The following is a 71074-nucleotide window of genomic DNA, read 5'->3' on the forward strand; positions in this document are numbered from 1 at the left end:
ATTGTGTAGATAAGGAAATTGAATCCTAGTCATGTGGAATGACTCGGGGGCTGGGGGAGCATGATGAGTCAGTAAAGCATATGAGAACTTACCTGTGATGTCATGAAGGCTCTCCTTACTTCAGCGCCATCCTGGGCCCTTGGAGCCAGGGACTTGTTTCGCTTTAGAATTTTTGGTTAAAGGGAATTTAGTGCACTTTTATGTTGGAAAAGCAGAGGGAATGGTTAGAAGCAAGAAGGGCACTTCTCTTATGCTAAATAACACCCTTGGTATCCCTTTCTCAAACCTCTCTATCACTACATTCCCAATGTTCTCTCTTTATCGACTCTCCCTCCCATGGGCCTTGTGATTAGATCTGTCTCTTTTTTTTTTTTAAAGATTTTATTTATTTATTTGACAGAGAGATAGAGAGAGAGAACAAGTACGCAGAGAGGCAGGCAGAGGGAGAGGGAGAGGCAGGCTCCCCACTGAGCAGGGAGCCTGATGCGGGGCTCGATCCCAGGACCCCGGGATCATGACCCGAGCCGAAGGCAGCCGCCTAACCGACTGAGCCACCCAGGCGCCCCTAGATCTGTCTCTTTTATCCCCTCATTTCATCCTCTTTAATGTTTCTTTGCCACTACAGGGAGATGACACATATCTACTCTCAGGTAACTTTCTAGCAAGTGCAAGAGACACTTGTTGGGCCTTTCCTAGTCAGGGGGCTTGTGTGATTGAGCAGAGTGAGGTGATAGAATGGGAAAGGGAAGACTTCCTAGTCTGTCGGGACCAGCCCACCAACAGAGTGAAGACAAGGACGCAAGTTCTGTGGGCTGTGAAGACAGCAGCCTCTAAGCAACAGAGCCTGGGCAGTGCTGGGGTCAGGCTAGGTAAGAGGAGAATGGGGCATGAACGGACTTGAAAGCCAGCCTGAGAAATTGAGGTGTAAAGTTACAAGAAAAAAAAAAAAGTCCTCTAACCCTCTATGGTTTGGGAACAGAGAAGGGACATTATGAAGACTTAATGCTTTAATATCTGAAATCCTTTGCCTATTGTCATCATGAAGGATCCTAGGATGCACATTATGTCAAAGAGGTGACAGACTTCGAGGGTGGGAAATGCTAGTACTCAGGAGCCCTGACTCTCGATGGCATCCCCATATTTGACATCTTTCAGACTTCATAGTATGATGATTCGATAGATCCTGGGAGCGCCTGATTCCTTTAGAGAAGTGGAAAGGTTTGGTCTTAATTAAGACTCTTTAGAGGATGTTCCTGGCCTAGAAAGAGGTATCTATTCTGGGTTTTTGCTCTTCTCTCCTGGTGAGGGAAGAAATCTGTACTAAATTCTGAATGAGGCTGGATTTGCTTTTTCTTACATACTACCAAAAAACTCTGCTGGAGTTTGAATAGTAATTGTCTCTGGGGCCGACATGCCCATCACCCAGAGCTGGACTCTATAGTAGGACTCTACTACTGTAGGAAAGAAGTTACTCAAATTTGAACCAAGTCTGAACCAGAGGACCCGCTGGACTGCTCTGCTAATGATAGAGCCTATTCCATGTTTGGTGAGTGGTGGTAGCACCAGTCTTACTACATAGAACTATCCCTAGAATGGAACCCAGTGACTGTATTTCCCTTCCAGGGCCCAGGTTCTCCCCTCACAGAGAAGAAAACTTTGGGCCCCAGGCAATTCCCTCTATCACCTTCTCTTCTGGCTGCCAAGAGAAAATGGAGTGCTAACTACACACCTATTTGGCCAAGCCCATAGTGACTGTTAATTTAAGCAGCCACCATACTGACAAGGAAAACCCAGCTAAAAGATACAAAAGTATCTGCCCTTAATGCCACATACTGGTTGATTGTCAGAGTTTCGAAGTTTTAATACAATGAGGATTCTGTACAAAACGTGAACAACATTAGGAAAATTGATGTCTAAAGAGCGAGGCACAGTAAGAAAAGTGTTACAGTGATGTAACATTTGTTTACACGCCTTTATTTGAAATCAGGACATTAAAAACGAGTGGTCTCAGGATGGAGGGAGGATGTAAGATGAGGGAGCAGGAAACTGTAGGCACACTTTAATGAACAAGATCATTGCCCATACTTTGTGTAGAGTGTTGAACCATAAAAACTTATAAATAAACAATTGGTAGTGAAAAAAATCCAATACAACATCATAAACAAGATTGAAGACTAAGCCTGCTCAGCACTTGGCATAGATGTCCCATTTGCCATCTTTCTACCTGCTCCATTCTTCCGTGGCTTGCCATCCCTCAGGAAATCAAGACTAGGTTGAGTAAAAATGGCAGTAAGAGCTTTATTACTCCATCTGTAGCAACCTGGCATATAGAGGGTGGAGGAATGGAGATTGCATAGGGCCGGAGCTGCTGACTGAGGGCAGCAGCTAAGCAAAAAGCATCTTTTTCCTCTGGCATCTTCTGGAGGACAGGCAGATACCTGGTTACATGGGTGGGTGCTCACATTTGTGTGCATCAATGCACACACTTAATTTGAAAAGAAACAGTGATAATAATATTCCCGATGCTCATTCACTATTTCTCTGAATAGTCTCAGTGGCAGTACAATTAACTTTCAATTATCAATATTGGTTTTGGGCCTTTCCTCCTTGATTTTGTCAATTTGGGTGGACTCTACCTCTTGGCTTTATAGCTGAGCTAGGATGGAATTCAGTTTAGTTCAGAGAAAGTGTGTGTGTGTGTGTGTATGAGAGAGAGAGAGTATCTGTACTCCAGGATTAATTATAAATCTTAATTGAATTCTCCACAATTTGGGATTTTTTTATTCCTCCAGTTAGTATAGATAATCAAGAGTTTACTATAGTGCTGAAAGTGTAGATACGGATAATAGAAGGAAATAAACAAGAATGAGAATAAGTATGTCCTTCTTTGATAGATTCTGGTCTCAAAGCCCCGTGGGATTTACAACTTAGAGCCACTAACTAACCAGCTCATCAGAGAATGACCTGTCAGCACTGCCAATATTTTCTTTAGTGAAGTATCACTATGGTATTGGCACCTGGGGAATTGTCTGCCTGTAGTGAGCTGGCACATAGCGGTGTCCAGGGCTGGGCTCCTAGAGCAGCTTATGCCAAGATTCTGTCCACACTTGCAGCTGGAGGCTTCGGGGGCACCGTGAATCACTTCCTTGGAATCATGGATGAAGTTATAGCTTAACTTGCATGACCCATTAGCTTCTGAAACTTTTCTCCAGACCACTATGTCATTGCAATACTCTTTGTCATTACCTGGTCTGTTTCCTTTGGCGAAGCTATAATGTAATCTTCTGAATGTCAGTAATGAGGAAGACAGAATATCCTTGGACAGACTGAGGCTGGTATTTTTATATAACAGAGTCAAGTTCATTAATGCCTCAGTGGTCTGTCTTTCTTGGTCACTGTTTGCCATGTCATATTCCATCTCTCCCCCTGAAAATTCTTCTTTAATTATCTCCATTATGCTTTCTGAAGCTCCTGCAAGAACCAAACCCAGGCTGAGTAGCAGCAGAGAGAAGGTCTCCATCTCAGATCTAGGGTAATCTCTTCTGCAGTAGAAATAAAAAAAAAAAAAGTAAAAGATAAAAATAAAGAGAATATTAATGAGATCATTCTCTTTTCCTTATGGCAGTTAGTCCAGGATTGACTCCGACATGTAAACTCGGGCTCCTTCAATGGAAGGATGATGGCATGAAAAGATAATCAGCTGTGGAATCTGTAGACCCAGCTTCAAATCCCTGCCTACCCTCTCATAAACAATTTACTCCTTCAACCTAGGTTTCCCCCATGTGAAAAAAGGAAAGGTGAGACTTATATAAGGGAATGGGTTTAAAGTGCCCCAAACCAAGTAGTCATCTCTCTCCCTTTTCCCCTTGTCTATAATCTCACTGGAAGGGTCTGTAATCCACATCGTGGTCATAATAATCTCACCCAACACAGTCTTTACTACTGCCGGGTCTCCTACAGCCTCACACAGTACCTGGCACATGGCAGCCATTTAAAAGCATCTCTCATTTCTTTTCCCACCCATTCTCAGTCATGGAATTTCTCTTTACCAGTTCCTTTGGCAAGTAGATCCTGCTGAGAAAGAATCCAGCTTGTTACGGGGCAAGAAATGAAACCGTATTTGTTTCCTGGAAGTTTCTGTTATTGGTCTAGCTGAGGGAAGGAGGGGCAAGAAAGGGGTAGGTAGAATTGCATTAGACAGAAGGAGGGGACAACGTGGAATCGAGGATGCTCGGAGAAGTTCATAAAGTGTGCCTTTGGCCGCCAGAATCTCTGTGACGTGGGCAGCATCGCTGTTTCTTCTTCTGTGGAGTCGTCCCTGTTTGTACTTTAACCCAGAGTGGTTTGTTTTTAGCTTTTTTGAAACCCTACAGCATAGATTACATCGCACTACATTTTATATGTTCTTTTTTTATTTTTCAAGTTGGCTAGTATATGTAATTCTTTTCTCTCTCTTTTTTAAGTATGAAAATTCCTTCAGGCTGGTCTGTACAGAATCAAACACCAAACAGCATATATGCTTGTTTCTCAACATTTGTTAACAACATAACATGGCTTGACTAGTGTAGAAAACCCTTTACTTGAGATCAATGCTGGGAAATTTGTAATGAAAATCTCAGAAAGAGCGGTTATTTAGGGTGATAATTCTTTCCCTTGCTCTCAAAAGAATTTCATTCGCTCCCACCTCTAAGAGCCTCTTTCCCTTCTATCTCCTGCATTACCACTCCTACCTCCTAACCACTGCTCCTTGGCCCTCCAATTCCTTGGATACACTACTTTTCTAAAAACAGCACTTGTAATGACACTATTTCCAAAACCTTGAAGTATCCCCACTGCCTGCTGGAGGTAATCTAATCCCCTGAGGCCACTTGGTCAAAGGCTCTTCTTGATCTAATCTCCACCTGCTTCTCAAGCCTCTCTAGCATTATTTTAGTACACAAACCTGCTCTAGTCAAATCAGCGTGACCCACCCTTCTCTGAATACACCCTGTTCTGTCTCTCCATGTTTGGTCCTTTCTTGGAAGCCTACTCTTATTTCTGCCTCTTGAAATCCTTCAAAGCCCATTTCAGATCATATTCTTTCTTTAACACATTTTTCACTACTGAAGTCTACCAAATCCATTGTTCACCTCCCTGATCTTCTTATCACTCATTTCTTTTTTTTATTATTATTTAAGTATGATTGACAGGAAATGTTATGTTAGTTTCAGATGTGTGACATATTGATTTGATAATTCTATATATTCACTTCTTATAACACTCATTTGACATGAACACACGTGGACTTGTATTTTTTATTATATTTAATTTAAAAATGTTGTGTGTGTGAAATTAGAGCAAAGACCCAGTATTAAGAATATATAAGCCTTAATAATTGGGTTGATTGATTATTGATAGATGATTAGGAATTAAGTGGATGTATTCACATGTGTGGCTTGAGCATAGACTTCCTGCAAGTTGAAGGGAGTAGGGAAGAAGGATTTAGATTTTTTCCTAAATATCCTCTACTGTCAACATCAGTAGTGAGGTGAAATAGAAAAACAGAAAGACAATGCAGAGAAGAATGAAAAGGAAGGACAGTGCAGAGATTCTGCACTGAAACTATTTTTCTGAAACATCTTTTTTCAAGTGCACAGAATTCACAACTACCTGAATTTGATTTGGACTGCTAGGTGCCCATTTAAAAAAAAATACCCTCTCGAACTACAAATGTCTAATACACCGCAATTCATTTGAATTGGATCTTGATCCCAATTGAATGAAAATATTCCCAGAATAGATTCCACTGGAGAGTCTCAGTTACTCACACCTTAGTGGGAATTTGCATTTATCTGCAAGATTTTTGTTTCTACTTAGAAAGAGGGAAGAAAAAGCAGAAGCAGTGGGAAGGAAAAAAGAGCCAGTAAAGCCTAGAGGAAAAGGAATCAGAATTCAGAACATAGAAACAGGGACCTTAAAGACACATTTCAGCTACTTTAAAATTTTGCCCAAGAAATGATGGGGCTACAGGTGATATGCTAGGGACCACTTGATCCTGCTCAGCATCTGAGGTCTCTGCTTTCTGGGTGACATCCAAATGTCCACGAAGATAACAGCGAAGTGGGACTCCCCTGGAGAAATGGGTCATGAGCAAGCCTTGCCTACTTACAAGGCTGCAAAGTGTACTTTAGTTGCAATTGTAAGTGTCCTCCCTCTGTGAATCGAATCAATCAGTTAGAATTTGATGCTTGCAAAAGACAGAGTTAACAACTAGCATAGATGTACCTCCTTTTTTTTTTATCTGACCTTGAACTAAGTCCAAATAAATAATGCAATAGTTGAAGTCTCTCAACTGAAAAGATAAGAACAGAAAGGGCCCTCTAAAGCTTGTGCATTGCCTTTCCCCGCTCTAGCTCACTGTGTTTCTGGCACTCACAGGATGGAAATGTCATAGCTCAGAATTAGTGACCCCATAATCTGGCGCTCAGCTGCCAATTACCTCTTATTTCTCAATACTCCCCTGTACTAACCCTCCCCTCCAACAAGGAGAAATGGAATTGTGGAGTAACCTCAAAGACTAGCTAGTCCAAGCCCCTCACTTCCCAGATGGGGGGACTAATGCTCAGAGAACAGACTTAATCAAATCCGCAAAATGAGGAGCCTCTCCTTCTCTTGGTTCTCTCCCCTCGCCTTCTAACTCTAAAGACATCCTGCCCACAACTGGATGTGGGAGAGCTAAACAACCAGCTCAGCTGTAAGATCTAAAAGGGGAAAGGAGTTAGGAGTCTGGATGCAAGTTCTCTGTTCCGTCCGGGGATGCAAGAGGAGGGACAATGAGCTCGGAGAGTATCAATCCCGTCCTGGAAATCCTGATTCATTTCTCTCCATGGTCTTTAAGGGACATGGTTTCTGACCAGTCAGGCAATCCTTCCGATCTCCCTTTCCCTTTCTTTCAAGGCACAGAGGCAGCTCCTGAACGGGAAAGGATGCAGTTGGAATTATATGTGCCATCTTTAGAGAAGACCCTAATCGACTACTCCAAGTGCCTCGACACCGGGATCAAGTCTGGGAGTACAGCGGGATGTACATTCCAGATACAAAACTTAAGGGGGGTGCTAAAAAGCCCAGTAATCAAGATAAATATTTTAATGCAATAGTTAAAAATCTTAGTTTAATGCAAAATAATCTCTGATCAAGAAATATCAAAATGTCATATGATAGGATCTGACCGTGTACTGGTACAATTCACCGATACCCTAAATCCAACCCTGTCAGACTGGGTTGTTCAGGTCTTGACTTAAAACTTAGATATTTTATTCATCAGAGATTTTTGCATTAATTTTGATTTTTTTTTTTAAATTTGTGTATCTAGATTACTGGGATTTTGGGTGCCCCTTAAATTTTGAACCTGAAGTTAGTGCCTTGCTCACTTTACCCTAATCCCAGTTCTGCCTCGGATTCACTTTTGGCTCTCAACAAATGACCCAAGGAAAAGGGACAAGAAATTAAAACACATGCAGAGTTTATGATTTAATTCAGTAGAGGTTTTTTTTATTATTATTATTAAAGCAGAATAAAAAGATTCCAGTTCAGCAACATTGGAAGGATAAACGAATTACTAGTGGCTACCCAGTTCGCTCAAGGCATTACCCTAGGTCCACAGTTCAGGTGTGCCTCAGGGAGAGCGAGTACCCCTGAGAGAGGAAGGAGAAGATTTCAGACACTGGTCTCAACTTATTCAACATATTTCTGGAGACTAACTGGTCCTATATCATCACAAGTGACAACAATGAACCCCTTCATGGAGGACACTCGGTACCTGCAGGCAGGATATCTGGTGCCGCCAATGAGCTGACACACTGTCATTTTGAACTTGGTCAGACTCTGGAAACATAAAATGGAAGAATGGTTCTGACAAATCCTCCTCTTGGAAGAGGTGCAGACCCTATTGATATTTCGAGGCCTCTCGTGGATGAAAACATGCTCCTTCTTGCAGGTGTTGTCAGGTCCCCTGATGACTCTTTGTAAGACCATATGGTTGCAGTACCTTACGGGAATGTCACTCTGAGGGTAGTCCACATGCAACTGCTCCATGGTTAAGACCTCTCCTTCCTCATTAAACTCGTTCTCCCAGAACAGAAGCAGCAGGAAAATGATCACCATTAGGATCATCAGGGGTAGGATTCCCTTCACATCTTCTGCTCTAACTCCTATAGAGTAAGAAGAGACGGGACCTAGCCAAAGGTATTCAGATTCCTCCAGCCCCAGCCCCTGATTTGCTCCCCCCTTGGGATATTTTACATCCTTCTTTCAGCTAATTAAAATCTCATGTGAGGGGTGCCTGGGTGGCTCAGTCAGTTAAGCATCTGCCTTCGGCTCAGGTCCTGATCCCAGGGTCCTGGGATTGAGCGCCAAATCGCATCAGGCTCCCTGCTCAGTGGAGAGCCTGCTTCTCTCTCTCCCGCTCCCCCTGCTTGTGCGCTCTCTCTGTCAGATAAATAAATAAAATCTTTAAAAAATAAATAAGTTAAATCTCATGTGACCCTGCAAGCTCCATCTAGAGGTACAGCTCCTCAAGAAAGCCCTTTCGGACCATTTCAGCTCTCCGAGTTTGGCTTTGAACTGTTCTCTGTTCATTCCATTGTGTTGTATTTGTTTTGCTTCTACAAGCTCCTTGAGAGCTCCTATTTCTCCTGAATCCATCCGAGAGTGCTTAGCACAGAGCCGAACATGTAGAAGGATGCTCAAAAGTACCCATGCCTGATTGTTTTTTTCCTATTGCCGAATGACTTCCTTTCCCATAATTGTCTCAACACTAATTCCAACCAAATCCACATGTTTTCAGCACTGTCTACTAATTTTGTTCTTCCCATTTCTTCCTGATCTCTCCTACTAGGCTAGCTCCTCTCACCTTTTGTTTTTGCTGTAGCTCTCAGAGGTAACATATCCTTGTGATCATGGATCAGAGAAAGTCCTTTGTGTCTAGCTCTTCCTTGACAATAACCGGTAGGGAGTCAGTTGAGTGTGGAGAGGGCCAAAGTATAAAGAGCAGAAAGGGAGGAGCCTGTGGGGAGTGTACTTGGGTGCCACAGGGAAGGAGGGCAAGTTACCTTCTGAGTGAGAGCTGCATAAGGCAGGTCCCGAATGTGTCCTCATTAAACAAGCGTGGACTTTCCCAAACGTTTATTAAAACCCTGATGTGTCAAACAATGAATCATGGAACACTACATCAAAAACTAATGATATAATGTATGGTGATTAACATAACAATAAAAATTATTTTTAAAAATCCTGATTGTGTCAGACACAGTATCCTGTTTTTCAGCTTTGCAGTCAGTCCTTACTACAACCCTGTGAAATAGCTATCACCCCCATTTCATTAAAGAAGAGATGAGTTGCAGAAAGCTTCAGGTGGAGAGAGGAGATGGTGAGAGTAACAAGTCTCACCCTCTCAACACTTCACACTTGAACGCCAAGTTCTAGCAAGTGTCATTCCCACAGGGTGTCCAGGACAGGACAGAAACAATTCCCTGACATTAACATTAGTCTTGATAAAGCCCTGGGCTGCTGGGGGAGTATGGCAATGGTTCCCAAACCCTGCTGAACATTGGAATCCCCTGGGCATTTCTCAGTGCCACCTTGAAACATTCTGCTTTAATTGGTGTTGGGTGTGACCTGAGTCTGAGATTAGTAAAAGCTCCTCCAGTGATTCTAAATGGAGGAAATTTTGGGAACCACGGGCCTATGATATTCTTGGGAAACTGACATGGGGAAGGAGCTGAAGAGGGTTTGGTGAAAGACAGTGGTATAAGGCATTGAGAAAAGAGAAGACTTTTTGTTGCTTTCATCTGCTGGTCATTTGATATAGAAATGGGAAAATGGACTTAATTTTACTACTTCTTGCCCTGAAATGATTTCTCTTTTGGAGAGACCAGCTACATAGTCTCCTCTATACACATCGGTGTCTTTCTAACTAATAAGAAGAAAATGATTTTGGGGTGGAAACTACTGGAAAAGGCTTCAAAGAACAGGTCTCTTTCTATATAACAACAAAAGCATAATCCCAGAGCGTGAAAATGAACAACCAGGAGGTTATTATTTACTTTCCCCAAATGTGCATAATTGGCATCCTTTCAGAATTCAAACTGTCCTGTTTGGGATACGTGTTGCCTCGTGCCACCAAGATGTAAATGCTTAATTAATTGTTCCTAGTGAACAAATTTTGATTTGCACACTATCTGCAGAAACATTTCCACTGTATAAGGAGAAATATATATACATATTGTAATATGTTCAATATATCCTGCTGAGACTTCCAAGTAGCTGAATTACAGATGGTATGTTAAATTTACAAACCTGAAGGCGATGTTTGTTATAAAAGTTATCTTCAACTGTGGCAGCTGGACCTGTCTGAACATTTCAGAGAATTACCCTGCAGAAATTGAGCTGAGACTGGGTTCAAATGTTCAATAGTGCTGGCAGCCTGGGAGAAAACACTTGTAATACCTAAAACCAATTAAGAGTTAACGTCTAGATATAAGGGACTCACTCCTGTCAGCAATAAAAAGGAAACTTCAGGGGCACATGGGTGGCTCAGTCGTTAAGTGTCTGCCTTCAGCTCAGGTCATGATCTCAGGATCCTGGGATCAAGCCCACATCAGGCTGCTTGCTCAGCAGGGGAGTCTGCTTCTCCCTCTCGCTCTGTCTCCCTCTCCCTCTGTTCCCCCTGCTTATACTCTTTTCTCTCTCTGTCAAATAAATAAATAAAATCTTAAAAAAAACCCAACAACTTCAGAAGAGAAAAAACTGTCAAAAACAATGAAAAGCCAATTTGAGAAGAGAAGCCAAAATGGGTGATGAACAATGCTCAACTTCATTAGTATTCAAATAAATGGAAATTAAGATAACCAAGAGATATCAGTTTATAACCATCAGATTATCAAAAATTAGAAAATCTTACATCAAGCACTGGCAAAAATGTTAGTGGGCATGAAAATCGGTGTGGTGATACAGGAAAATAATCTGGAAGTATTTGGTAAAATTAAGAATGGATATACCTGGGGCACCTGTGTGGCTCAGTCGTTAAGCGTCTGCCTTCGGCGCAGGTCATGATCTCAGGGTTCTGGGATCGAGCCCCGCATCGGGCTCCCTGCTTGGCGGGAAGCTGCTTCTCCCTCTCCCACTCCCCCTGCTTGTGTTCCTGCTCTCGCTGTGTCTCTCTCTCTCTGTCAATAAATAAATAAATCTTAAAAAAAAAAAAAAGGATATACCTTGAGCCCTTGTGAGTTCTTTCAGATGGAGTACATCTGTTCATCACGGCGTGACTGGTGGCAGAACAGGGCTGGAGGAAACTTAAGTGTCCCTGTTGAAGGGAATGGCTGAGTAAAGAAGCGCTGGATGCATAAAATAAAATAGTCTAAAGCAGTTTTAAATAATGCACTAGATTTACAAATTCAATTAACAACATGGCTAGAACTCGAAAACGGGGTGCTGTGTGAAAAACGGTAAGAAACAGAATGAAAAATTCTTTCCAATACATCCTCCAAGATAAAACAAAAAATTTTCCAAGGATACACAATATCTAAATAGGATGGAAGAACATGGATTAAATACTCTAGCGTAGGTGCCTAGGAGGGTGAGAGAAATAGAAGCAGGCACAAGGAATAAAAGGAGAAATAATAAAACTGAATAAAACAAAAGAGAGGCCTAGCATGGGCAGTAAAGGGATTAGGACATACTCAGTTCTGGGGGGTCTGAAAAGGGAAATGAGGGAGGAAGGAAAGTAGGAAGGATGGAGGGAAGGTGGCAGGAGGAGGAAGAAGAGGAAAGGAAGGAGTTGGGGGGGAAGGGTGGGAGTGAGATGAGGAGGGGGAGGAGGGGAGAAGGAAGAAGGCGCTGAGGGGAGGAGATAGAGGGGGAGGAAGATGGAAAAAGAGGAAGAAGGAAAGGAAGGAAAGGGAGGGAGAAACTGGGTCTGTTTTCAGACGCTTGGCTTGTCCTGAAGCTCCTCCACACACCCCGACCCCCCTTTGCTGAGCCTTAGGACAATGCACGGGGGAGCCACATAGCCGCTGGAAACTAAAATTCATGTCAGGCTGTAAACGATATTAGCAATTCCCCTAATTACTCATTTCGTCAAATGAATAAGCTGCCCTGCAGGTTGGCTACCCAGCTCCAGCACCAGGTGATAGCAGAGGAAGGGAACACTTAACTCTGGGGGCCTCCAGCCGGCACATATGGGGCTCCGCTATGTTGAGACCCCCACATGGAGAGGACGCATGGGTAGAGAGAAATGCTCCCAGAGCTCGCCGGTTTCGGCTCTCCTATAGGAAACTGCGGAGGTTGTTCATGTCCTATGGATGTGCTTGGCCACCCTTGGGAGGCTTCTGCAATTGCCCGATGCCGTGCTCAACTTAAGGCAATGTAGCAGGTGGCATTTTCCAAAAATGGCCACACAATATTTTCCATTCTACATTCTCTTCCAGAATCTTGACACTCCCCTATTAAGAGGTAGCCTCCATGTCCTTTCCTGAGAACCTGGGGGAGCCTCTGGGTCTGCTCCCACTCATGTAGTATATAGTGCAAGGGATCCTATGTGACTTCTGAGACTAGGTCACACACACAGCTTCTGCCCGGCCGGGGCTCTCTTGGGGTGTTTGCTCTGGGTGCCTTCAGCCGCCGTGTGTGAAGTCTGGCAATGTTGAGGCCACCACCTGGAGATGCCCTATGGATAGCAAGAGATGCCCAGATTGCCCCACGCGTTCCAGTTCCCTGATGCTCCAGTCTTCTTAGCCCAGGAGCCAGACTGCTGAGTGGCAAAACCTATGCAACCGACCAGCTCCAGCCACCATGTGAATAAAAACAGGCAAAAACCTCAAGAACTGCCCAGCTGAGCTCAGTCAGCCTCCAGATTAAGGATCTCCGTGATTGTTACTATTTTTGGTCACCATTTTAAGGTGATTGTAAAGCAGCAGTAGATAAGCAGAACACGGGGCTCACCACTTTGCTAAATCTCCCGAGGCAAATCCAATCCCACAAAGGTTAAGTAAGTAATAGATACCAGTGAAGTTTTCTTGGATATAGAATATAAGTTCTCACACAAACAATAATGCAAAATTAGTTTTATTTACTAATTTTTTTAAAGATTTTATTTATTGGGGCACCTGGGTGGCTCAGTCATTAAGCGTCTGCCTTCGGCTCAGGTCATGATCCCACGGGCCTGGGATTGAGCCCCACGTCGGGCTCCCTGCTCAGCGGGTGCTTCTCCCTCTCCTTCCCACCTGTGTTCTCTCTCGCTATCTCTCTCAAATAAATAAATAAAAGATTTTATTTTTTATTAAGGAGAGAGAGAGAGAGAGGGAGAGAGCAAGCGGGGGTGGGGGGAGACAGGGAGAGGGAGAAGCAGATTCTCTGCTGCTGAGCAGGGAGCCTGATGTGGGGCTCGATCCCAGGACCCGACTGAGCCACCCAGGCACCCTGCAAAGCTAGTTTTAAAATCTCCACCTGATGTAAAACTCCCAAACGTTCCTTTTTAACTCCCCAACTCTCTCCATCCCTGCCCGGAGAGCCTCCCCTGCGCTATGGGTTAGCTCACCAGGTCTCCCGGATTCCACCGGCTCTCCCCATGCCCCCTACCTTCCCATCAATCACCTTGTGACCAAATAAAGACCCTTCCTGATCATCCAGTCACTTTAAAAAAATCAGTGAAGTACTGTAAGTAAATATTTTGCTACCTAGTGGGTATGAATCTTACTCTACAAACATGGGCAAGAAATTTACATTTCTTAATTGCTTCTATGTCAAATTGAAATTAATTCTAAGTCTTCTATCATACTAAGCTGGGGAGAAATTCAACTTACGCCATTATTAAGTTTCCTTTTCCTCCCTAGCTAGGGGTCCCGAGAATCTGGAAGGCATACCGTTCTTGCTGCTTCTCACTATGGGCCCTGTAATGGCCAACAGCACCAACCAAGGGAAAAACATTTCCCTTATATAGACTCTATGTACAGAAACTTTAGAAGAATACTTTCAAATAACCTAATTTATTATAATTAGCATATTTATTGTTAGAATATATCTTTTGATCCTAAAAGCTCTTAATAGGAAGAGCCCTCACCTTACTCCAAGTATCTTTCTTAATATCCTTTATTATTTTTGTTGGCTTTTGTACAAATTCCCAGGCTATCCATATATCCTAATACACAACTGGTTTTGAAAAACGAAACGAAAAAAAAGCAAACCTAAAGAGGTTATTAGCTCCCCAATGGCAGCTAATGACAGAAAACACGAAGCGACAGTAGTCTGAACGAGAAGGAAGTTTATTTCTCATGTAAAAGAGAGCCCGGGGTAGTCAGTCCGGGATTGGCGAGGTGCTCCAGGGTGCTGGACTTCAGCCGCAGCGCCTGGCTTCTCCGTCCCGGTCAGAGGGCTGCGCAAGCTCTAGCTGTCATGTCGGCATCCCGCCACCAGGGGGAAGCAAGGCACCAAAGGGGCATGGCACTGCTTTCTAGGGACACATCCCCCAGTTTCCCACACCATCCCCCCTTACGTCTCATTGGCAATAACCTGACCACCTGGTCACATCCAACTGCAAGGGACAGTGGCAAACGATGGGTGTATTCGGGGTGAGCCTGTGCCTGGCTCAAATTCTGGTGCCCTATGACTAAGGAAGAAGGGGAGAACTAGCAGCACTTTTCCTACTTGCCTTCAGGCAAACACTGTTCTGGAAAATGTTAATGAGTGCGCTTCAAGGAAAAAAGTGTCCTGATCATAAGTTTCAGAAACATTGCTTATTAAGATTCCTTCCCTTGGAGAATCACAAGATTCACAAAGCATGAGATTCTGAGAAGCTTGACTAATTTCATTTTATTCAGAATTTTACAAACTGATTTGAGCATGGAGCTTCATTTGACTATTAACTGGTTAACACTATTAACATCCAAAGGAACAGGGTTCCATGGAACATCAGTTTGGGAAATGATGCAAGGGCTAGGAGCCACAGATGGCATCTGAGTGGGAACCCAGGAAACAATAAACAAAGGGAACCTAACTTAAATAGTTCCAATTTGTTAGATTTGGGGGATTGTCCTTCCTTTAATATTCATATAAAAATATTCCAAGGGCACCTGGGTGGCTCAGTTGGTTAAGCATCCAACTCTTGATTTCGGCTCAGGTCATGATCTCGGGGTTGTGACATTGAGTCCCGAGTTGGGCTCTGCTCTGGGTGTGGAGCCTGCTTAAGGTTCTCGCTCTCCCTCTGCCCCTCCCCCCCTCTAAAAAAAAAAAAGAAAGAAAAATCCAAACCGCATCCCTCACTGCTACTATAATTTTAGTTCCCTTCCCAAAATGTTTTAGAAGCTCTCTGAGGAGTGCTTTTAAAATTTCTTGTCCAAAACTGATTTTTCAGACTTCCTTGCTATTCATCCCTGGCTTCTCATAAGTGCTTCTCCCCGTGGGACTTCAGCATCTGGCTGCTTCACCCTCCTCCCAAAGCCTGGATACAGGCCGCCCTATGTTCTCTAACACCCGCAAAACACAAGGATATGGGGTTGAGAGAAAAATCTTAACACTACGGGCTCCCTGCTCGGCAGGGAGTCTGCTTTGCCCTCCGACCCTATCCCCTCTCATGTGCTCTCTCTCATTCTCTCTCTCTCAAATAAATAAATAAAATCTTTAAAAAAAAGGGGGGGGGGGCGCCTGGGTGGCTCAGTTGGTTAAGCGACTGCCTTCGGCTCAGGTTATGATCCTGGAGTCCCAGGATCGAGTCCCGCATCGGGCTCCCTGCTCGGCAGGGAGTCTGCTTTGCCCTCCGACCCTATCCCCTCTCATGTGTTCTCTCTCATTCTCTCTCTCTCAAATAAATAAATAAAATCTTAAAAAAAAAAAAATCTTAACACTAACTCCCATGGACTACTTCCAGCAACCATCAGCAGACCTTCACTAGAACTCCCTTTGAATGTCCCTTTCCTTTGTCATTCTTTTTTTTTTTAAGATTTTATTTATTAATTTGAGAGAGAGAGAGAGAGAGAGAGAGCGCACATGAGAGGGGGGAGCGAGAGAGGGAGAAGCAGACTCCCTGCTCAGCAGGGAGCCCGATGCAGGACTCGATCCCGGGACTCGATCCCGGGACTCGATCCCGGGACTCCAGGATCATGACCTGAACCGAAGGCAGTCGTCCAACCAACTGAGCCACCCAGGCGCCCTTCCTTGGTCATTCTGATATGGGGTTTGCTTAGTCCCATTATCCCCTGGTTTATATCTCCTTTTCTTCAAATCCTGGGGCTCCCGCCCCCTCTAGTGGTGACCACAGAATTTCCGTGGAGGAGGCAGGAGACAGTGATCGTGCCACAAGGAGGCGCTAGGGGCACTCTTCTTGAAGATGCATTTTCTGAGTGCTTCTCCAAAAGCTGAGGAAGCATGAATTGCCTCTATAATAGAATGGGAAAGGACAGTCGTTGCAGAGTGTATCGGGGGAGGGTTAATGACCTCATCACCGGCCCTTAACCGCTCCTTGGCCTACCACTGCCTGGCTCTCACAGATTAAAAAAATACATATGTATATATGTGGTGGAGGGAGGTGGCTTCTAAGTGAAATGCATCAGAGTTTCTTGGCTTCTAATTAAAAATACAGAAACCTGGGCCTTACCCCAGACCTACTGAATCAAAGTCTCTGGAGGTGAGGCCCTGGAATCTGCATTTGTAATCAGTAGGCCATCTCTGGTGATTATAACGCACGCGGATGTTTAAGGGTCACCACAATAGATGAGCTCCGAATTGGTAAACAGCATAATTTCTAAAGCGTTTCACCCATTCCACAGTAAAACTGACTTTTACATTATAATACGGAATACTCAGTACCCAGACAAAGGGTATGCACTTGCCTCATGTCACATGACTAAAGCAGCTCCCTGGAGTATCTCCCTCCCTGGACAGTGGGAGGACCTGCCCCCAAACGAACCTTGGAGGAGGGAGGATTGGTCTGTGTTCCTTAGTTGTGGTGCTCAATTACCTGTGCTCTTTCAGCAAGTCTGGAAGTCATTTCATAGGGGATCATTGAGGTGAACTGGGGTGGTGTGGGTCCACCAGGGAGGGAGGTTCCAGGGCCAGGCAGGAGTGCAGGAGAAGTGCCAACGTGCCTGTGGGTTGGCAGCAGGGCCAGGTGGGGGTGGGAGCTGGTAGTGAGGAGCTGGGAATGGCTTGCATTGAGGAAGGTCACTTAGGGCAGAAGGGGCTCTCCTCCCCCACCATTCATGCCCACTTCTCTATCACCCAGCTTCCACCTTCTAGCCCCTCCCTGAAGGTTAAAAGGTTGGAAGTACTTCTACCTTGGGATCTGATTTCTTTTTTCCCTATTCATTTCCACTAAGGAGCCCTCCCAAACCATTTTCACCTCCTACCCTAGTGTGGAGAACAGTCAGATGATAGCTTGCTTGCTTTTTTGCTTTCTTTTTTTTAAAGATTTTATCCACTTATTTGAGAGAGAGAGAGAGAGGGAGAATGAGCGATGGGGAGGGGCAGAGGGAGAGAAAGAGAAGCAGACTCCTGCTCAGCAGAAAGCCTGATGCAAAGCTCAATCCCAGGACCCAGAGATCATGACCTGAGCCTAAGAAGGCAGACCCCAGACGACTGAGCCATCCAGGTGCCCCGGTTTCTTTCTTCCTTTTCATTCTTTCTTTCTTTCTTTCTTTCTTTCTTTCTTTCTTTCTTTCTTTCTTTCTTTCTTTCTTTCTTTCTTTCTTTCTTTCTTTCTTTCTTTCGTCTTTCTTTTATGTATTTATTAGGGGGGTGGGGAGGGGCAGAGGAAGAGGGAGAGAATCTCAAGCAGACTTCACACCAATCCTGGAGCTGGACAAGGAGCTCAATCTCATGACCCTGAGATCATGACCTGAGCTGAAACCAAGAGTCAGTGAATGAGTGAGTTAACCAATGCTTAACCAACTGAGCCACCCAGGCACCCCGATAGGTTTCTTTCTAATCTTGAAAGTGGGCCTCACCTGTGAGGAAGTCTATGCTGGCTCCCACAAACTCTCAGGCAGCCAAAGTAAGCCCCTGTATCAGGAAATATCTCTAAGTGCAGTGCAAAGGGCATGGGGCCTTACCAACTCCTCCAGGAATCTTTCTTTAAATTAACCCACCTCCATCTCCTCCTTGAGTCTCCTTGAGAAACCCTTCTGCATGCTTCCTGTACGTAATTTAGGCTTAGTGATTGCTGTGTGGGGCTGCAAAAGGTTTATTTGGCCTTCTTTCCCACATGCTGTGGGCTTCTGGAGATTCAGAACAATGAACCTGTTCCCTCTAGCACACTGCCCGGTACTTCACAGGTGATCAAAAAGTGTTTGCAGAGTGGGTGTGTGAAAGAAAACTCTTAAGATGGAGTCAGACAGGTGAAGGGGCTGGAAAATGGAGCCCGGAGCTGTTGGGGAAGGAAGCCTGAAGTGCGTCTTCACGCAAGTGGAACCCGAACCTCAGGCCCCGTGCAAACAACATCCTGAAAAACAGCCACACGCCTTGGCCACAAGGCCACAAACACTCTTTTGCAACCATTGCCTGTGATTCTCGAGTCACATTCTAATAGCTCAGCATTATTGCAGCTAGCTCCAATCACATTTCATGAAAAACAACTCCTGTAAATTCTCTCTTTTCTCTTTAAATACCCTAACCTCCCTTGTCTCGGCAGAGCACGCTTTTGGTCCACTCGGTGCCTTCCAGATGGCCATCCCTAAGACCCAAATAAACACACATTTATTCCGCAGCTTGCCGTTCTGTCTGGTGTTGGTCAACAGACGAACAAGGGAAAAGACTTGGAATCCTCTTCTTCCTCTGCCACGGACTAGCTGTGTGATCTTGGGAAAGTCGTGTCACCTCTGAGTCTGAGTTCCTTCATTTCTCAAGTGGAGGTAGGAGAAAAGAATAAAGGAAGAATTTGACTCCGTAAGGTTCCCTTCCTGCTGTCACAAACTGAGTTTCTGAGCTAAATTTAAATGACCCTGATGGCTATTCTCTTCAGATGACAGTTTTCTGGCTATGACTTCTATTTTCCCCCACACACAGAGGGAGTAGAGATGTGGTCTCCACCTCTCAGCCTGGAGTCAGGGTGAGCAGTGGGGAAACGAGGGGGGCTGGCTCCTGGCCACCAGGCCCAGAAGTGGGGAGGTGGAGCTCTGATTCAGGAATGTGGTGGACATGGAGTAACCCTGTGAAATGGCTTAGGAAATTGACATTTTGCTCAAAGGGACACACACCTGCCCAAATCAAGAACACTTACTATTACCCAAAAGGGGGGGGCAAGAAGCATGAAGCACCCCTCTTCTTGAGGGGTTTGTTGGCTACCTTTGGCAACTGCAGAGCAGGTCCCTAGACAAGCTGTTACCTGCAGGATTCAGGAGATACCTTTCTAAGCCCCTGGGCCACCTGCCAACTGCCCTCCCACTGGTTTTGTCCAGGTGACAGCATCAGACTAGAGCTGGTGTGTGTCCAAGAACAAGCTGCTCCTGACTTGGGCAGGCCGTGTTCAGAATCAGATCAGAGGCTCTCAATCTGAGCCTCACAGTGAAAAGCCCCAAGTTGTGAACAGGGGAGATCCTGTTCTCCCTTGGGGTCAAAGGAAGCCCTTTTTGTTGTGTTTTGTAACTTTATGTGTATCTCTGAAATGACTGCCACCAGGCCATGGCCCAGGAGAGGTCAGGTTGAAGGGGAGGTTGCCTAAGCCTGTCTTTCTTTCTTTTCTTTTTCTTTTTTTAATTTTATTTATTTATTTTATTTTATTATGTTATGTTAGTCACCATACATTACATCATCAGTTTTTGATATAGTGTTCCATCTAAGCCTGTCTTTCTTTTTTTTTTTTATTCTTATGTTAATCCCCATACATTACATCATTAGTTTTAGATGTAGTGTTCCATGATTCATTGTTTGTGCATAACACCCAGTGCTCCATGCAGAATGTGCCCTCCTCAATACCCACCACCAGGCCAACCCATCCTCCCACCCCCCTCCCCTCTAGAACCCTGTTTGTTTTTCAGAGTCCATCGTCTTTCATGGTTCGTCTACCCCTCCGATTTCCCCCACTTCATTCTTCCCCTCCCGCTACCTTCTTCTTCCTCTTTTTTTTTTTCTTAACATATATTGCATTATTTGTTTCAGAGGTACAGATCTGAGATTCAACAGTCTTGCACAATTCACTAAGCCTGTCTTTCTAACAGCTACTTGGTAGGCCCCCTGTCCATTCAGATTTCCACTTCTGAGAATGCTTTGATCTTAGCATATCTGGCTTCTCATGTGTGTCCCCAGGCCGAGCCCCCCAGCAGCTTCCTTTGAACACTCATTGAGGAAGGACCATTAACCCAGCCTTCCCCAGAGCACCTCCAAGGACAGTCAGATGTTTCATACACTCCCAGGCTCTGCTCTCCTCTCCCGGCCAGTTCCAGCTCCCCTGAAAATCAGATAAGATTCCCTGAAAGAAGAGGAATGATTGTCCCCTGACCCCACATAATCATTGAGGCCCTAAAGAATCAGATTCATTTAAAAACACAAACAAATAAACCAGCTCCCTTCTCAATCTCAGCCTCCCAGTGAAAAGCCCCAAGTCGTGAACAGGGCCTGGGAGCCCGAAAGCTAGGTTCCTGTCCTGACACTGGCTCTGCCACTAACTAGCTCTGTGGCCCTGAGCTTAATTCCATGGCTCTCACCGACCTCCTTTAATAGTGGCTGGGAACTGGAATACACGCGGTGAAAACAACTGATAATTTTAGAGCTGGTAAAAGCCATCCAGCCATAACATTTCCTGATGCAGGAGGACTCTGTGCTTATTAGAAGCTGAAACGGCGCTCCCCCATGGCTTTTTGTCAACCTTATTATACCACAGTAATCTTTTTAAAACACAAATCTGTTTCTGGACCTGTGGTGTGCACCCCCATCCCCACCAAAAATGTGTCAATGGCTTTTCGTAGTCTTAAAATAATGACCACCGTCCTGACCTCTGCCTACCAGACCTTGTATAGAGAGCCTCACCTCAAACCACTCTCTCTGTGTCTCTCTGTCTGTCTCTCTTTATCCCTCCATACACTCCTCCTTTCAGTTCCCTAAACTCACCAAGCTTCCTTCCAACTCAAGGTTCTTTTTTTAAAATTTTTTAAATTTTTAAATTTTTTAAAATTTATTCATTCGAGACACAGAGATACAGAGAGAGAGAGAATATGAGCAGGGGAAGAAGCAGAGGGAGGGGGGAGAAGCAGGCCACCCGCTGAGCAGGGAGCCCCATGCGGGGCTCCATCCCAGGACCCCGGGATCATGACCTGAACCAAAGGCAGACGCTTAACCATCTGAGCCACCCAGGCGCCCCTTAATTTTTTTTTTAAAGATTATTTATTTATTTATTTGACAGAGAGAGACACAGTGAGAGAGGGTACACAAGCAGGGGGAGTGGGAGAGGGAGAAGCAGGCTTCCCGTGGAGCAGGGAGCCTGATATGGGGCTCGATCCCAGGACCGTGGGATCATGACCTGAGTCGAAGGCCGAAGCTTAACGACAGAGCCACCCAGGCACCCCCCAACTCAAGGTTCTTAACATCTAGTTCTCTCATTATGGAATGTTCCTGACTCCACTCCCCGTCCCCATTCTGCCTGGTTAAATCCTGTGGGTCCCTCCTTTCCTCAGACAAGCCTTCCCAGAAACCCCAGAGTAAGTGAACAGGCTCTGTTTTGCTTGCATACTACTCTGTATTTTTTCGTTGTGGCCCTTATCACTAGCACAATAAATTAATTATATTTCCCGGTTTCTAAAATTATCTGGTTGTTTCATGAGGGTAGAAACCACATCTGTCTGGTTCCCCGCAGTAATCTCTGCTCCAAGCACAGTACCTGGAATACAATAGATGTTTGACAATGTTCGTTCAATAAATGTTTAGTAAATATTGACTGAGTCGAAGAAGGCAAAAGTGAATGACCTAAAAGATTTTGCTCTTTTAATGCTAGTGTCAAAAGCTATATGTAAAACTCAGTCACCTTTTCTGATACTTTGGGTAGGACCCTCTAGCACCACACAGACATAAGGTCAGAAAGATCAATGAAAGGAAGGAAAAACGTTGGTTCACCTCTAATTACTACTATTCAAGCCTCAAATCTAAGATTCTCTCTCTGAACAACTCACTTCAGCTGTTAAAGACCAACTCCAGAGTTTTACTAGCAGTGCTGGCTCAATTTTCTGATTTCCCTCCAGATCCAAGAGATGCCATCCACCTTAATAAATAATTCAGCTTAGAGGCACCCGGGTGGCTCAGTTGGTTAGGTCTCCAACTCTTGATCTCAGCTGAGGTCCTGATCTCAGGGTTGTGAATTCAAGCCCCACTTTGGCCGCACCCAGTGTGGAGCCTACTTAAAAAAAAATAAATAGTTCAGCTTAACTGCATGAGCACCATCTCCCTGGATGATAACACAGCTCTCTTCCCTATAAGTTCCACCTTCATATCATGCACACAGAAGAATCAGCAAGAGTAGTGGGGGTCCCCAGAAATTAGCTTTAATCTACTGTCTCTCCTTTAAGACCCCTAAAAGGAAGACCCATGACAGTACCTGTTATAGGGGGCAGATTCCAGCTTCCACGCATGTTTTGTGACCAGCAGAAGTTCTCACCCTCTGCTCCATAAATCCTCCTAGCATGCCAGCAATATTTCCTTAGGACTCATATTCACAGTGATCCCTCATCACAAACGATGGTCAAATGAGGTTGATGAAGTCCCGTTGGTTGTACAACTCCTTCCCTAACCTTAGTTTGCCTCTTCCTCTCTCATGTCCCTGTTGTGGACTTTTGTTCTTCATCTTATCAAATCAAGTATCTGATTTGACACCTTAGAGTGTAACCCCCAAATACCATCTGGTTCAGAATTGGCTGAAAGTGATCAAAGCCTAAAGCAGCCCTGTATTTAAGCCGCTCTGCCTGGAGCAGGTTTGCAACAGGAAATCAATGGCACTGGTACCCATTTCACAGCTTCCCGGAGCCTATTTTATGCCTTCCTGTATGTCCAGCTGGAAGAGCCTTTCAAGGCTTCTTTAAAACATTGATAGGGCATACTGTGGCCCAAAAGGAGAGCTGCCACAGAATATATTCCAGGCATGCCCCCGCCCTCAGCCTTTCCCAAAAATGGCACATTCCCCCCACTGCAGGAGCCCTCTCTCCATTCAAGCCCCCAGTACCTCCCTGCTCCTACCTCCCCCGGTGCTACAGGATCAGGCATTCCTTACCAACCTGTATAACTTTGTGATTTAAAACAATTCATACAATGCATTCACCAAATATTTATCAAGTATCAGGTGCTAAGAACTGTTTCAGCCTCTGAGATGTCAGCAGTAAAAAACCCTATTCTCATGGAGCTGCCATTCTGGCGGTGGGAAAGGGAGAATTAAGAAAAGCAACAACAGCAGCAGCCAAAGTCAGGTGGTGATATGTGCAAAGAGGGAACTTAGGGAAAGGCAGACAGACAGCAAAGAGGTGGGTGCTATCTCATGTGGGTGGTCAGAGAAGTCCTCTCTGGTAGGTAATAACATCTGTGTTGGGGTTCTTAAAAGCAATGAAGGAATTGAGCCGTGCAGGCAGGAGGGAGATAAGACTCAAGACAGAGAGAAGGGCATGTGCAAAGGCCCTGAGGTGGGAATTTCTGAGGCGCACTAGGGGCTAATGTCGTTGGAATGCTGCCACCTGGAAGGAGTAAGCTGTAGGAGATGAGGTCAGTGAGGTGAGGGGAGTCCAAGAAGCAGCAAAATCACGTAGAGATTTTTTAAGCCATGACAAGGAGCCTTGATTTTATGCTGAATTAAATGAAGATGCACAGAGGGTTTTAAAAGCAGAGAAATGACCAGCTCTGACCTCGGTTTCAACAAGATTGTTCTGTCTGTTCTGTTGAGAATGGCCTGAAGGGGCACAAGGGCCAGCCAGAGACGTGAAAGCGGGGGGGGGGGGGGGGGGGGGGGGGGGGGGGGGGGGGGGGGGGGGGGACGACACGATTGCAACAGCACAGATGAGAGATGGTGGCAGCTTAGGCTACGGCGGGGGTGGCGCAGGTGATAAGTGTTTGGATTCTGGAAAGATTCTAACTGTACAGCCAACATCGTATGGTAAAGGCTTGAATGTGGGTTGTGAGAGAGGGCTAATGGATGATTCCAAGATTATTTTGCAGTTCCTCCAAATAGGAGGGAGGGAGCCCAGGCTTTATGTGACAAGACAGCTTGCCACATTTGCTGACCCTCCGAGGTCCTAGCACCCAAAGAAGGGCCCCCATGATTGCAGTGGAGGAAAACTGAGGGTTATGCAAAATTACTGATATAAAACACCCCTCGCCCAGTCCTGAATGAACGATTTTTGGATAACAACAAAAACTGCAGAAGAGAAATGACGGTCGATTTTAGAAATAGTGATTTTGTAAAAGAAATGCTATATAAATTATACGTAATAACATCTGGTATTTATCCTGATTTTGTAACACCAAGAGCACTTGTCTAAAGATTAAGTATATAAATCTGAACTAGTCGAGCATACACTGGTGTCCATTCAGTAACATTACACATGGGGCTCCCTGAAGTCTGATGGTCGTGACAAGAGGAGAAAAAGCAGGGCTCGTCCGGGATTTGAACCCGGGACCTCTCGCACCCTAAGCGAGAATCATACCCCTAGACCAACGAGCCACACATTACCGTCTTCCCATTTCCAAAGTTTAGTAAAGAAAATTTTAGCCACGTCCGCAGTTGGCTGGAAAGGCTCCTTTTTGCAACTGTGGGCATGGGGTGACGCCTTGTGGATGAACCAATCCCTGCAGGCTCCCTCGCCCCAATTCCGGAAGGCGGTGCCCCTAGACTACAGATCTGCTTCGGCAAACACCCCCGCATCAACGAGAATAATTCCCGCACGTTTTCGCTCGGGAGGGAGCCAGAGATGCTGCGGCAGGGGTGGGAGGCCATCGCCTCAGGGACGGTCACGGGCTGCGGGGCGGCCCCGGGGGCGTGCGGAGGGGAGGACGCGCCTCGCCGGGAGGGCTGCCCGCGGCCGGTGGGGAGGCAGCCTGCTGACGGCTCCTGGGCTCGGCCAGCCTCGGGCGTCTCCGGCCCGGCCTTGGGCTCCACGGAACGCGCCTTCCGGGCGTCTCCCGCCGGCCCCCGGACTCGGCATCGGCGGCGGAGCGACAGCCCCCACCGCGTGACGCCCTCCGTGGGGGGGCCCCGCGAGACCCGAGAGGGCCCCGACTCTCCGGGGGGACCCGCCTGTGCCCGGCCCCGGGCAGGCGCTCCGAACACCTAGACCTCGCGGAGGTTGTCCTGTCTCGGGCCGGGCCGCGCGGTACGGCTCTTTCCACCAATCTCAAATACTGCGGCGTGAAAGAAAAAAGCCGAACCAACCAGGAAGGAATGCAAAAAAAGAAGCAAGAACCCGGGCAACCTGCAAATAGATGAACCATGGGGTGGAGGGCGGGGAGCCGGGAAGAGGCCACGGGTAGAGAATGTGCTTCGGCCTGGATGCTCGGCAGGTAGCGTGGCCGAGCGGTCTAAGGCGCTGGATTAAGGCTCCAGTCTCTTCGGGGGCGTGGGTTCGAATCCCACCGCTGCCATCCGTTTTTTGAAACCGTTTGTGACAGACAGCGAGGATTGCCTTGGTGTAGCCACGTTAGGGCAGTGAATCTCCGCCTTCCTTTCGCGCCCAACCGCTTTCTATAGTTGGTGGGACTCTGGGTATGCACTGTTTCGCAACTTCTCATATTTTTTAGCCTTTCAAATATCAGAGTTCTTACTAAAGACCATAATACCATCGCAAGATTATAATGATGCCTTTGAACCCATGGTTTCCCAGAGGTAAAGTACTAGTCCTTTAATATCATCAACCTATAACCTTTGCTTTGTCTTTCTTCACTCAACCAAAGAGCGAGGTTTGATCTCTTGTTTTGTTATTGACACTGTTCAACCGTTGAGGAGTACAAAAAAGATGAATAAAACATATTGCCTGCTCACAAGGGAAGCCCACTGACCAAACTGGAGGAGTAAGCCATACCATCGCAAAACAGTCTTGAAACATTGTAAGACATCATCAAGCGGAAGAGAAATGCCCTCTAAGGAAGGCAATGCAGTGATGTGGGGAGGAGGCTGAGGGGCCAGCTCTGCACTTAGAAAACTAGAGCTGCAGTTCTCACATTACTAGCTGTGTGGCCTTAGGCAGGTGGCTTATGTTCTCTGTGCCTCACCTTCCTGACATGTAAAATGGAGATGATTATACTGCGTACCTCACGGAAAGTTCATGAAAATCAGTTCATACACATAAGGTGCTTAGTGCAGAGTCTGGTGGTCAAAAAATGTTAAGTGTTTCCATTACTTAAATACATATTTTGCCACATTTAAGACTACAGGATCTACCCTTTCTTTTCTCCCATCTGTGTTGAAACTCCACTACAGATTAGATGAGAAAAGATCAAACTTTGTCTCCAGAAAGCCTCAGGGAGCAAAGAAGTCTATATGAAAGTCTTGTTATTTATCAATACAGACATTTGTAATTCTCATGTCTGCAGATAAGCAATTTGGTAGTTTCTGAAAAGAAGCCTGAATTGGGTACCTGGGCCCAAGTGGAGAGATGATCAAGTTAGGCTTTCCATTTTTAATTTAAGCCCATAGCCATTGTTCCTATCCTTTGAGAAGATTTTAATATGAATCTACAGAAGCCAGAGATAAATGTTTAATTGTGGTTTCTGGAGGCCAGCAGGTATGTCCAGGAATATGGCAACATTCATTCATTCATTCATTCATTCATTCATTCACACATTGATCACCCACTACATACCATACACAGTGCTAAGTGCTTAGGGTACAGATGCAAGCATAATAAAATCTTTGGCCTTCTGGAGCTTAAATCCTAATAGGGGGAAAAAAAGAAGAAAAAAAAAGAAACAAACGTAAGTGCTGTGAAGAAAATAATGTAGGGAATAGTGACAATTGGGGGTTATTCTGGAAAGGATGATCAAGGAAGTTGTCTCTAAAGACGTGACATTTGAGCACAGGAGGAATTAAAGAGGACGTTAAACAAATATCTGAGGAAATTATATTCCAAGAAGAGGAAACAGCAAGTGAAAGGTCCAGAACAGGAAACAAGGGCCATGTATTTGAGAAACAGTCAGAAGGCCAGTGTAGCCAGAACAGAATGAGTAAGAAGGAGGGAGGGAGGGAGGAAGGGAAGAGAAAGGGAGGGAGGGAGGGAGGAAGGAAAAGAAAAAAAGAAAGACACTGCTATGTGACCACACCTAAAAATTCTTTTTAAAGGCTAACGCATCATACATTTGTAGAACGGTGACGGTGTCAGCATGCATCAGCCCCAGTTCCTTCGCAGGAAAGAAAACAGCTCCGTATATTTGGTACGATATAAAGTTTCCAAGAAATTTCCCACACACTATTTTACGTGACTGACCGAGATCCCTGGAGTCAGGCAGGGGACGGCAAAGCGTTACCATTCCCATTTCGCGACGGAGGCACTCCGAGGCGGTAGAATGATCCGCCCTCCGACCCGCCCGCCCGCCGGTCGGCCCAGGAAGAGTGAGGAAACACTTGCTCAGGCAGAAATCCAAGGCCAGCTCGCGGCTGTGTCTACTTTGCTATTTCACATCGGTCAGGGAGCTTTCCGTTGCAACTTTCTAAAGCAGAATCGAGGCAAAAGCAGGGCTCGTCCGGGATTTGAACCCGGGACCTCTCGCACCCTAAGCGAGAATCATACCCCTAGACCAACGAGCCACCCTATAGGCGGCTTTTAACTCTGCCTCAAGGCTCGTTCCCGTCGCTAGGCGTTTCCAGAAAAACTGTATTCGAGTGCCTTCTGTCGGAAGGAATGCGTGCTTGTTTACCCAGAAAGCCTAAGCCTCACGCTACAGAAGTCCTTTATCAGCTTCTATGGTGGACCCAGAACCCGAGAGCAGCAGGGGAAGTAGATCAGGCACTGCCTGAACGTCTCCGCAGGCGCTGCGAAAGGCCTGGGAGCTTCTGCGGCCTCGGAACCCTCCCTCTGATAGTCCTGCCGGCTTATCTCCTCAGGCGTCTGGAACGAGATTCGGAGAAAAAAGGACCACAGGCCCCAGCGAGATTTGAACTCGCGACCCCTGGTTTACAAGACCAGTGCTCTAACCCCTGAGCTATGGAGCCTCCTCGTCCCCAGTGCCTCTCTACCTCTCATCTTATACAAGCCTATAGTAAAGCCAGCATCCCGAAGCATTAAATAGAACTTTGGCCCGAGCAAAAATCCAAGATATTCTCCCACAAAATTAGATTTTCTTCATGTTCTGTCAACGCTTCTAAAAGACTCCGTTTCGAGAACAGCCACTACCAGGCTCTCTTGTCGTCTCTTGCCTCCCGTGCCTCTGGTGCCCAGAAAGGATGCAGATACAGGAATTCCAGACATTTGGGCACACAGGAGACCCACCTGAGAAATAAGAGGTACAGAGAGAGGGTGTCTGATGGACAGATTATGCACTCCGTTCACTTGCTATTGTGGTAAAATCTGGGGAAGGTGAAAAGAGATTTACCACGGTTTTGTCCTTTCTGAATCCAGAGCCCAAACCTGAACTTTGTATTTTGGAATTAACGCCTCCCTCACAAAGGTTGAGGGGTAGGATCAAGTAGGGAAAAAGGGTATTGGGGAGAAAGAGTTTAATCCTTCCTTAAAGACATATACAGATTTATGCACATCTTTGGTATGAAAATAATATAGTTTTTTAAAAAGGATTTTCACTTTTTGAAAACCTTGTTTATATAAGCTAGTAAACAGGAACTAAAAATTAATTGAGAAAGATCTTGTACTTTTTTCTTACTGCAAATACAATCATAGATGAGAACATTGGGGGAAAAAGTGCTCATTCATGCAACCCCAAGGAGTGAACCAATTCTGTTTAGTAAGATTTAGACTCTCTGCCCACCGGCTCTTGTACCCACTATTTTTTAATGTTTTCATTTGTCCACGATCATAAAGTTTATAAGAAATCTGTAAGCCTGTGATTCTTTGTGTTAGAGTAGGCAGTTAGGTTCTAACAGAATAGTTGGGAAGTCGACAAAGACGAAGTCACGGCCAGCTATCAGAGTCAGAGGCCTGTCCCGGCAGGGGGCACTCCATAAGCAGGGGCACCAAGCCACGGGGGCCCAAGAGGGTGGAGGCCAAGACAGGAAACCCCTGACCCAGTTAGCAAGAACAAGTGGGAAACCCTGCTCCTCACCCCAACTAATGAATATTCCTCCCCCTAGTTAACAACTGCAGGTAAAACATAGAAACCCAAACCCCGGGGATGCAGTGCTCTCTCTTGATCTCACTCTTGAGCTCGCCTGCACTCGTGTCTCAAGAGTGGGTTTTTTGGGTGATAGACACTGGGGAGGGTATGTGCTCTGGTAAGCGCTGTGAATTGTGCAAGACTGTTGAATCTCAGATCTGTACCTCTGAAACAAATAATGCAATATATGTTAAGAAAAAAAAGAAGAAGAAGAAGAAGAAGAAGAAGAAGAAGAAGAAGAAGAAGAAGAAGAAGGTAGCAGGAGGGGAAGAATGAAGCGGGGGAAATCGGAGGGGTAGATGAACCATGAGAGACGATGGACTCTGAAAAACAAACTGAGGGTTCTAGAGGGGAGGGGGGTGGGAGGATGGGTTGGCCTGGTGGTGGGTATTGAGGAGGGCACATTCTGCATGGAGCACTGGGTGTTGTGCACAAACAATGGATCATGGAACACTTCATCTAAAACTAATGATGTAATGTATGGGGATTAACATAAGAATAAAAAAAGAAAAATGAATAAATTAAAAAAAAAAAAGAGTGGGTTTTTTGCCTGAATAAACTTTCCCACTTGTGCTGCTCGCTCATCTGCTGTGTTGTATGCCTGTCCTTGAATGATTTCTCATGACAAGACCAAGAACCTTCCACAGCTTCTTTGGTTCTGGCTGGGTTGAGGCCCCAGGGCCCTGGGTCTCCACAGCATAGAGGTTGCTTTCGGGCAGCAGGCTTGAGCAATGGAAACTTGATCAAGGTGAAAGGGCCCCTGATAACCCCTGGCTGAATACAGACAAGCCCATTAGGTGACCCATATCAGAATATCCATAAGCCCTCACTAACCAATGGGCTACTTACAACCAGGCACAGTTACCAAAAAAGGGAAAATTCCATACATTCCCCATACCTCTTCACCTTCCCCCCTTTAAATACAGCCGCCCACCACTCCCTCCTTGCTGTCTGTCCTTTGCTCTCCTACCTGCGGCTGTCTTAAGGTGTATTCGGTAAACTTCTATCTCCTTTGTTCTGCTTCAAGTGAGTTCTTTCATCTCAGGCACCATTGACTTCCACCAGATCATCATCGCGCCACACGTGGGGGCCCCCATCCGATAGGGAGAGATACCGCGTGCAGTTCACCTGGCAACCATTGTGTCCTTTAATTTTCACTGTCAGTATAAAACATGCTGCTACCGAACTTACAAATTTTTGAGGAAGAGAAATCTCTAGATAGGTAAAATCAGGCATTTGTGGCAGATATTCTTGGTTCAGGGATGAGTCATGGAGAGACCTCACAATGTTGTCCTAAGATAAGATGAACATATCCAACTGTTCAGGGCCAGGACGGTGATAGGCTCTTCTGTGGCTTGACAAGGGCTGTTCCTCCCAATGCTCCCATGGTGCTCAAACCTCAGTCTTTCTCTACCCGACAATATCCTCATCTGCAAGAGAACTGCAAGGCTTTGCTCCCCCCTTCCCCGCCCCCGACAAATAAATAAAATCTTACCAAAAAAAAGGCTTTGAACTGACTGCTCTGCTCTGGAGAATCCAGAATCGGTTGCTGTAACCCATTTGCCCACACAAAGCATTTTACTGGTGGAAACCTCCAAGGTAATCAGCATGGTCATCCCTTTGGACCTAAAAACAGGTGTCATAATTCTTAAGGAACTGGCAGGGTGCTTGACTTTTTCTCTGGGGCAGGAAAATCAAACCAAAACAAATGTTGACTCATAGGTGGAGTGTTGTGTTGGTGTGTGTAGACATTGAGTATGTAGTGTAGTGGTTAGAAAACACCTGGGTCAGTTATTTAACCTTGCAGAGAGGAAGGATCCTTGTTTTGGAAATGAGGGCTCATTACTCTCATCACTGTTATTACCATCTTTATTATTGTCCTTTTATTCAGAGACACTGGCCTTAGGAAAAATTGCTAACCCGTCAAAACTGTCTCCCCAACAGCTTTCTCTTCCCCTCCCTGCTCGCTGTTTCTCCTCCTCTCTTATTCTCCTGTTGCATTCTTGGCTCCTCTTACCTTTTCCTATACTCTGTTTCCCCACCCTCATCCTGCCACAACTCAGCAAGCTCACTTCTATTCCCCGTATGGACTGATTTCTTCCATATAACCGTAGACTGCTAGTCACACATCTAAAAGGAATTTAAAATGCTCAAAGGAGCATTCCAGGAGGAGAAGCCAGGGCAACACCCATGGGCATGGTGTGGGTTTTTTTGTCTCTCCTTCACAGAGATAAATAAACTTCTCACAGGATAAATAAACTTTTGCCCAATACACCCTATCTACATACGGTCTATTTCCTACCCCTGAAGTTTGTCTCAGGACCTTACATCAATCTTTCTCATTCTTCCAGCCATGCAGCTGCCCTCAGCTCACTAGGGTTGGCCTGACTCAGGGGGTTCCAAGAGTACATTCCACTAGCCCGTTCCAGAGAACAACATCAAAAAGGCATGTTTCAGAGTGCTCTGGCCAGTTAGAAGTTCTTGACTTCTAACTTGACCCCTACTAGTGATCTTAGGATTGTTTTTAATTACTTTTTTCTTTATTTGTCTGTATTTCTTCCATTTTCCCTCAACTTTTTATTTTGCAAAATTTAAACTCTAGAGTGGAAATAAATGAAGACCAACTAAATGACAACAAGCAAAGGCTATTTGTTCAGAGCTTGCTATCCCAAGGAAGTCAGCTGTCATCACTTGAGTTTTGGCAGAGACTCAAAGGCAGACGGAAAAGTGAGAAAGCTTTATAGTGGAAAAAAAGGAAGGCTTCAGGTATGCCTTGATTGGAGGCTGTTGGCATGGGGAAGCTGTAGACAGTCTATCTAGAAGCAAGGTGTCCTCTGTGATCGGTTAGGGGAGCATATTTGGCTTTTCCTGGTTGGTCCTAAGTTTGGAGCAAGGAAAGTATTAGGAAAGCTGTCAGTTACTAATCAAATCTTGGCCACTTGGGACTGATTATTACAGGATTATTGCTTGGCTTCCTGGATTGTTACTAGAGATGGTGGTCTGAGTTCCTATAGGTCTGACTTAAAGATAATAGGCTGGTTTCCTGAGCTGATGAACATTGTAAGGGAAAAATACAAATTAAAAATAAGAGGCTTGATTCTTCCTGTTGAAAATGAGGGAAGTGATTACCCTCCTCTCCTTTTCCTTTGAACATTTACTTTAGAAAACTTGCAAGTATAAACATATCACAGTACTTTGCATTACTGTGATGAATGATTTAATTAACATGTGAGACCATAAAGGAACTAAATATTTAAGTAAGGTCTCAATAAATGCTGAAAGGACTATCTGCTACATTCATTGAAAGGAACATATTATTTGCTAGTATTTAATTTAATTTATCTTATTTAAATATTTTTATTTATTTATTTGACAGAGAGAGAGACAGCAAGAGAGGGAACACAAGCAGGGGGAGTGGGAGAGGGAGAATCAGAGAGGGAACACAAGCAGCGGGGAGTGGAGGGAGAAGCAGGACTCTCGCTGAGCAGGGAGCCCCATGCGGGGCTTAATCCCAGGACGCTGGGATCATGATCTGAGCGGAAGGCAGACATTTAACGACTGAGCCACCCAGGCACCCCTAGTATTTAATTTTAGCAAGATATTTACAGCACATGCAAAAGGGGGCCACAGGCCAATACCTGGATGGCTCTCTATTGGAGCTAGGGAAAGAACTTTACATTGCAGTGTAATGCAAGTCTTCTACTGATCCAGAAGGATTCTGGTGGGAACTTTCAAATGCCCTAAAATTGAGCATACAGCATTTGATACACAGATTGGAACATAAAGTACTTCTCAAAATTTTCTAACCTTTGAGGAGCTAGTTAAGACTCCAATTCAAGAGGCCTGAGATCCTGCATTTCTAATAAGTTACCAGGAGATGTTGATGCTGCTGGTGCCTGGACCACACTATGAGTATCAGGGTCTTGAATTTCCTGCTTGTATATAAATTTTCATCATCTGGACTACCAGCAAGGTAAGGATGGCAGAAAATTCAAGGTTAAACTCTCCAGCAGTATTGCAGAATGCTAGAGCCTAGAATACTAACATTCTATGCTGAAGAGGGAAGGGATAACCATGTGCCAAACATCGCATTTATCTGTATCAGGCATCTTTCCAAAAGGGTGCTTATCTACTTGCTTCAGATACAGGACAATAAAGTGGGTGGCAAAGTTGGTACCCCACTGGGAAAGCTGAGACACCTGGCTTGTGAGTCTCTGAGCATTTCTTATTTGAAGTGTATAGTCCAACATAGGATCCATTTCTTGAGGGGAATAGACCAAGGCTCCTCCCTCCACTGAAGGATCCAGTGAGTTCAAGGTAAGCATGAGTCCTCAAGCACTATGCAGTGATTGAATCGGGGAAGCCATGCACACGGGGTAGTAAAGGAACTTCAGCCAGGTAAGGAGAGTGCAGTACTTTCTCTCCTGATTAGAAAATGCTTTCAGACTTGCCGGTTTGGATGCTGAACATGCAGCATCCCAGGATCAAAGGGAGCTCTGCTGTAATGACCAGGTTCTTTCCAGTTGACTGGTTCTTTTTATGGTCCTATCAAGAAGGTCACTTCCATCTTCTGAGAATCTCTGTTGTTGTTGTTGTTTTAGGTTAAAACATAGTTACTGTGGTTTATTCAAATGTGTATGTGCCCTAACATACACAGACACACGTATGCAATCACAACTGGAGAGCTCATCAAAAGTGTCAGTAAGACCTTCCCAAGACCTCTCCATAGACTCTGAGTTTCTCATCTGGCTGAGCAGGAGGCATAATAGTTCAACTGATATTTTAATTTAAAATTTTTTTTATTATTCGTTTAAGTAGGCTTCATGCCCAGCCTGGGGCTTGAACTCACCACCCTGAGATCAAGGGTAGCATGCTGCACCCACTAAGCCAGCCAGGCCCCCTCCACCGATATTTTAAATATTTGTTCTCTCCCTTCCCATTTCCTCCCCACTTCTTTCAAGTAATAAAAAGCCCCAGGTTTTTTTCTCCCTTTCGGACTGATGCTTCCTTATCTTACTGAGGTGGTTACACATAACTTCTAGGTTCTCTCCAACTTGAGATTAACGCCAGTCTTCCCACATCAGTCTTTCCAAAGTGACAGAGACTTTTGTATACTGCTGAAGGCAGTTAGCTCACACTTGCTTTTTTTCTGCGGATTCTGAAACAGAAAGTGAAATTTCTTAGAAGTCGTACCCTTCAGCCAAAAGGGCTGGCTACAGTTATTTGAATCCCTCCGCCTCCAGGGTGTAGGGCGCAGAAGCCACACCTGTGACCATTCCAATAAACTGGATGGTGCCCACTCGCCTTCCTTGCTGGCAGCCTCCAAGCCTGCGCCTGGCTCCTGACTCTGGAAGCTTCTGGAAAGAAGAAGAACTTGGTTGGAGCCTAAGGGTGGACACCCATGTCTGCCCAGGTTGCTCAGAGTGCCCATGAACTAGAACTAGAGAGAGGAAAGCAGAAGGCAAAAAGGCAGCACTTAATATGTTGTCTGCAAGGAGGGGTTAGGTGCGGTAGGGGTGGAGGTGGCAAGGTGCAGGGGGTATGGCCCAGCAGGCGGCGAGCCTGGCGGGGATGGGGTGCTGATGCGTTGCCCAAGAAGACCCCGCCTCCGACCCGGGTCGGTCCAGGCCCTTTCCTTCGCTGGGCGCCAGCCTTCTCCTGGCCCCACTTCCGCGCGTCGGTCTACAGCCACCAGATGCGCTCTGCGCCCTATTTCCAAGCAGCTTTTCTAGAACTTCTTTTCTGTTCGTCGCCCCCTCCCGTGGCAGCGAGGACGGGAGCTAGCAGGACCTTCGCCCCGTGAAGAGCCAATGAAGAACAACTTTTTCTCTCTCCGCGCACCCCCAGGCTCCCGACCCTCAGGCCACCAGGACTTGGGGAAAGACCTCAGAGAGCCCTCAGGCAAGGAGAGGCAGGAGATGGGAGAGGGGGAGGAGGGGCCTCAAGGGTTTGGAAACTTAAAGAGTTTGGAAACTAGACTCCTGAGAGAATTTCTGGTTCCAGAGACCCAGAAATGGCCAACCAGAAACAGCAAAAGAAGAATATAGATAAGAGAGAATCCAGGGCTTTGAGCCGAGTAGAGTTCACGGACAGGTACGAGATCCCACTTTGGGTCAGGAGACCGCAGGTATCACTCATGAAACTTTTTCCTAGCTTTCCCTCTGCTCCTTCCAAAAGAAACCGCACGGAGCTAGTGGCGTCTGGACCCAAGGGAAGCCCGGAACCCATCCCTTTCTGGGCTGGGGACGCTCCTGGAATGCAACATCCCTTGGGGGGGGAGGGGTCAACTTTTGTCCCTGTCTAAGGGAAATGGTTCGGGAACTACAGCAGTGCGATGGTTACTGACCAAGAAGGCCGCAACTAGACCCAGTCTCTCCATTCTGACTGAACCTGCAGGACGAGGGGACCAAGGAGTTCCCCTGGAACGCGGTGGCAGGCTGGCCAGATCTGTGAGCGAAAGGGCGCCTCCTGCTGGATCTGAACTCCGACCTCATTCGCGCAGAGACTCAGCCGCGGACTAAGGACTCCACAGCAAGGAGCTCCTTATTCAGTCTTCTCTAATTACCTGTAATAAGTCGCTGGCGGGATTTTTTTTTTTTTTCCTGTGTCTTATTGCCTAGGTTAAAGAAAAGGTAGAAATCTTCCAAAGACATTCGCACTGATAATCGTTGACTACCTTGTGGCTCACTTCCCAGGCGTGTGAGAATACGATGATTCCTCCTTTCCTGTGTTTGCTCAGATCCCTAGGGATGAATGAAAACGCTGCGGGGAACCCTACTAACCATGAAGAAAAAAATTCGAATTTTGAGCCCCCACGCTGGGATGGGTAAATAACTTAGAGATAGAAAAAAAACCTCCGTGGCAAGTGGTAGTGTGGCCGAGCGGTCTAAGGCGCTGGATTTAGGCTCCAGTCTCTTCGGAGGCGTGGGTTCGAATCCCACCACTGCCAGTGCTGCATTTTAATCTAGCTGCAAATCCCAAATACTGTTCTTTGTTAGAAGGGAGTTTGAAGAAGACTATGTACCAGTAACTATTTGAAATTCCTCTTCCCCCTTGGAAAGTTTCTAGCGGACACTGATTTCTCTATTTGCACGTCAAACCCCTTTGGTTTACTGCTTGAGATCCTCCCGCTCTTCTGATATTCCCTCCCAGGCTTGGTATTTGCACTGGACCTTCCTCTTGTCTAGGCTTTTGCACTGCTTTTGGGTTTCCTCAGTTGGGAACGTTTTTGGTCTTCCTCTTCTAAAATCCACACTCACACAGATTCATTCTTATGACGTGGCTTAGGCATCATCTGGTCAGGAAGACTTCCCAGAAATTGCCTACCCACCCCCCACCCCCCCACTCCCCATCATCCCGCTGCTGACACTCATTTAGGAGCTGCAGCTCTATACTCTGAGAAATAACCTGCACAGACCCGATTTTGGTTTTAATTTCAATTACATTACTTTTGTAATTGAATATGATGAATGAATGAGAAAGCCAATACTTCCCAGGCTTCAAGCTCTCACTCCGGCATCACTGCTTCATGGGGTGGTGTTGGGTAGGTAAACAGCTATTTTGAATTTGACTTTGCAGGTTTGTGAATCCAAAACACATCCAAGCTGATTCTTGGCTGACTCCTTGCATGGGGCCCAGGGAGTGTGTGCTGTGAATGGTGTTGGCTTAGCCACTCCTCAGTCCCTTCCAAGTGAATCTACTTATCTTGGAGATTGTCCAGGTCTCTAAACCACTCGACCGCAATACCTGTGCAGAGCCTGATTCAGCGTGTGAAAGAGGAGAGGATACACTCAGGGACTGCTTAGTGGTGTCCTCCTAGAAGGGCTGTTCCACTGCACTTTTCAGCCATTTACAGCCCCTGTTACAGTCCTACTCCTGGATTTGAGCAGGCAGCTCCCCTGGAGAAAGTAGAGAATTTCCCAGGAGTGTCAAGAGGAATGAGTGAAATAAATGGAGGAGGGAACTAGGACTCTGCAAGAACCAAGGTCTATTTTCCAGAACCACTTTTTATGACTTTCCCCCTCCTCATTCAAAATCCTCTTCCGTGTTCTCCCAGGCCCCCTCATTTCACTTTGATGACTCCTCTTTGATGTTCCCTTCCTTTTCACCCACCTCTTACCAAGAAAATCTTGGGTACCCAAGGTTTTCACAAAAGAGACCATATTTTTCTCAGAAATGGAGAGATTTCTCTCTTAGCCATTGTGAGGATACAGTGACAAGGCAGCTGTCTACAAGCCAATAAGTGGGGCTTTGGCAGACACCAAATCTGTCGGCACCTGGATCTTGGATTTCCCAGTCTTCAGAACTGTGAGCGATACATTTTTGGCATAAGCTACAATGATATTTTTGTTATAGCCGCTGAACTGACCAAGACTAACAGTTTTAGGTTTACAGCAAAATTGGGTAAGAAAATACAGAGTTCCTACATACCTTCTCTCCTCCCTACCCATCACACAGCCTCCTTCCCATCAACCTCCTGCACTAGTGAGATACATTTGTTACAGTGAATGAACCAACAATTATATATCATTATCAATTCAAGTCCATAGTTTACATTAGGATATACTCTTTGTATTAGGCACTCAATGGGTTTTGCCAACTGTATAATGACATATATCCACCATTACACTCTAGTATCATACAGAATAGTTTCACTGCCCTAAAAATTGTGCTCTGCCAATGCATCCCTCCCTCCCTTTAACCATTGGCAACCACTGATCTTTTTACTGTCTCCATAATTTTGCATTTTCCAGAATGTCATATATTTGGAATCATAGAGTATGTAGCTGTTTCAGATTGGCTTCTTGCACTTGGTAATATGCATTTAAAGTTTCTCCATATCATTTCATGGCTTGATGTCTCATTTCTTCCTAGTGCTGAATAAATATTCCATTTGTATCAATGTACTACAGTTTATTGTGGTTTTTGTGTGGATATACTTTTCAACTCGTTGAGGTAGTTACCTAGGAACGTGATTCCTGGATTGCATGATAAGAGTGGGTTTAGTTTTGTAAGAAACTGCCAAAATGTCTTCCACAGTGGCAAAGAATATGTTTAAACTTCATTTTGTAAGGTTAAAACACTGTTTTTCTTAATTAATGTGATGTATACACGTGATATGTTTTGGGAAAAAAACCCCAAACTATGAAGAATACAAATCACCCACAAATAACTATATTTTGCCATATCTCCTTTTCTCATGTATAAATGATAAACTTATAGAAATAGAATAGAATACTTGACCAAACACTGTCTTTTTTAAGGTTCCTGATTTATAATGCTCAGTGCCCTCCAGAAACTAGTGACATTCTACAAGAATGTCATTCTCACTACACCCTGGTCAGTGTTAAATATTAACCAACATTTTCTAATTTGGTGATGAAACAATATCCAATATCCTCTCATTTAAATTAGTATTTCTTTCTTATTAATGGAGGAACAGCTCCATATGCATATTTAGGCTTTTGCATTGCTTATTTTCTATTGTCTATTTATCCTTTCCAAGGGCAGACTTTCTTCTTTTTTATTTTTTAATTTTTTTATTCTTATGTTAATCCCCTTACATTACAACATTAGTTTTAGATGAAGTGTTCCATGATTCATTGTTTGTGCACAACACCCAGTGCTCCATGCAGAATGTGCCCTCCTCAATACCCACCACCAGGCTAACCCATCCTCCCACCCCCCTCCCCTCTAGAACCCTGTTTGTTTTTCAGAGTCCATCGTCTCTCATGGTTCGTCTACCCCTCCGATTTCCCCCGCTTCATTCTTCCCCTCCCGCTAGCTTCTTCTTCTTCTTCTTCTTTTTTTTTTTCTTAACATATATTGCATTATTTGTTTCAGAGGTACAGATCTGAGATTCAACAGTCTTGCACAATTCACAGCGCTTACCAGAGCACATACACTCCCCAGTGTCTATCACCCAGTCCCCCCATCCCTCCCACCCCACCCCCCACTCCAACAACACTCAGTTTGTTTCCTGCGATTAAGAATTCCTCATATCAGTGAGATCATATGATACATGTCTTTCTCTGTTTGACTTATTTCACTCAACATAATACCCTCCAGTTCCATCCACGTCGTTGCAAATGGCAAGATCTCATTCCTTTTGATGGCTGCATAATATTCCATTGTATATATATACCACATCTTCTTTATCCATTCGTCTGTCGATGGACATCTTGGCTCTTTCCACCGTTTGGCTATTGTGGACATTGCTGCTATAAACATCGGGGTGCACGTACCCCTTCGGATCCCTACTTTTGTATCTTTGGGGTAAATACCCACTAGTGCAATTGCTGGATCATATGGTAGCTCTATTTTCAACTTTTTGAGGAACCTCCATACAGTTTTCCAGAGTGGCTGCACCAGTTTGCATTCCCACCAACAGTGTAGGAGGGTTCCCCTTTCTCCGCATGCCCGCCAACATCTGTCGTTTCCTGACTTGTTAATTTTAGCCATTCTGACTGGTGTGAGGTGATATCTCATTGAGGTTTTGATTTGGATTTCCCTGATGCCGAGCGATATTGAGCACTTTTTCATGTGTCTGTTGGCCATTTGGATGTCTTCTTTGGAAAAATGTCTGTTCATGTCTTCTGCCCATTTCTTAATTGGATTCTTTGTTCTTTGGGTGTTGAGTTTGATGAGCTCTTTATAGATTTTGGATACTAGCCCTTTATCTGATATGTCATTTGCAAATATCTTCTCCCATTCTGTCGGTTGTCTTTTGGTTTTGTTAACTGTTTCCCTTGCTTTGCAAAAGCTTTTTATCTTGATGAAGTCCCAATAGTTCATTTTTGCCCTTGCTTCCCTTGCCTTTGGCGATGTTTCTAGGAAGAAGTTGCTTCGGCTGAGGTCAAAGAGGTTGTTGCCTGTGTTCTCCTTTAGGATTTTGATGGACTCCTGTCTCACATTGAGGTCTTTCAACCATTTGGAGTCTATTTTTGTGTGTGGTGTAAGGAAGTGGTCCAGTTTCATTCTTCTGCATGTGTCTATCCAATTTTCCCAACACCATTTGTTGAAGAGACTGTCTTTGTTCCATTGGACATTCTTTCCTGCTTTGTCGAAGATTAGTTGACCATAGAGTTGAGGGTCCATTTCTGGGCTCTCTATTCTGTTCCATTGATCTATGTGTCTGTTTTTGTGCCAGTACCATGCTGTCTTGATGATGACAGCTTTGTAATAGAGCTTGAAGTCCGGAATTGTGATGCCACCGGCTTTGCTTTTCTTTTTCAATATTCCTCTGGCTATGCGGGGTCTTTTCTGGTTCCATACAAATTTTAGGATTATTTGTTCCATTTCTTTGAAAAAAGTGGATGGTATTTTGATGGGGATTGCATTGAATGTGTAGATTGCTCTAGGTAGCATTGACATCTTCACAATATTTGTTCTTCCAATCCATGAGCATGGAACGTTTTTCCATTTCTTTGTGTCTTCCTCAATTTCTTTCATGAGTATTTTATAGTTTTCTGAGTACAGATCCTTTGTTTCTTTGGTTAGATTTATTCCTAGGTATCTTATGGTTTTGGGTGCAATTGTAAATGGGATCGACTCCTTAATTTCTCTTTCTTCTGTCTTGTTGTTGGTGTATAGGAATGCCACTGACTTCTGTGCATTGATTTTATATCCTGCCACTTTACTGAATTCCTGTATGAGTTCTAGCAGTTTTGGGGTGGAGTCTTTTGGGTTTTCCACATAAAGTATCATATCATCTGCAAAGAGTGAGAGTTTGACTTCTTCTTTGCCAATTTGGATGCCTTTGATTTCTTTTTGTTGTCTGATTGCTGTGGCTAGGACTTCCAATACTATGTTGAATAGCAGTGGTGATAGTGGACATCCCTGCCAAGGGCAGACTTTCTAATGTGCTTCTCCTTAACCTCTGATTTCTCTAGTATACATTATTCGCAGTTATGAAAAAGTGTAAGTATCTGGTGAGGTTGAGGGATGTCACCCCAATATTTAATCAACGTAAACTGGTCCCAAAGATTAGGAGGTAACATGCAAATCTAATACGAACGCCATTGGTTCACATTTCCCAGTAAACCGAGTAAACCGAAGCACATCTACTGCATGATCACAAAGACGAATAAGTGAAGTTAAGTTTCTTGGCCGATGGAAAGTGCTCTCTTGTTGCCTGAAAATAGAATTATAGTAAATGTTTCAGGTGATCCGGTTGGGAGGATAAAACTTTCCGGAAGTTGAGTAGGAGCCATCGTCAAAATGCGACGCACGTCCTTCGCTCCGGAGTCGAACCAGCGACCTAAGGGCGACAGCAGCTGCTTCCCTCTACAGCCCTCCGCTCTACCAGCTGAGCTATCGACGGGTGCGACACCGCTACCTTAGTGTAGATTTTTGTGGATGTAGGAACAGCTAGTGAGACGTCTGGCCTCTTTGTATTTGAGGTTCAGACTAAGATTGAAGCCCAAGTCCCCGGAGAGTCTTACCTATAACAAATCGAATCCCAGGGAGTAGCCTGGGGCCTCGGACGCGGTCTCTGAGTCCGAGAAAGTGAGCGTGGAAGCAGAGCAGAAGCCCGATGGGGGCGCATCTGCCTAGCGTCTGCACCGCGCTGCCCCATTAACCCGAGAACCGGTCGCTCCAGAGGCGCAGGAGAAACCCGGCGCCCGGCTGGCTGCACTTGGGAGGTGCGCAGGACTCCACGCCGCCGGGGTCATGGCTATCAATGGGCCTACGTTGCCCTGTTCCGCAAATACGGAGGTGTCGACTCCTGCCAACCCACTGTGTCTTCTAGCAGAGACTTGAGTAATCTGGCTCCTCTCCCGCTTACTGAAAGGTACAGACACCTCACTTTTTCCTCGGGGTCACAGGAGCCCAGATTCCCTGATCTTCTGTCCTGTATCTCCAGGATCCGATTTTCCCAGAAAGATTACACACTACCTTTTTTCTCCAAGTCCGTTTCAATAAGTGGACAAAAACGGAGAATGACATTGTGGGAAAACAAGCAACCCACTTAAGGCTCCAGCGAGATTTGAACTCGCGACCCCTGGTTTACAAGACCAGTGCTCTAACCCCTGAGCTATGGAGCCGACCCAAGGCCTGTTTTTACGGTTGAATCCCTTGTTTTAAAAAAACGGCAGCCAACTGGCTTTTACATTTGAAGTTTAACAGACGATTCAAACAATTCAAACTTGAAAGGAATTTGTTTTGAAGGAAGTACCTTCAAACAAGCAAGTGAGGAAGAAACATGTTCTTGACTAGGCCTAAACTAAGATGAAAGTCTTCTCCAAGAGCACTGGTACGTGCTCCTCAGCCTCAATCCTGACAAGTCCCTGAGCTCGGGCCACAGCAGGGCCTCGAGGGGAGGGAGGCCTGGGGTCAAGTGGGGTAGGGTGAGGGTGCCTTACAGAAGAGAAGGAATGGAAGACCTGGCAGCAGCCTCACTGTCTCCAGTCTGCTCGGATTTGTAAAACGAACTGCTCCAGCTCTTATAGATAACGTTTGGGGTTGTTTTCTGTTTTGTTTTTTAAAGGGAGGTGGCTTTCTCTAAGCACAGTTCGTACCCCTCCGGCCCTCAGAATCTGGTCGCAGGGGCAGTGAGGACACGAAGGCATCCAGATCTCCCTCCCCGCTCCCCAAGCCTTTCCCTGGAATCAGGCTCGGCCACGGAGGCACCGGGCCTGAGATCCCTCCAGGTTTCCTGAAGCAGACGCTGGCTAAAAGAGAGCGAACCCTTTCCTCGGTCCTTTAACGCTCTCTGCTAACAACTTGGAGTCCAAGAGGCAGCTTCTTCTCTGGTTGTAAATGCCCAGCCTGAAGTCCAGAACTGATAGAAAGTGGCCACTCGTAGGAAGATAAGAAAGGGAGCGCTCCTCTTCTTTTCTCTCCTCTGGTAGCCCGCCCAGGAGTCTGGTGCCTGGTTCAGGAGAGTCAATAACTGTTTACCGAGTTTACGCCCTGTGCCAGGAACGTGTGAGGCACAGGGTAGACAATGCGACCAAGGCAGACAAGCCAGAGCCCAAGAACTTCGTTCCCCAAGCAGAAAGCCCTGCAGAGTAAGGACAACATCCTCCCTTCCCTTTCCACCCGCCACCTTCTGGGTGATAGAGAAGCGGCAGGTCCAGCCTTCTTTGAAAGAGGGTATGGGAAGCGGGCAGCTCTTCCCCGAGGTCACCTTCTGCCCGCCCATAAAGGGTACCTTAAATCTAGACCTAAAGCACAAAGTTTATTATGTAAGGCTGAAAGGAAACAGCCAAAGCATACATGCAAGGGTTGAGAGAGAGACAGCCGAGCGGACTAAGGCAGTGGTTCTAGGGTTTGACCTTCATGGGGCCCATCGCGTCAAGTTCTTCCGCTCATCCTGGAGGTAACCTTTGCCTCTTAGTGACGTCGGTGGTTCTTATTGTTCCTATATCCTTACGCCCCCAGACGCCTGCGGTGGTTCTGTTTCTAACCCTGTAAGCAGCCAGACCCCGCCTGGGGAGGGTCCACGAACAGACTCGCAGCTCAGCCTGAGCTTCTTCATGAACATTCCTACCTCTGGAACGGTGTGGCTCAGGTTCTTCCGAATGCGCACACTGATGTTCTTGAGGTCTGGAGGAAACCTCTGGGCTTATGAGCAGCGTCAAAAACAGTATGATGCAGCTAATAGGATGAATGAACATCTCAAAAGAGAAAAACCCACCTTCAGGGCCGGCTCGTTGGTCTAGTGGTATGATTCTCGCTTTGGGTGCGAGAGGTCCCGGGTTCAAATCCCGGACGAGCCCAGTGTCTTTTATTTTTGTTTTTTTGTTTTTCCCTCCGCCTCCCCTTTAGAGCCAAATAAAGCCAACACCATCCAAGCCTAAATCCACCTAGGTTGAGGCCCGTCCCAGCCTGGACCTGTTTCGAGATCAGCTTCCAGGCAAGTTGGACCTTCTGTGGACCAGTACAAGGACAACGAAGATGCTACCGCGAGCCAAGGGCTTCATGAGATCGGGGTGCCCCAGTTTGGCTTTGACAGGCTCTTTTGTCAGAATAGCTTGCTCCGGCGATTCTTACCCAGGCACTTCGCGGGGGGAAAAGCTAGGGCACTTCTCGCTAGGGCATTTCACACGGAACAGAGTGGTACCTGGAGGTGTGTTAGGATCACAATGCCGGGCCAGAATCCTCTTCCTGAGGCCGGGGCCCACAGCAGAGATCGCTTCGCGGTGCGGAATCTAGCCCCCGCCTGGGAGCCCCGCCCGGTGAGGAGCGCCACTGCGCTCTTGGTTCCCGACACCATGTAGCCCACAGTCCCAAGTGCCCCGGCAGTCTTCCGAATAATGCAAAGTTGCAGCCTGGGGACCCTTGCGCTCCAAAGGCGCAGACATCCATTCCATGCAAAGAGAGCCCAGTTGAGTATTTTCCAAGACTCAATACAACGTAGTGATATCAAGTCGTCTTGCCATTTTTAGCAAGAATCCACCAGATCCCTTAGTGCTCTTTGATTGCTTAGCTGGAAAACCAGCCGGCTTTCCAGCTAAGTGTGAAGTGTCTACCTGAAACCTTACAGTGTGGTTGCTTTCGGTTTGTAGAAGTAGCCCAAACCTGTGCACTGCTCAAATGATAGGCCTTCAAGTTTGCTTATCTTCCGAAACTGCTTGTACAAGGGGAATCTTTGACTGGATTTCTGACTGACACGATCATATTTGTCCTTTCCGAGGTTCCTATCTTGGAAAGGTTATGTGGCCAGGCAAGAATCAAGGGTTTGGTGATTGGTGATTGGAAGGAGGGAAAAGAGAGGGTAGAATCTGCCAGGATGCCCTGCCTCTCCGTTAGAGGTCCTGCCAGAAATGTGATATATCTAGCCTGGGCTTTGATGCGGGGATGTGTTTGCTACTGGGAGATGCACAGTAGGAAGCTGGATATAAAGTCCTGGGGTTCAGGAGAAAGATTCAAACTAAAGAAAGGAATTTTAAGAATTAAAACCACAGTAATTGTATGCATGGTGGCAGGTGGGAGCTACACTTGTGGTGAGAACAGTATAGACTTATTGAATCACTATGTTGTACACCTGAAACTAATGGAACATTGTGTGTCAACTACAATTAAAAAAAAAAACCACAAGGTGGTGGTTAACGTTGGTTTGGAGAAGAACGCACAGGAAAGAGCATTCACAGAGAAAGAATTTAAGGACAGGCTCTGGTGATCACCAGTGTGTAAAAAGTTGAGAATGGAATCCAGTGAGTGGAGGAACTGGAAAAGAAAGCCTCATGGCAGTCACTTGCTCTGACAGCTGATTTGATTCCTCAGGGGCTGTTAACAGCCTTTACCAGCATTTAAAGCAGAAAGTGTAGGGAAGATGTTGTATTCATTCTGCCCATGGGTGTTATTAACTGAGAATAATGCTTATATTAATGTATTAGCTTGCAGTTTCCCAGATGAGACAAATATTTGTAAAGTTTTTTCGTAATACTTATTTTTTATTAAGTTTTTATTTTAATTCTAATACAGTTAACCTATAGTGTTATATTAGTTTCAGATGAACAATGCAGTGATTCAACAATTCGATATATCACCCAGTGCTCATCACAAGTGCCCTCCTTAATCCCCATCACCTATTTCACCCACCCCCCAGCCCACTCCCCTCTGATAACCCCAGATGACACAAATTTTGTGTATGAAGGCAGAGCTTCAGTTAAGAATTCTCAAAGATGACTTTTTCCTAGAAGCAGACAAATGTGTTGATTGCTGCAAGGGAAATTTTTTTCTCATCTGATGTTTCACTGATAATAACCCTCTAAGTGTTCTAGCTGTATGTGAGAGGTTCAGCTTCGAATAGTCACTGGAATAAGCCTAATGTGGGAATGAGTACTAACACTCAAACTGCTGGTTACTTGAGTTTAGCATCTCTCTCAGGGCAGTGATTATCATCTGCTCATGAGTCTTTAATTCATTCAACAAATATTTCCTGGGCACATCCTATGGACCAGGCTCTGTTCTAGGTGTTTGAAATGCATTCTTATTTTCAGCTTCCTCTTAATTTGTGAATTCTAGGAATAACTTTACAATTAGCTAATATTTAAGAGCTTTATTGAAGAGGATACACCTGCAAAACAGAACAAAGTAGCTGGAAATGTGGCGAGAAAACCAGGCAAATGCAGTCCCAGGGAACCAAAGAACAAAACTATTTTAAATAAGAGTCCGAGATCAGTTGTGTGAAGTGCTGCTGACATTCAGATGAAGAGTAAACAATTCCTTATGGAACAGGAACTTGTAAAATAAGATTGAAAAAATAAAATTGCAAAAAAAAAAGGAAAGAAAAAAGAAAATTGCAGATTGCTTCCTAGTACAATTTTTATTGCGATATTTCCATTCCTAATCACATTCAATTACCTAATATTTGCTCTTATGCTCTATTAGTAAAAATGTCATTTTGTCAGACCCACTTTTAAATTTTACAATGGTCTTATTATATTTTGACCTACAGTCATATATATATACATATATAATCTTTATTTTATTTTATATATTAACATAACTATATATTATATATTAATAGAATTAATATAATTTTATTATATATTATAACATCTATATCTATATAGTCTGTGAGTTCCTTGGCAGCAGGGACCATGCATGTGTATCTCTCCTTACCAACTTATTTCTCAGAACATGGTACTCGATAAACTTTTATTGAACTGAGTCCCAAGTAATTTCCCACAAATAAATAATTTTGAAAATAGATAGTTTAATGTGCTTTATTGCCAAAATATGGCAGTGGTTCTTTCCAAAAATATTATAAACTGTTATATGAATTCTTCTCCTTGGCCAGTGTCTGGGATTGGCTTCAGATTTTTAGGCTCTGTGAAAGTAGGGAGTTTTTTTGTTTTTTCTTTAAGATTTTATTTATTTTTATCTGAGAGAGAGAGTACATGAGAGGGGGGAGGGTCAGAGGGAGAAGCAGACTCCCCGCCGATCAGGGAGCCCGATGCGGGACTCGATCCAGGGACTCCAGGATCATGACCTGAGCCGAAGGCAGTCGCTTAACCAACTGAGCCACCCAGGCGCCCGAAAGTAGGGAGTTTTTAACTTTCTGGGCAGCACTCCTAGGTCACCCCAGAAGAATTCTTTTTCCCTTTCAAACCACTGGTCATTCCTTCCATTCCTTTAGTTTTCACTCAGAAATACTTTGGGGATTGAAATATTTAGTGTGTGTGTGTGTGTATTATTAATAGAATTTGATGAAAGCATTACTATTTCCAGTGCCCGCTGAAGCTTTATGGCCATCTCTCTGCATGCTAATACTCAGCTTGCCAATTTTGCAGCAGTATTTTGAGATTGATGTGCTTTCCATACTTGTATATATATAAGCATTGTCTCTATGTATACAAACAGACTCTAACATGGGATCAATCCCCATTTAAAGGGTGATAGCCTCTGAAAACTTCTCTAACAAGAAAATACTAGAGAGGGTAAATCAATTTTCATGTGATTTCCAATATCGTTTTGTAAACCCCCTTGTCATCCCTATTCCTTTGAATTATTATTTATCTCTCAGTCTTCCTCTCTAAAATCAAGGCTGCTTGAGGTGAGGAACCATTTCTTGTTCATCTTAGCGTATATCAGAGTATCCAACAAAGATGCTTCACAGACCTTTGCTGAACAAATGAATAAATAAATGGGAAAAAAGTGAATGAACAAATAAATGAATTTTTGTCCAAGATGTCCAAAGGCACCACAAATAGGAATCCTCACTCCCTTTCAAATTCAGCGAGGAACATAAAACATACCACAAAGTCTGGTTCCTGGTTGGTACAACAACAGTTGGCATTCGTAATTCTTTGATATTAAAGGTCCTTGTCCCAATTCCAATTTTACTAAAAACAAAACAAAATTGAACACAACAGATATAAGAATGTAAAAAGTGGACAAATGAAAGGGACGTAATCCAGTGAAAAAATGATTGATGTCTTTAATTCATCTTTGTAATACAGTACAAATTAGAAAACCACATTAAATGCTCTTATTTGTGAATTTCTCTTGGATCTGCTTTTGCAAAGACACCTGGGATTACTGTGGAGAAGTGAATAAGTCCCTTATTCAATTTGCTTTACCTCATTTCCACCTGGCAGTAAATGCAATGTTTTTGATGAAGTGTATATAAAAATACACAGATAATCCATTTTTAAATTTTTATTTATTTTTAAGATTATAAGGAAATTTTTCTTAAGATTCTTGATTTTCATAAACAACTGAAAGACTCTACTGAGAACTTTAATCAGTTTTTAACATTTGGCAAAGGTCACAAATAGATCTCTCAAAGAATTGGATTAAAACTGTGGATCTTTGGGGCACTTGGGTGGCTCAGTTGTTAAGTGTCTGCCTTTGTCTCAGGTCATGATCCCAGGGTCCTGGGATTGAGCCCTACACTGGGGCTCCCTGGTTGGCGGGAAGCCTGTTTCTCCCTCTCCCACTCCCCCTGCTTGTGTTCCCTCTCTTGCTGTGTCTCTTTCTGTCAAATAAATAAATAAGATCTTAAAAAAACAAACAAACAAACACAAAAAAACCTGTGGATCCCCTTCCCAGACAAATGCATATAAGGTCAAACACATAAAATTTACATACTAATGGGGCTTATAAATTTTCTTTCTTTTTAACCTTCAAATTTTATTTAAATTCTAGTTAGGTAATAAGTTTTCTGAAGCCCATCCTTAGACTCCTTGGTGACTATGGACTCTTAGGTTAAGATCTCACAGATTGGAGGATCTTATGATGTAATGATGGTATTGATTATGATGTATCAATAATAATAATAATATGGCTTTAAAAAAATAATAATAATATGGCTTTATAGATGATATAGATTCAAGGAATTTTGCTTGAAAGAGAAGGGCAGCCTTGATGACTTTGAAGTTCTTTCATGGTTCCAAAATTTGGCCATTTGGTGATGTCCATGATGACCATAGGAAAGAGAGAGAAGACTTGGACTCAAGACTGGTTATTACACTCCCTTCACTTTCACTTCACTGTCTTCCTATTGAAACTCTTAGCAAGTAGAAGATCCGCCAAAAAGCCTGCTCCCACCTTCCTAAACATATCTTTCAAAGCTTCCTTGACGCGCTCATTGCGTAAGGCATAAATGAATGGATTCAGCAGTGGTGTCACAAATGTTGTTACCACGGTCACTGCCCAGTTAGTATCCACAAAGCCACTCTGTGATGGTCGCACATAGAGAAAAATGGCACTTCCATAGAAGAGAGTCACCACTATCAAGTGGGAGGTACAGGTAGAGAAGGCCTTCTGACGGCCTGAAACAGAGGGGATGCGCAGGACAGCCAGAACTATGTGGCCATAGGACACAGCAGTAATCATTAGTGAGGATACAATGACAAGAGAGGCCAGTACAAAGTCAGTTTCCTCCAACTTCTTGGTGTCAGTGCATGACAGGTGGAGCAGTGGGCCACTGTCACAGAAGAAGTGCTGTACCAGAGCATCCTGTTCACAGAAAGAAAGTAAGGCCACAGCGACTGTGGGGCCAAGCACAGGGAAAAGTCCCTCCATCCAGCAGGCCAAGACCACCCGAGAGCACACAGTGCCCTTCATGAGCAAGGGGTAGTGCAGAGGGTGACAGATGGCCAGGTAGCGATCCACAGACATGACAGCCAACAGCAGGAACTCAGAGGCCCCAAGAAAGAAGTAGAAATAGGATTGAGTAATACAGGCAGCAAAGGAAATAGTGTGTTGCCTTGAGAGGAAGTTGCTCAGCATCTTGGGAATGATGACAGAAGTGAGCAAGATCTCTAGGCAGGACAGGTTACCCAGAAAGAAGTACATGGGAGTCTGCAGGCGAGTATCAGCTCCTACCACCCCAACAATCAGCATGTTGCCTGTTAGAGTCATCAGACAGACAAGAAGGAAGACAGAAAACAGTTCTGCTTTTGTGCTGTTGAGATTTGGGAAACCTGCCAAGATGAACTCGGTCACACCACTGCTCTGGTTCTCGCCCAGAGCCATTATCTTTCCCGCCTGTGGGACAACAGGAACATGATCCTGGTGAGGACATGTCTTCTCCAGAACAATCCTGAAACTTATTTTATCCTGATATGGCACACATATCTCCACTTTCTCCAACCCCTGTTAAGATTTGAAGAACCTGAGGTCCTCATCTAATTACTTTTAAAGCTGGAGAAGATTTTTCAGACAAGGTAGCTAACACTTAGGTATGAAAATGCTAGGAGCCTCCATTCTCAGATCCTAAATGGTGATGCCTCATTGTTATAATAATGAGATCACTGACCATCTGAGTTGGACAAAAATATCGAAAAAAATGATTTCACGAAGAATATGATTCCCATTCCCCCAGGATCAGGACTTAAGCAGACTGCGTAGCTTTGAATCCCATCATCTCCATTTTCTAGCCAAGTAGCCTTGGAAGAGTTGTTTAATCACCCCTGTGCTCCTTGATCATGAAATGCTATGAGAAGCAAGTGAAATAGGAGTGCAAAGCATTCAAAAGAGTTTCTAGCACTTAGCTGACAAACGATGTGGTAGAGAAAGCTCTATAAGTTAGGGCACCAGACTCTAGATTTGGCTTGCCATTTCCCTTGGAAGGGGATCAACGCATCCAGCTTATTTGTCCTTCAACTGCTCGGCTATGGAATGGGTCATAGGACTCTAGGTCATTAGTACATCTATTATATAAAATTACCTTTTTCATGGAGAATTTCCCCAGCAACCTAAGGGCCTAATTGAACTCAGCTTGTCATAAAATGCTTGCTTATCTAAAGCAAGTTATGTCATATTTAAAAGGGAGAATAGGGCTAAACTACACTGAATCATTTGATCAGGTATCCACATCTATTTATTTAATGTCAATGTTAAGCCAAGTATTCTGGGGACTATTAGGATGAGTTTCCTTTTTTTTTTTTAAGATTTATTTATTTATTTAGAGAGAGAAAGAGTGGGTGCCTGGGCAGGGGGAGGGGCAGAGGGAGAGGGAGAGAAGCAGACACCCCGCTAAGTGCAGAGCCAGACTTGGGGCTTGATCTCAAGACCTGAGATCATGACCCTGAGATTATGACCTGAACCGAAGTCAAGAGTCAGGCACTTAACCGACTGAGCCACCCAGGCGCCCTTAGGATGAGTTTCTTATGCTCTTTCAGTCCATACCAAGCCAACACCCTTTCACAAACCTGGACTCTCTTAGATGACTTGCCAGAGATAGAATCAGGAATTCCTGGTAATTACTCACAAAATCAGAAATGAAGTCCTTAATATTTGATTCAAATCCTTCCAGTTTTGAAGACCACCACCAGTTATAAGAATCAAATCAATGATATTCTGAAACTTGGTTTAAAAAAATGCCTCAGGGCGCCTGGGTGGCTCAGTTGGTTAAGTGACTGCCTTCGGCTCAGGTCATGATCCTGGAGTCACAGGATCGAGTCCCGCATCGGGCTCCCTGCTCGGCGGGGAGTCTGCTTCTCCCTCTGACCCTCCCCCCTCTCATGCTCTCTCTCTCTCTCATTCTCTCTCTCAAATAAATAAATAAAATCTTTAAAAAAAAATGCCTCAGTTATTAGAATACTGATCACCTTTAGCCAGGCAAAGCATGAGAATTGACCTTAAGGCCTTGGTTCTCAGCCCTATTTTTCTCCGGCACACTTCAGAAGTCTTTGTTCCCAGCAGACAGTAACCTCTTTACTTACAGTGTCTCAACAGTGGGTCCCACGTTGAGTAGGAACATTTTTGTACCTTTGTCTGGGATAAAGCAATTTTGTGGTCTTTCTCCCTAGGGATTCCATTCAGAGCCTCATTTTCCTCCAGCTTCTATAGAAATTGCCTTCCTGTCAATAAAATCATTCAACTCTTCTTCTGTAGAGTTTTTAATGGAAAAAGTGAACATAGTACATTCCGGCTGAAACGCGAATATAAGGTGTGGAATAGAATGAGATAGAACTGGTCACCTCAAAGAGGACTCTTTCTGGCTCTCTGTGAAAATATTTCCACTGAACTGAACCTAACTGTATCTTAAGTGAGAGGAAGATGAGTCCCAACCTTAAATATGGAAGGAATCCCTCCTACCTATCCCTGAGTCTCCTTGATGTGTCCATGAAGGTGGGAATCACCTTGTAAGAATTCTCTTTCCCTTTTTATGACTCAATGGTCTTCCTCCACCCTGGTCCTTTTCATGCCCTGTCATGTGAGGCTAACAACACCCTGGAGTTCCTAAGGATGGGCAAAGCACTTGGGAAACCAGGCAGCAACTGGATAATCTGCTTCTTCTCTTGTGCTTTTCTCTCCGGTATAATTCTTCAGATGCTGTACTTCTGCCTTGTAAACAAAGGGGCTTTCTGATCCCGAGGCGACTACATCACACAGCCCTGTCTTATGGCCATGTGCAGGTCAGCCATCAGCCCCACATTTCCCTCTCTGTAGAAACAGTGTCTTCTGCAATGTGATCACTGCCTTAGGCTTGAACAGGCATACTTCAAGTGAAGGACAATGTCTCACCATGCTCCAAGTATGGAACTCTAAGAATAAATGGGGTTGGAATACAAAGGGTGAATATGGAGGGGTTAAACCATTCATATATGAAAAGACTTACTGCACTTACCTACAGTTCCTTTCATCTTTAATAGTTGAAAAATATTCCATTTAAAGCCAGGTCTTCACTTTTTTGCTGATGAGTTTATGTACAAACTGCCAGTTTTCCTCCCTGAGTCCTGGCATTAGCCTAAGGGCAGAGAAGGAAAAGGCTGAAGAAGTCATTGGTTTCTAACAAATCCCTCCATTGTAGGATAGGATCCTTTATGCATAACTTCAGTTTCCAATGGAGATTTCTCCAAATGAGGACTGATTAATCCAGACATCAGGAGCCTGGCTAGCAGCAGTGCCTGCTAGAGAAGAGAGACCCAAGTATTGAGGTAAAATCATGAGAAGGAAAGAGAAAATAATTCCTAAAAGACCCAAGGGAGCTTTGCAATTCAATGGAAATTTCCCAGACTCCATCCGTGATAAATCTGAAAGAGGGTGACCCTTCATTCAGCAAGGGATGACTGGGAATGTTTCTGCCTCCATCTGCCAACACTGTCAAGCCCAGCAGCCCCAGAAGTCCTGGGGGGCAATACAGTGGGAATGAGAGAAAGGATGGAGTTTGACCAGTTGCAGAAGGCCATAGTCGTCATCCAACTTTCTTCTTCAAGGCACTCATAGGACATGTTTATTCCCCAGATAATACAGATACTGTGTCTTCTCCCTGAGGTCTTAAACTGATATTAGGAATCCCTATTCTGGCTTCTGGGTTGGCCAGGGATAGGAGCCCCCAGGGTATGATAAGATAGGGAAAGATTCCCTGAGCCATCACTAGTTTCTTCTGCTTCTCCCGGCCTTATACTTTATTCTCTAATAGTAGCACATACTGTACCATAAACCCAAACATTGTGTAGAATTCTGGACCATTGTTCACATTTTTCCATTTGTGTCTACTCTATCCCCCTGACTGAAGACTGGACTAATTCCTATTCATACTCAATGTATTCTGGTGTATATCTGTTCTTCTGAGAATCTTCTCCTACCTACCCCCCTCAGTCCCACCACTCTGCCCACTCTCCAACCTGAACTGGGGCACATTCTGCTCACCTCAATCTCAATACTTAACCTATTTTATTGTAACTCTGTTTTCTCATCTGTGTCCCCTCCAGGCTCTGAACTCCTAGGGCGAGAATTTTGTTTTGATCTCTGTATTTCCAGCACCAAACACAGTGCCTGGCACACATTAGGTGCTTAATAAATGGTATGTGAGGGGCACCTGGGTGGCTCAGTTGGTTAAGCGACTGCCTTTGGCTCAGGTCATGATCCTGGAGTCACAGGATCGAGTCCCGCATCGGGCTCCCTGCTCGGCGGGGAGTCTGCTTCTCCCGCTGACCCTCCCCCCTCTCATGTACTCGCTCTCTCTCTCATTCTCTCTCTCTCAAATAAATAAATAAAATCTTTAAAAAATAAAATAAAATAAAATAAAATAAAATAAAAAAATAAATGGTATGTGAAATAAACTGCTCTGAACCTCAGACTTGAGGAGCAGCTTCTTTTGTGAGGTGAATACCAGTTACATGATGGGAGGAAGAGTACACAAAACCCCCTTGGGCTAAGTATGGCTGGATTTCACCCTTCTGGACATACTCCTTTTTAGAGAAAACAAAATACCTAAATGGAAGCATGGATGAGGCATAAGAAGTGTCATCACTTTATATTTTGAGGAAAGAGTAGGAGCAGGGATGAGTAGAATTGGCTGAGCTAAACCAAACCAAACGAAACTAGAAACTGAAGCTCTTGTTTGTTCAGCTATAGGAGGGAGAGGTCTCAGCAGGAAGAGAGACCCATCAAGTCTGGGCGCTAGTAAAGCACACTTAAACTATATGCGTTTTTAAATTCTGATTGGGGGCACCTGGGTGGCTCAGTCAGTTAAGCATCCCACTCTTGATTTCGGCTCAGGTCATGATCTCGGTGTTGTGAGATTGAGCCCCGTGGGGTGGCTCCGCACTGGACGTGGAGCCTGCTTAGTATTCTCTCCCTTCCTCTGCCCCTCCCCATCGTAAATAAATAAATAAATAAAAAATAAATAAATTCGGATTGAACTGTAACAATTAAAAGTACAGCAGAACGAGATGAGATCAAAGTCAGGTAATTTTTAAATGTTACATAGCTTTTGGTCGAACTGACAACAGTTTTGGTATTCAGCTTACAATACTTTCAAATTGACTTGATCATAGGAATAACCTAGTTTTTGCATGAAATAGAGCATTTGAGAAGAAAACATTTATTTATTTTTAAAACATAAAACATGCTTGTATGACTCAAAAATAAAAATATAAAAATGTATAGATTAAAAAGTCCTGGTCATCCCCCTCCCATCCACCTTATATCCATTCTCTTATTAATTATTTTCATTATTTTATTGTACATCCTTTCAGTGTTTTTGTGTATATAAGCAAATATCAGAATGCTTATTTACCTGTGACTCTCTTATGCTGCTCTGTACCTTGTTTCTTGTTTTAAGATACCCTGGAGAACTTTCCCTGTCTGTACCTAGGGAGCAGAAAGAAAATACTTAAATGAGGAGACTACTAGCTTGACAAATGTTTTCTTTTTTTTTTTCAAAGATTTTATTTATTTATTTGAGAGAGAGAATGAGAGACAGAGAGCACAAGAGGGAAGCGGGTCAGAGGGAGAAGCAGACCCCCCGCTGAGCAGGGAGCTGATGCGGGACTCGATCCCGGGACTCCAGGATCATGACCTGAGCCGAAAGCAGTCGCTTAACCAACTGAGCCACCCAGGCGCCCCTTGACAAATGTTTTCAATGAATGGATGGCAACATTCCTGAATTATACTTCTGCTTTAATCATTGTCTGATATCTCTTGACCAATTTTCCTCATCAGTAGAAGTCCTACTGTGGTAGAAATTGTATCAAAAAATTTAATTATCATTTTGTAAGAAAAAATAAGTTAACAAACTTCTGGTTATAAAATAATTAAGACATGGGGATGTGATGTAAGCCAGGCGACTATAGTTAATAATATTGTATTGCATATTTGAAAGTTGCTAAAAGAATAGATCATGAGGGAGTCTGGGTGGCTCAGTCAGTTAAGCGTTTGCCTTTGGCTCAGGTCATAATCCCAGGGTCCTCGGATGGAGCCCCACATTGGGCTCCCTGCTTAGTGTGGAGTCTGCTGGTCCCTCTGCCCCTCCCCCCACTTGTGCACTCTCTCTCTCTCAAATAAATAAAATCTTTAAAAAAAGGAGAATAAGGGTGCCTGGGTGGCTCAGTCTGTTAAGCGTCTGTCTTCGGCTTGGATCATGATCCCAGGGTCTTGGGATCTAGTCCCACATCGGGCTCCCTGCTGAGCAGGGAGCCTGCTTCTCCCTCTCCCTCTGCCTGCCACTCCCCCTGCTTGTCCTCTCTCTCTCTGTCAAATAAATAAATGAAATCTTTAAAAAAATTTTTTTAATTAAAAAAAAGAATAGATCTTGAAATCTGTATCAAAAGAAAAAAAATTTTGTAACTATGTGGTGACAGATGTTAACTAGATTTATTGTAGTGATCTTTTAGCAATATATACAGATATCAAATAATTATGTTGTACACCTGAACTAATATGTTCTATGTCAAAAATAATAAGTTATAGCAAAATAATATATATGGGATTTGCTTCAAGACAAAGTGATTGGGGGTATAGGTAGAATTAGCTTGGCCATGAATTGGTAATTCATGCAACCGTGCACTGTGATTCATAATATTATTCTATTTTTAGTATGTTTGAAATATTTTATAATAAAAAAGCCTCAGAAATATGACAATCAAGTCTCTAAAGAAAATTCTAAGTTTTTAGAAATTAGCTAAAAATTAATGAATGTCAGAAATACTTTCCTAAAGATAGCAACCCTAATTTCACAGAATTAGCCAACTAGCCACTAGGGAATGTCAGATATCATGTGGGCTACTCAGAGCCAGAAAATGTAAAACTATAATGAACTACCAACTCCAAGAGGAATTCAGCTCTCTCCTCTCTCAGCAACACCCTGTTTTCTGATCCGAAGTAATGGAGGCAATGTAGAAACACACACATACACACAGAATCATAGTTCAGAATGGGGAGATTGGATTGGAATAATACACTGAGCACAGAAATCTATCTTTTTTGCTATGACAAATTCCTTAAAATGAAATAAAAATTATATTTTCTCTTTCTCCTTTTCTTGCCTTTTCATTTTTAAAAGGATAACTGCATGACAACACAGAAAAACAAGGCAGGGTGCCATCACCAAATCTTTATATAAAAGGAACTTCCAGGAGGAAAAAAAAAAAAAAGTGAGATAATTGAATTTAAAAGAACAGAGAAATACAATGGAAATCTAAAAGACAAACAAGAGATATCTATCCCATAGTCCTTAACTGATACATTTTAACTGATATCCAAATATCACCTGGCTTTGAATATAGCCACAGTGGAAAAAGAAGGATAAAACAGGACAAGTGACCTCAGAGGAAACAGGTACTTAAAAGTAGAAAAGAAAACAATCTTTAATTTTTCAAATTTGTATTAATAATATAATTTAAATTTTCATAAATCAAGAAAAAGTTGTTATAAAAATTAGATTCTAAGAAGCAAAGATTTCTTTAATTAATAATGAAACTATCAAAATTCACATAATATAAACATTTGGCAATTTTAAAAGGGATTTTGGCTGAAGACAATTTTCTACAACATAGAACTAAGATGAAATATGAGGGAAATGTTAGGTGACATAAAGGTAGACAAGTATCTATGAAACAAATAGAGGGTGCAGGGGCCCCTGGGTGGCTCAGTCAGTTAAGCATCCGACTCTTGATCTCGGCTCAGGTCATGATCTCTGAGTTGTGAGCTTCACCCTGAGTGTCCGGCTCCTTGCTCAGGGCTCAGTGGGGAGTCTGCTTGAGATTTTCTCCCTCTCCCTCTTCCTCTCCCTCTACTCCTCCCTCCACTTGCGTGTACTCGCTCTTGCATTCTCTCTCTCTCTCTCTAAAGTAAATAAATAAATTTATAAAAATATTTAGAAAAAAAAGAATAGAGGGTGCAGAAGTAGACCCGAATATACATAGCTGCTTGATTTTCAATAAGAGAAAAAGATTCAGTGCAAAAAGTACTGTCTTTTCAACAGATGTTGCAGAAATATTTGGATATCCATATTCATAAAATGGACTTTGGTCTACACCTTAGACAATATACAAAAATTAAGTTAAATGGATCATAGACTTAAATGTAAAACTGAAAAATTTTAAACTTCTAAAAATAGAATAGAACATAATCTCTGTGACTTTGATTTAGTCAGATTTCTTAGAAACTAAATCAATGCTCAGCCCATAAGAGAGAAAATGATAAACTGAACTTCATCAAAATTAGAAGTTTTCTTTCTCAAAAGAAGCTGCTAAGACAATGAATAAACAAGCCACAGGCTGAGGAAAATATATTGAAATCATATATCTAATAAAGGACTTGGATCTAGACTATATTTAAGAGCTCTTAAAACTCATTAATAAGAAAACCAACAACTAATTCTTTAAATGGAAAAAATATTTGAGCAGCTCTACAATAATAGTTGGAGATTTCAACACCCCACTCTCAAAAACAGATAGATTAAGTGGACTAAAGATAATGTCAGCACTGTAAACCAACTGGGCTTCATAGAACACTCCACCCAACAACAGGTTCACATGGAACATTCCCCAGAATAGACCATACGTTAGTCTACAAAGCTAGTCACCATGAAATAAAACCTTGAAATCATATAAAGTATCTTTTTTTTATCACAATGGAATGAAACTACAAATCAGTAACAGAAGGAAATATGAAACATTCACAAATGAGTGGAAATTAAACAACACACTCTTAAGCACCATTTGGGAAATTAGCTACCATAAGGGAAATTAGAAAACTGCCATTCCCCCTGCTTGTGCTCTCTGGCTCTCTCTCTCTCTCTCTGTCAAAAAACAAAACAAAACAAAACAAAACAAAAACAACTCAACATAATCTACAGATTCAATGCAATCCTTATCAAAAATCTCAACCACATTTTTTTTTTCAGAAATGGACATGCTGATTTTAAATTCTTATGGGGTTGCCAAAGACCCCAATTATCCAAACTAGTATTGAAAAATAAAAATAAAGTTGGAGGATTCACATTTCCTGATTTTAAAACCATCTACAAAGCTACAGTACTCAAAACAGTGTGGTATGGGCATAAGCATAGATATATAGGCCAATGAAATAGAATTGAGTTTAAAAATGAAGCCATACATCTATAGTCAAGAGTGCCAAGACTACTCAATGAGGAAAGAAAAGTCTTCAACAAACAGTGCTGGAATAGATATCCAGTTGTTGCAAAAGAATGAAGAATGCAGGGGCACCTGGGTGGCTCAGTCGGTTAAGCATTTGCCTTCAGCTGAGGTTATGATCTCAGGGTCCTGGGATCAGCTCAGGTCATGATCTCAGGGTCCTGAGATCGACCTCCCGCATTGGGCCCTCTGCTCAGCAGGGAGTCTGCTTCTCCCTCTCCCTCTCCCCTTCCTGTGCTTGTGCTCTCTTTCTCCCAAATAAATGAATACCATCTTTAAAAAAAAATGAAGAATGAAGTTGGACTTTTAGCTCACACCGTATGGAAAAATGAACTCAAAATGGATCAAAGACTCAAATGTAAGAGCTAAAACTTTAAAACCATTAAAAGAAAACATGAGGGTAAATCTTCATGACCTTGGTTTGGCAATAGATTCTTAGACAAATACAAAAAGCACCAGCATCAAAAATTTTTAAAATAGATCTATTGTACTTCATCAAATATAAAGACCTTTTTTTTTAAAGATTTTATTTTTAAGTAATCTCTATACCCAACATGGGGCTTGAAATCACAACCCTGATATCATGAGTCACACACTCCACCACCTGAACCAGCCAGGTGCGCCCAAATAAAAAGTTTTGAGTATCAAACAACACCATCAAGAAACTAATGCCCTTAAAATATGGTAAATTTTCATGGGTTATTTTGGCACTTTCTATGCCTCCACTTTTTCCTTCTCCTTTTTATTGATTGGAAATACAACATCCTCTGTTGATCCTCAAATGTTCTTACCTTTTCTCTCCTATTTTCTATTAGTAATCATTTGCTTTAGTTGCCCTTACATTAGGGCATATATTAAAAATCTATCATATTTTTTTTAATTCATAAGAGCTCTTTTTTGTTCTGAGTAGCTTGTTTGTTTGGTTATGCAATACCCCTTTTTGTCTTATGATTGCAAATATTGTCATTGAGAACATTAATGACATTTTTTGAAAAATGAAATTATCAGGGTGCCTGGCTGGCTTAGTTGGTAGAACATGTGACTGTTGATCTTGGGGTTGTAAGTTTGAGCCCCATGTTGGGTATAGAGATTACTTAAAAATAAAACCTTAAAAAAATTTTTTTGAGTAAAATTATCTTCTCCCTATAATAGTCACTGTTTCCTCCAAGTTACCTTCTCCTGCTTACTTGTTTCAGACAAATAAAATCACATTAGATGATTCTTTTCCCAGCAGTTGGCTGATCCTTGGTTAAATGTTTATATTTAAGAGAGGGAAACTAAGTAGCTGTTTGGAAGCTCTGGGTGCATGTGATGTGGGAAACAAAGGCAAAAGAAAAAAAAATTAACTTTCCTTACTGCCTACAGCCAAGTCCTTGAAACAGGTAGAGTGACCTTCCTCTGGGAGCTCAGCTGCCTCAGTGTTGACGCTTTGCTAAGGCAAAAGGCAATCTTAGCCTGACCCCCAGGATCTTGTAAGTCTTATTTAAGATATAAATATTCCTTTGGAAACTCCTTTATCTCTACCCCCCAAGATACATGCTGGCAGTCATCCTCCAAGCATATGGTCCACTGATATACACCTGAAGGGTCTCATGACTGAGGGATTCTAGACAGTAACAAATGACCTTTTTCCTAACAATAGCTAGCTCCCTCAAGGTACTAGACACTTGTTTCCAAAATACCTGGGAGGCTTATGCTGTCCGTAACCCCCTCCCAACTTGAAAGTATATAATCAGTCACCCCTCATAACCCCAGGGCAGCTGTCTGCCCACAGGTCCTGTCCCCGTGCTTTGATAAAACCACCTTTTTGCACTGAAGACATCTCAAAAAATCTTTCTTGGCCATCAGCTCCGAACCAACCTTCAAACAACATCATATGGATGGTACTTGATGATTCTGAGCTTCACTCTACGGTGATATGGCTGGCTTGTATTTTAGGAGGCACCAATGCTAGAACCTTCATATCTTTCCTTTTGGACTTGTCAGATAATGCAAAGAAAATTCTTCAGTTTCCTATCTAGCTGCCAAATATGTGGCATTAAAGTAGGCATCACAGTAACCAGTATGCATAATTTATTTAATCTCCTAGTTTCAAAAGTAAAACACCCTGTGCTTTACCTGTTCCAGAGACAAATCATCCAGTCTCTTGCTGGGAGTGGGAGAGGGACAACAATCAGCCTGGGTAATAAAGAAGGTATAGAGAATCAAACTGCTTCTTAAATGTTTTCCAGCCAATTCTTAATTTAGCCTTCCATTCTTTCTACTTCCAAAAATGTAGAGGGACTCTGAACCAAACTGAACTGATTCTTGGTTTTTCTCACTGCTTGACTAGAATTCATCTTTTTCAGCCAATTTTTCCATGTCATTTACTGCTAAATTATCTGCGTTTCATCTTCTGAAATTTTGTTGCTATTGTTTCCTTTTCCGTGCTATAGTTTTAGTGGGGCTTCAGGAGAGAGTGAATATAGATGTATGTATTCAATCTACCGGATTTATGCCCATTAAATAATTTTTTTTTTACCAATTTCTTTGTTGACCTTTCCTTTTTGTATCTCAGTCTCTCTTTCAAGGCTCATTTTCATTTTTAGGGTAAAATTTTTTGGATGTTCCTTTAATAAAGATCTGCTGATCATTAACCCTTTCAGTTTTTATTTATTAGAAAATGTCTATCTTACCCTTGTTCTTGATAGTTTTTCTGCATACATGATTTTATGCAGTTGTACCAGGTTCTCTTCCCAGATTCTCTCCTCTTCCTTCCACTTCCCAGCCAGTGGCATGCATATTAATTTTGCTGTACTGATTCATCTCTCCATCTCCTTCATCAGTTTTCACCTGGTTTCAGCTGTCTGTGCTTCCAGCCAGACCCTCAAGCCCACTCTTTCATGCTGTTGAGAACTAGCAAAAATTTGCCAAAAGGCTGATTGGATCAGGTCTGGTGCCAGTTCTTTTTTGGTAAATTTTTTAATTTTTATTTTTAAATTTAAATTCAGTTAATTAACATATAGTGTTTTATTAGTTTCAGAGGTAGACTTCAGTGATTCATCAGTCTCATAGAATACCCAGTGCTCATTATATTACATGCTTAATGTCCATCACCCTCAGGTTCCAGTTCTAATTTAAAAGTGCAACTGTGGGGTAGCTCCATTTGCAAAGGACAAGAATGTACATGTTCCTTCCATTGGGAATCAAACCAGTGACCTAAGGATTCCTACATAGATAAAACTATAGTCCTGCACTCTACCAGCAAAGGCACATCCTGAGAGTGTTTGGAAAATTCTTTGTTCACCACAGGCAGGAACCCTGTTTGGAAAGGATGCCTGGAAAGATCTACACACCCTCCTAGAGTGCCATAGTCACCTGTGCCCTTCGGGTCCCACCAGGCCACTTCTCTCAGTCCCTGGCTTAATGTTATGACCATCAGCCACCCAGAGAGGTGAGGAATGACTCTTTTAGAACAACTCTGAATTTGAAGAGCAACAGTGGTGAAAAATGTCCAGAAGAGGCCAAATTCTGTAAGCTCAAGGCTAATGTCACCATAGCCTAAGGTGGGGCCTCCTGGCAAGGTGTTTAATTGCAGTCATCCCTTCTCAATAGTCTCCACCAAGTGCTGCTTCCTCTCTTTTGAGCTTATTGTTCCGACTTGGTGAAAATGACCGAGAAAAGAAGTCTCTGCTCTGAAGGAGCAGGAGAGCTGTTTGCCAAGGCCAGGCCCTTGTCAGAGCCCCACTGCAGTTCTGCCCTTACCCTGCAGGCTCCTCGGTCACTCAGTTTTCTACTGGAGGTGTCTGCTTCTTGCAGCAGGTCAAGGTTTAATAGCATGATTGAGACGGCAATTTGGACTTCTAAGGGGAGAGGGTAACAGTGGCAGGATTTTTCATTTGGTTCAGAAGACCTTTTGTAAAATCTCCTGGGGTTTAACCCTGGGTCTTAAGGCATTCCAAGCAAGAAACATACCCAGATCAATGACCACCTGACAGAGCTGCTGCATTAATTTAAGGGCTTTTAAGGGCTTCTATTGACCCTGCTGGTCACGTCAGGAACCCATGGACCAGCAGAAGTTTCCCTAGGACCTCCAGTGCTGCCTTCTCCTGGAGGATAATGATGGGTTCTCTTAGCCCCTCCAAACCTACAAGTCAAAGCTCTCTGAGCTCTGAGGTTGCCTATAAGGGTGTTTCTCCAGTGTTGACTTCTCTTTCTGTATTCCTTCAGTCTTAAAACTATGCTGACCCAGGATTTGACTTGGCCCTTTCATATCCAATGTCAGAATTATTGACCATAAACCCACAAGGACAGAAATAGGCCGGCTCCTCCTGGGCATCAGATCATCTGCCCATGTGCTCTGTACCCTACCCACCCTTTCTTCCACTTTTTGGTATTGCTCTCACTTTCACTATTATTTATTCTTGAATCTACTTTGCTGGTCATTGAGGCCTCAGCTCCTTCTGAAGACCATATCTGACCTGTGTTCTACATCAATCACACCTGACAGGAGCAAGAAGCCCCCATCTCTTACCAGAAGCCTTCACATCTAGAAGCTATGATGTTTGTGAATATTCCACTGAGAGAGATTCATCTCTTTCATGAATGTGTGGACTCTCTCTTTGATCCCCAGAGGCCGACATGGTCTCCGTAGTCAAGGTTCATCCTCCTTAGTCTCCCTCATAGGAACTATAATAGACAAGTGAAGACTCTTCTTTATGTTCCCCAAGCCAGTACACAGGAATCCAGGTGAGTGTATTCAGCAGGGATTCTAGGGGAAGGTTTGGTTGGCTCAAGGCAGTCTACCTCAGTGAGACTTACAAGGTTGTCACCTTATAGGTCTTGCATTCCTAGGGGGAAGAGTGACCACTGTGGCCTGCTGATTCCCAGTGTCATGTGGGAGTCCTGCCTGGCAGGCCAGGGTTTCTTTCAGACCCAGCTGTATCTCTGTGCTCTAAATCTGGAGTTGCAATTGTTTGCACATGGCGGGCAAGTATTCACGTTGGGTTTACTCTATCCTAATTTGTTCTGAAGCTCAATTTAGAACCTCTCCCAAATGGTGCTTGTAAAGAGGCTGTATGCTCAGAAGTTAGTGATGGCAGTGTAAATCAGGGCTCACAAGTTCAAATCTCAAGGGGGCTTTGGGGGCTGAATTGTGCATTAACTACCAGATACTTTCAGCTTCTTCTTCTTTTTTTTTTTTTTTTAAGATTTTATTTATTTGACAGAGAGAGAGAGAGAGCAAGCGAGAGCGAGAGCAAGAACACAAGCAGGGGGAGTGGGAGAGGGAGAAGCAGGCTTCCCGCTGAGCGGGGAGCTCGATGCGGGGCTCGATGCGGGGCTCCATCCCAGGACCCTGGGATCATGACCGGAGCCGAAGGCAGACGCTTAACGACTGAGCCACCCAGGTGCCCCCGGATACTTTCAGCTTCTTAACTCTCTCCTGCTGCATTTGACAGAAAGGAGTAAACTCCTTCTTTACTGAAAAGGATTTTGCACTTTAGGATTTTGGCTAGAAAAAAAATCATTTCGGTGCTCTCTCCTTGCTGTACTGATGTAAGTTGATTTTGGTGGACCACATTCTGGGTCATGGGACACACGTTAACAATTTTAAAAGAATAGAAACTACATAATTCTCTCAGATCACAATGGAATTAAACCAGAAGTCAGTAACAGAAAGTTGGAAAATACCAAAATATTTGGAGATTAAGCAATACACTCCTAAGTTACTCACGGGTCAAGAAAGAAACATAAAAGGACATTTTAAAAATATTTTGAACTAAATTAAAATAAAAACACAGCTTATCAAAATGTGTTAGATGCAACAAAAGCAGTGACTAGGGGAAAATTTATTACATTAAATACATACATTAGGAAAGAAGAAAGATCTAAAATCAATAATCTAGACTTTCACCTTAGGAAACTAGAAAAAGAAGAAGAAATTAGATCCAAATAAACAGAAGAAGAGAAATAATAGTAGAGCAAATATCAGTGAAATTGGAAACAGGTAATTAATAGAGAAAATCAATGAAAGCAAAAGATGGTTCTTTGAAAACATTAGCAACATTTATAAACCTCTAAATAGGCTAACCAAGAGGGGCGCCTGGGTGGCTCAGTCGTTAAGCATCTCCCTTTGGCTCAGGTCATGATCCCAGAGTCCTGGGATTGAGCCCCGCATTGGGCTCCCTGCTCTGTGGGAAGCCTGTTTCTCCCTCTCCCACTCCCTCTGCTTGTGTTCCCTCTTTTGCTGTGTCTCTGTCAAATAAATAAATAAAATCTTTAAAAATAAATAAATAAATAAATAGGCTAATCAAGAAAAAAATAGAAAAGACACAAATTACTAATATCAGAAATGAAATAGAGGTATCACTACTGATTTCATGGACATTAAAAGGATAATATGAACAACTCTATGCCTATAAATTTGATAACTTAGGTGAAATGGGCCAAATCCTTAAAAGACACGTTTTACCAAAACTCACACAAGGAGAAGTATGTCATATGAATATGCCTTTATATATTAAAGAAACTGAATCAAGAATTTATAAACTTCTAAAAAAAAAAAAAAAAACAAAACACCGTGGTTTCACTGGTGCATTCTACCAGACATTTAAGAAAGAAAATAGAAACAGAAGGAATACATCCTAGTTCATTCCATGAGGCCAAAATTACTCTAATATGAAAACCAGACAAAACCATTACAAGAAAGGAAAATTACAGATGAATATCTCTCATGAACACAGATACAAAAATATTCAACACATATTAGCAAATCAAATCCAACAATGTATTATATACATCATGACCAAGTGGGATTTATTGTAGGATATGAAGGTTCAGCATTCAAAAACCAGTTAATGTATCCATTACATCAGCAGGCTAAAGAGGAAAAATCATATAATCATATCAACTGATACAGAAAAAGGCATCTGACATATCCAACATTCATTCATGATAAAAATTTTTAGTAAACTAGGAATAGAGGGGGACTTTCTCGACTTGATAATGAACATCTACAAAACCTACAGCTAAGGGCGCCTGGGTGGCTCAGTTGGTTAAGCAACTGCGTTCGGCTCAGGTCATGATCCTGGAGTCCCAGCATCGAGTCCCGCATCGGGCTCCCTGCTCAGCGAGGAGCCTGCTTCTCCCTCTGACCCTCCCCCCTCTCAGGTACTCTCTCTCATTCTTGCTCTCTCAAATAAATAAATAAAATCTTTAACAAACAAACAAAAAACCTACAGCTAACATCATACCTAACTGTGAGGAACTAGATGCTTTTCCCCTAACATCAGGAACAAAAAACAGTGATAACCTCTTTCATCACTCCTATTCAACATCATACTGGAAGTCCTAGCTAATGCAATCAGATGAGAAAATAAAGGTATACACATAGAGAAGGAAGAAATAAAACTGTCTTTGTTCACAGATGATATGATTGTTTATACAGAAATTCCCAAATGGACAAATAAATAAATAAATAAATACACTCTCCTGTAACTAATAAGCAGTTATAGCAAGGTTACAGGATACGAATTTAATATCTAAAAAATCAACTGCTTTCCTATATGGCAGTTAGTATATAGGAACAGGTGGAATTTGAAATTTAAAACACAGTATCATTTATATTAGCACAACAAAAGAGAGAAATCTTTAGGTATAATTCTAACAAAATATGTATAAGATCTATATGAGGTAAACTACAAAATGCTGATGAAAGAAATCAAAGAAGAACTAAATAAATGGAGAGTTATTCTATGTACATGGGTAGAAAGACTCAATATTGTTAAGATGTCAGTTCTTCCTAACTTGATCTATAGATTCAACACAATCCCAATAAAAATCCCAGCAATTTTTGTGATATCAACAAACTGTAAAATTTATATGGAAAGGTGGAAGACCCATAATACAGACCCACAATTCACATAATACTGAAGAACAAAGTTGGAAGACTGACACTATCCAATTTTAAGACTTAGCATACAGCTACAGTGATCAACTCACTAATGGTATTGACAACAGAATAGACAAACAGATCAATGGGATAGAATAGGAAACTCAGAAATAGATCTACAGAAATATAGTGGACTTTGAAGAAGTGGCAAGGGAAATTCAATGGAAAAACGGGATAGTCTTTTCAACAAATGGTGCTGAAACAAGTAGACATCCACATGCCCCCCCCCAAATGAATCTAGACACAGACCTTACACCTTTCACAAAAATTAACTAAAAATAGATCATAGATCTAAATGTAAAACACAAAATAACATCTTTAGAAGATAACTTAGGAGAAAATCTAAATTACCTTGCATTTGGCACTGACTCTTGATATAACACTGAAAGCACAATCCATGAAAAAATACTGTTACAGTGGACTTCATTAAAATTGGAAGTTTCAGCTCTGTGAAAGACACTGTTAAAAAGATGAAAACACAAGCCACAGACTGGGAGAAAATATTTGCAAAACATGTATATATGGTAAATAACTTGCATCCAAAGTAAAGAACTTGTATCCAAACTAAAGAACTTGTATCCAAAATATAAAACGAACTCTTAAAACTCAACAATAAAATAGCAAGCAGCCTAGTTCAAAAAACGGATAAAAGATCTGAAGAAACATCTCAACAAAGAAGACATACAGATGGCAAATAAGCATGTGAAAAAGCATCATGTATAAGTAGGAATTGCAAATTAAAACAATGAGATACCACCACATACCTATTAGAATGGCTAAAATCCAAAACACTGACAACACCAAATGTTGACCAGAATGTACAGTAACAGGAACTCTCATTCATTGCTGGTAGGAAGGAAAAAAGGTACAGCCACTTTGGAAGACAGCTTGCCAGTTTCTTAAAAAGCTCAACATGGACTTACCATATGATCTATGATCTAGCAATCATGCTCCTATGTATTCACCCAAATGAGTTGAAAACTGATTACACAAAAATCTGCACATGAATATTTATAAAAGCTTTATTCATAACTGCCAAAACTTAGAATCAACCAAGATATCTTCCAGTAGGTGAAGGGATAAATAAACTGGTACATCCAGACAATGAAATATTATTCAGTGCTAAAAAGAAATGAGCTAGAGTGCCTGACTGGCTCAGTTGGTAAACTGTGTGACTCTTGATCTCGGAATTGTGAGTTCAAGCCCCACCTTGGGTGTAGAGATTAAAAATAAAATCTTGAAAAAAAGATAAATAAAAAGAAATGAGCTATTAAGCCATGAAAAGACACAGAGGGAAAGTTAAATGTCTATTGCTAAGTAAAGGAAGCCAGTCTGAAAAGGATACTGTGCAATTCCACTATATGATATTCTAGAAAAGGCAAAACTATTGGGACAATAAAAAGACCAGTGGTTGGGGTGCCTGGCCGGCTCAGTCAGTGAAGCATGCGACTCATGCTCTCAGGGTTGTGAGTTTGAGCCCACGTTGTGTGTAGAGATTACTTAAAAATAAAATCTTAAAAAAAAAAGGTCAGAGGTTTGGAAGGGAGGAATGAATAGTGGGGCACAGGACATTTGGGGGGCAGCAAAACTATTCTATGTTACTACAGTGATAGATACATGAAATTATGCACTTCTCAAATCTATAAAACTACACAACCAAAGAGTAAACTCTAAACTATAGACTTTAGTTATATAATAATGTATCAATATTGGTTCATCAATTATAACAAATGTATTACATGAATGCAACATTTTAATAATAGGGGAAACTGTGGGGAGTATAGTGACTCCTTGTAATTTCTGAGCAATTTTTCTGTAAACCTAAAAGTGCTCTAAAAAATAAAGTCTATTGAATTTTTAAGAGGTTAAGACTCCGATATCTAACAATGTAAATTAAAGGTGAAGAAAAAACTAAGTTTCCAGACTTTATTAGTATGTGTTAGATTTTAAAAGTGATACTTTTTAATTGTCTGTCTTTACAATATCAAACTTGAATTATGTATGGGATATCAATGACCTCACATAACTTAAAATACTCTGCAAACCATGCAGTTCCTTCTGACTTTTTTTTTTTAAGATGTTATTTATTTATTTGACAGAGAGATTGACAGTGAGAGAGGGAACACAAGCAGGGGGAGTGGGAGAGGGAGAAGCAGGCTTCCCACCCAGCAGGGAGCCAGATGTGGGGCTCGATCCCAGGACGCTGGGATCATTACGTGAGCTGAAGGCAGACGCTTAACGACTGAGCCACCCAGGCGCCCCCCTTCTGACTTTTGAGTGACTAGAAACAGTGGCACTTAAGTGGTATTGGCTTTTTGAGCTATTGAAAGCTATAAGGAAGTTCTTTAATTTGTGAAATCCGAGTACCTTTGGCCCCGGGGATAGTTGAAAAATATGATTCATGTAACTTCAAGTTTTTAAACAGAAGTACTTTGAGTTTGTTACAGATAATGAAATAGTTTGTGTTTCTCTTAGGTAGATGATAAAGAAAAGCACTTTTTTTTTTGTATGAACATTCATCTATCTTTAAAAATAATTTTAGTATCCTTTTCTTTAGATATTAAAAGTTATTTTCCTGAAGAAGCTAAATATTTCACATAAAAACTCAAAGAAAAATTTTAAGGCTTTTAAAATGCTTTATTTAAAAACTTCGGGATGTAGATATATTATTTGCTATGTTTTAGGAGAACCCATTTGTTATGGAACCTGGACTGGATTGCCCGACGGAAGAACCAAGCGGCACCTGGAGATCTTGGAGGATAGGAGGTTTATTTATCAACGGCAGGCTCAGAGGAGAGTGGTCTCCAAAGGTCTGAGCCCTGAGCACAAACAAAGGGGGCAATTTATACACTTCTACCTCTGCATACTTGGCACTTTTGGCCCATGCGCGAAGCAGGGCAGGGAGAAGAACCCAGATTGGTCCACGGGGGAGCATAGCAGGGAGAAGAACCCGGAAGAGCCCCGGGGCAAGGACTGGGACACTCTCCCTGGCTCGGTCGACCATTTCGGACACAGATTTTCCTTATCACATTTTTTCTAGATGAAATAAAAGCTAATCAAAAAATTATTTCAGGAATGACATTGCTTTAAAAACTGATGAAAGACGCATTTGGGATGGTTATCAATTGGTTTTCTTATAAACTTGTAGGCATTCTTCATATATTTGGGATGTAAATCCTTTGTCGTATATACAAATACATTCTCTACTCTGTGGCAGGCCTCTTCACTCAATGGAATTTTTAATTTAATTTTATTTTTCAATGAAATGTTTAAATGAGAAGATCTTTCTTTTAATGCAGCCCAATTTATTAGTTTTATCTCTTTATATTTGTTTTTATATATCTTGTTTAAGAAATATTTGCCTATCTCAAGGTCATCAAGATATTCTCTTATGTTTTTTAAAATAAGCTTTACTGTTTTACATTTCACAGTTAGGTTTATCATTTATCATTTTACATGTAATATGTGCTTTGAATCAAGATTCGTTTCCCCCATTGTGTTAGGTGAATGATCCATCACCATTTATTGAAGACAGTTCTCTACCCTACTGCATTATAGTGTAAGCTTTGTCATAAATCAGTAGCCAACCATTCACCTATTTTTTTAAAAAAATTTTTTAGAGAGAGAGAGTGAGGCGAGTTGGGGAAGGGCAGAGGGAAAGGGAGAAAGAGAATCTCAAGCAGACTCCACACCCAGTGCGGAGCTCGACACAGCATTAGACATGGGGCTCGATCTCAGGACCCTGAGATCATGACCTGAGCCAAAATCACAAGTCAGACACTTAACCAACTGCACCACCCAGGTGCCCCAACCATTCATCTATTTCTAAATTGTACTGTTTCATTGGTATATTTGCCTATCCTTTATCACCACCGCACTGGCTAAATTGTGTTTTCATAGCAATACTGATTATTATCTGATACAGCAAATCTTCTCTATTTGTTCTTTTCCAAGAGTCTATTAACTAGTTTGGGCCCTAGCATACCCATACATACTTTAGAATTGTCAAGTTGCACTGCCAATTGTGGAATTTTTATTGAATTTTAAGATCATAGATTACTTTGAAAGATTTGACATTTTTATAGTATTGAGTTTTCCAGTCCGTAAA

General features: G+C 43.1%; 3 protein-coding genes and 7 non-coding genes across 10 annotated transcripts; 3 read left to right on the forward strand and 7 right to left on the reverse strand.

The window, feature by feature from the left end:
* Window positions 1-2920: 2920 nt before the first annotated feature.
* RNASE11 (ribonuclease A family member 11 (inactive)) lies at window positions 2921-3520 on the reverse strand. The gene has a single exon (XM_045901938.1). The coding sequence runs from the start codon at window positions 3518-3520 to the stop codon at window positions 2921-2923; it is 600 nt and encodes a 199-aa protein (XP_045757894.1).
* Window positions 3521-7713: 4193 nt separating this feature from the next.
* Window positions 7714-8151, reverse strand: RNASE12 (ribonuclease A family member 12 (inactive)). Its single transcript, XM_045901939.2, has one exon. It carries the CDS (start codon window positions 8149-8151, stop codon window positions 7714-7716), a length of 438 nt encoding a protein of 145 aa, XP_045757895.1.
* A 16429-nt stretch (window positions 8152-24580) lies between these two features.
* On the reverse strand, window positions 24581-24652 carry TRNAP-AGG (transfer RNA proline (anticodon AGG)). Its single transcript has one exon. It is a non-coding gene; the product is annotated as a tRNA-Pro (tRNA).
* Window positions 24653-25487: 835 nt separating this feature from the next.
* On the forward strand, window positions 25488-25569 carry TRNAL-AAG (transfer RNA leucine (anticodon AAG)). The gene has a single exon. It is a non-coding gene; the product is annotated as a tRNA-Leu (tRNA).
* Window positions 25570-27655: 2086 nt separating this feature from the next.
* TRNAP-AGG (transfer RNA proline (anticodon AGG)) lies at window positions 27656-27727 on the reverse strand. Its single transcript has one exon. It is a non-coding gene; the product is annotated as a tRNA-Pro (tRNA).
* A 332-nt stretch (window positions 27728-28059) lies between these two features.
* TRNAT-UGU (transfer RNA threonine (anticodon UGU)) lies at window positions 28060-28132 on the reverse strand. Its single transcript has one exon. It is a non-coding gene; the product is annotated as a tRNA-Thr (tRNA).
* Window positions 28133-36114: 7982 nt separating this feature from the next.
* Window positions 36115-36196, forward strand: TRNAL-UAG (transfer RNA leucine (anticodon UAG)). Its single transcript has one exon. It is a non-coding gene; the product is annotated as a tRNA-Leu (tRNA).
* Window positions 36197-42220: 6024 nt separating this feature from the next.
* Window positions 42221-42293, reverse strand: TRNAT-UGU (transfer RNA threonine (anticodon UGU)). Its single transcript has one exon. It is a non-coding gene; the product is annotated as a tRNA-Thr (tRNA).
* Window positions 42294-43898: 1605 nt separating this feature from the next.
* On the forward strand, window positions 43899-43970 carry TRNAP-UGG (transfer RNA proline (anticodon UGG)). Its single transcript has one exon. It is a non-coding gene; the product is annotated as a tRNA-Pro (tRNA).
* Window positions 43971-49185: 5215 nt separating this feature from the next.
* Window positions 49186-50181, reverse strand: LOC123862377 (olfactory receptor 6S1). Its single transcript, XM_045901940.1, has one exon. It carries the CDS (start codon window positions 50179-50181, stop codon window positions 49186-49188), a length of 996 nt encoding a protein of 331 aa, XP_045757896.1.
* Window positions 50182-71074: the final 20893 nt, after the last annotated feature.

The sequence above is a fragment of the Mirounga angustirostris genome, unplaced genomic scaffold (genome assembly GCF_029215605.1).
Source record: "Mirounga angustirostris isolate CCGP_5_RB_7025 unplaced genomic scaffold, mMirAng1.0.hap1 SCAF_9, whole genome shotgun sequence".
In the NCBI taxonomy this organism is placed as follows: domain Eukaryota; kingdom Metazoa; phylum Chordata; class Mammalia; order Carnivora; family Phocidae; genus Mirounga; species Mirounga angustirostris.

Bases quoted from the DNA above. Each gene is read 5' to 3' on its own strand.
- RNASE11 (XM_045901938.1), bottom strand. From the start codon at position 3,520: ATGGAGACCTTCTCTCTGCTGCTACTCAGCCTGGGTTTGGTTCTTGCA.
- LOC123862377 (XM_045901940.1), bottom strand. From the start codon at position 50,181: ATGGCTCTGGGCGAGAACCAGAGCAGTGGTGTGACCGAGTTCATCTTG.
- RNASE12 (XM_045901939.2), bottom strand. From the start codon at position 8,151: ATGATCCTAATGGTGATCATTTTCCTGCTGCTTCTGTTCTGGGAGAAC.